The sequence below is a fragment of the Dermacentor andersoni genome, chromosome 5 (assembly GCF_023375885.2).
Source record: "Dermacentor andersoni chromosome 5, qqDerAnde1_hic_scaffold, whole genome shotgun sequence".
Lineage (NCBI taxonomy): Eukaryota > Metazoa > Arthropoda > Arachnida > Ixodida > Ixodidae > Dermacentor > Dermacentor andersoni.
The window spans coordinates 204,673,484-204,745,572 of NC_092818.1; the positions used below are offsets into that span (position 1 = coordinate 204,673,484).

The 72,089-nt window shown below is 48.1% G+C and overlaps 1 protein-coding gene across 1 annotated transcript; it reads right to left on the bottom strand.

Moving 5' to 3' along the window:
- Positions 1-37,893: 37,893 nt before the first annotated feature.
- Positions 37,894-41,167, bottom strand: LOC140218655 (uncharacterized). Its single transcript, XM_072288502.1, has 2 exons — positions 40,974-41,167; positions 37,894-40,733 (listed from the first exon to the last, which is right to left on the bottom strand). The coding sequence occupies exon 2, from the start codon at positions 39,642-39,644 to the stop codon at positions 38,367-38,369; it is 1,278 nt and encodes a 425-aa protein (XP_072144603.1). The 5' UTR covers positions 39,645-40,733; positions 40,974-41,167; the 3' UTR covers positions 37,894-38,366.
- Positions 41,168-72,089: the final 30,922 nt, after the last annotated feature.

Sequence of the window (72,089 nt, forward strand, 5' to 3'; positions counted from 1 at the left end):
AAATAGAGCCGTGAGGCTCTCTTTATCAACATTTTATCAGACGATAAAGAAAAATATAAAGATAGACACACGTTGGTAGTGATTTCACAAATGAGTGCTGATCAGTTTAGGCGAGCTCGAGGATCATATGGTTCCCCGCGCACGTCACCACGGAAGGCGACGCGCTCCCGAACCTAAACGAGACGGCGCACCGGACGGCGCGAGACATGACCCGCCGCGCCGAACAGGGAAACGCCTCTCGCACGATAGCGAACGCTTCTCGAGCAGAACGGGACAGGCTCACCAGATACAACGACATCACCAGCGCATATTTGAACGCCAGAAGGATATACCCACCGCCGAGTCCCAAATTGAACAGGAGGCAGGCCGTCGCCTGGCGACAACTCCAGACAAACACGTTCCCTAGTCCATTCCGTCTCAAACGTATCTTCCCAGATAAGCATCAGGACGACACGTGCAAATTGTGCCAGGAAGGACCAGCAACACTCAAACACATGCTGTGGGAGTGCAATGTAGTTATAGGAGAGATGGCAGTTACTCCGGAGACCCTGTCGTCGAGGTGGGCCGCCGCTCTCCGCAGCTCAGACCTCGGAATCCAGATGTGGGCAGTCCAGCAAGCCCGTGAGGCGGCGTTGAGGCAGGGCCTTGACGTTCCTCCGTGGGAGACCTGAGCCCGGGTCGCGTTAAACCTTGCCGGACGTACAAGAAAGTTGTATCCATCCATCCATCCATCCATCTATCCATCCATCAGTTTAGGGATACTCCTCGTGTGCCATACATCTCCAGCTTCTTGAGTAAAACATTGTGTTGAACAGGATCAAAGGCCTTTCTTTAGGTCTAAGAATTAATCAAGTAATATTAATTTGTTTTCAATGTTTCTAACTATCTTATTTTTACTGTATATCAGTGCCTGTTCTACGGATTTTCTGGGAGCTATACTGCGCTTCTGTTATCACTTGATGGGCGGTAAAGAAATTTGTTAGTCTGTCGTTGACAAAACGCTTAAAAATTTGCGAAAAAGGGAGAAGGACTGAAATATGACTGTAATTATTAATATTGCCTTCAGGTAGCATATGTGGGTGTATTGGCCAGTTGCCTTCACCCAAAAAAAAAGATCACGTTCTCGTGACGCCTGCGGCAAAAAGGACGTTCCACGTCCGCCGCCAAGGTCTGTGAGTGGTGGCACTGGCTAACACTCCCAGGGTTCTACTAGTACACATAAAATACCCAAGAAAGTGGATGGGGAAACAGCGCCGCGGTAGCTCAATTGGTAGAGCGTCGCACGCGAAATGCGAAGGCTGTGGGCTCGGTTCCCACCTGCGGCAAGTTGTTTTTTCATCCACTTTAATTTCCATTAATTTATCGTTTCTTCATTTCATTTATTAAGCACAAGTAATTCCCCCTATGTTGTCCTTGGTGTCAGTGTTTGTTGGCTTTTCATGATATGACTAATAAAAATCGGGCCCCTTGGTTAACCCCCTTTCTTCTGATGAACTTTAGTAATTTTTGCTATCTTTAATTCATCGGGAAATTCACTAGGCTCCAGCATTTTATTAAATATATCTGCCAATAAGGGACTAATCATGTCAGAACCCTGCTTAACAGTAAGATTTCTTATCTCGTCATATCCAGCAGCCGCATTATTGTTTAATGCAGAAATCATCTGCTCCACTTGGAAAGATGCAGGCGGACTGACTGAGCATTATAGATCCTGGCACACTATTTCTGTTCACGTGTTTTCTTGTATGAACTGTTGCCTTTTTTCATATTGAAAAGCTGTGGACATTCCTACGTAGGCCAAATGGGGCGGTGTATCAATGAGAGGCTAATGGAACATAAAAGCTCGTTAACTGGTGGATCGCCTTCTAATCTTTCCTAACATTGCCAAGACTGCCAAGATTGTAACTGCACGCCTGAGTGAGATTAATGCGTGATATTGTACAGGCATAGGAATGAAGATGCGCGTCTTATTGTCGAGGCATGGCGCATCAATAATGGTGGAAGTACGTGCGTGAGTCAGCCTTCGGTTTCCTTAGATAAGGAACAGATCAAATGCCTTAACAGTTATTTCTCACGTAGACTGGCACGTGTGCGCGATGATCACGTGGTGCTACCATTCCAGAGCGTGCGCAGAGGAGTTTTGTGTCTTCTTTTTTTTTTTTGCCTCAGTGCTTCCTTCAGTTGATAGTCGGCGTTCGCGCTGTCCACTTCTCTTGTGTGCGTGTCTGTGCTCCTTACCCCTTCTTTGCATTATGAATCATCACCAACTAGCTCAACTTTCGTCGTTCTAATGCCTTTTTTCATACACCTATATTTACAATGTGACAATTCATTTCATTAGCTAGATCTTTACCGCTGCTCTTAACGTTGTCTACAGAAATCTCGTTCGGATATGGACTACTTTCTATGAGCGAGATTATTAACAACGTCCCATATCTTTGTATGCATATAAACTGGTTTTGATCCCTCGTCCACACGGCTCAGACAATACTGATTGATGGCGCTAACTCGCAAGACTGTCCGTGCGCAACTGGAAAAGTTGCAGGGGGTGGCAGGCGGTTTGCTGCAGGTAAGCGAAATGAAATGGAATGTTTTAGCCTTGCGAGCCAGCATTGCGTACATACACCTTATTCTTACGCCAATTAGATGCGCTATAATATAGCTCGATATGTATGTCTTCGTAATCTGGTGTTGTGTGCACTCCAGTTAAAACAATACGATCTGTTCTTTTTCTCTATTCACCGGATTTTGTTTTTTACATGGGCGTTTATAACTGCACTGCGGCTGTGCTTTCTTTCCGCAGCGGTAGTCTTCCCCAGTGCGTACAGAGAGTCACGTGCGCTGTCCCGCGTGACGGTGATGCGTCCGCACTCAGCGAGATTAATCTTCGCACTTTGCCGTTGTCCGCGCGTTTTCTCCTCTCCTGTTTTGACCTGCTCGTCGCTGGGGACGAACGCTCCCACCTGCTTACGAATAGTGCTCCCCGTTCTGGAGCGAAAGCCAGGCTAACATCACACCCACGGCCTTCACTACAGCGCATATTTTTGAAACTGTTCTCACCGCTTTTACGAGTGGAAACAAGCGCGTCCTGTTTTTTTTAACGTTGAATTCTTGTGGTTCTCTTGGCATGTGTGTACGAAAAGAAGCACGAAGGAAGGAAGGAAAAAGTGGAGAAGGAAAGGCGGGGAGGTTAACCAGTTTAGGTTAGCCGGTTTGCCCTACACATAGGAGTGGGATGGGGGGATGAAAGATGGGGAAGGGAGAGAGAGAGAGAGAGCACATAGCAAAGCACACACACCGTCCGTTAGAGTCCATCACTATTGCGTGGTACGTGATATCACTGCCACAGCCGCTTGTCTGATCCCGTCTCTTTCAAAAACCGAAGTAGACCCTTCGTCGCCTTCAGCTGCGATGTCTTCTGTCGGCGGCATGTGAAAATCGTTTCGAGGGATAGTGGTCTAGTGTCAAGGTGCGCTAGAACGGGTACCAGGGACTGTCGCTGAACATTATATACAGGACAGTCGCACAGAATGTGTTCCAGCGTCTCCTCGCAAAGACAGGTATTGCAGAGAGCGTTGTCGGCCATTCCAATGCGAAATGAGTAAGATTTCGTGAAAGCCACCCCTAGCCATAAGCGATAAAGCAGAGTCGCATCTCTTCGGCGGAGTCCAGTTGGCATACAGAGATGCATCAAAGAGGGCAGGTGGTATTGACGGTTGCTCCGGTTGGTCTGGCTGTTTGGTGCGCACCATGGAGAGAGCGTGATCTCCTGTGCAAGCACTCGAAGTCTGCTAGCTGCGTCGGACCGTGAAAGTGGTAGGCCTCTTCTTGTGCGTCTTCAAGAGCTGCCCGAGCGGCATTATCGGCGTCTTCGTTTCCTATGGCGCCGTAGTGGCTTGGCAGCCACTGAAACGTCACGTGGTGTCCTTTCTCCTGTGATGTATGGAGTAGGCATCTAATATCGAATACGAGCAGTTCGAATGGCCCGCGACGCAGAGCTGATAGCACAGATTGTAGGGCTGCCTTTGAGTCGCTGAAGATTCACCATTGTCGAGGTGGCTCCCGATTGACGAAACAAAGTGCAGCGCGAAGAGCAGCTAGTTCCGCAGATGTCGATGTTGTTGGATGGTCAGTCCTAAAGCTGATGGCAATAGCTCTTGCTGCCACAACCACAGCACCGGACGAACACTGGATGTTTGTGGAACCATCAATATAAATGTGTCCACTGTCCGCGCGCCTCTCGTGCAGAAGAAGCAGAGACAGTTGTTTCAGCACAGGCGACGACAGTTCAGACTTTTTCCCGATTCCTGGTACACTGAGATGGACTGTGGGGCTGATAAGACACCAAGAGGGTATCGATGGTTTAGATGCAGCGGTGATGCCTAAGGGAAGTTTGTCGTACTTGACGATAGTTTTAAAGAATGATGCTTGGTGCCTGTCTGAAGGTAGTGTTGCAAGGTGGTGATCGGGGGCACGTGCAAAATGTCTGATGTGCGTTCTCAGGGCTTCCACCGTAATGTGGGTTCGCATTAGATAGCCCCGAGCAATCGCAATAGTTGCCTCTGTTGACGTGCATCTGGGCAAACCAAGGCAAACTGAGTGCTTGAGCTTGTGCTGCCTGCAGAACACGAATATTTGTCTTGCAGGTGTTGTTCAGTACAGGTAGACTATATCTTAAAAAACCGAGAAAGAGAGCTCTTTAGAGTTTCAGCATTGCGTCTACTGACATCCCCCAGGTCTTTCCTGTCAAGTATTTAAACAACTGGGAAGTTGCTGTCGGGCGCCGTTTCATGCAGACAACGTGCGGGCTCCAACAGAGGTCTCGGTCAATAATTACACCAAGAACTCTGTGTGTTCTGACATAAAAAATGGTGCGCCCATTGATTGAGATGACATAAGGCGTCATCGGTTTTCGAGTAAATGCCACTAGTGTGCATTTTTGTGGTGATATGCTGAGACCTTGTTTACACAAGGAGTTCGCAGTCAAAGTTGCCGCTCTTTGAAGCCGCGCACATATCTGAGGACGTGTGACTGCCGAAGTCCAGACACAGATGTCGTCAGCGTATGTCGAAATTTTGATGGTAGTTGGCAAGTATTCAGCAAGTCCAACAAGAGCGAGGTTGAATAGCGTCGGGCTGAGAGCACCGCCTTGAGGAACGCCCCTGCTGGTATAGCGTCGCGTAGTTGAGCCATCGTCAGTTAACACATAGAATGATCTTGCAGATAGGTAACTTCCAATCCACAAAAAGACTCGACCACCTAGGCCAACCGTCGCAAGAGCGTCGAGAATGGCCTCACGTAATACGTTAACGTATGCCCCTTTCACATCTAAGAATAAAGCTGCAGATAAACGCTTACGGGACCTTTCGTGCTGGACATATGAAACGAAATCAACTACATTGTCGGTGGAAGAGCGGTCACGTCGGAAACCAGCCATGGAATTCGGATAAATCTTGTAGTGTTCAAGGTACCATTCCAGGCGGTCAAGGATAAATTTGTACCCTGACAGTCTTATTGGTTTGGACAAGTTGGGCTCACAAATGACGATCAGTGGAAACACATTGGTGTACACAAACTGACGAAAATCTGAAATTCGTGATTTTAGCCCTCTGGCGTTCCACTGGAATAAGAAGCACGACGCTGGAGAAGCGCTATAGCGGGTAGGAGCTTAGACAAGCTATGAGCACTCTCGCCAAAGTCACGCACCTGGAGTGTTGCTGGAATGTCGCGAAGCCGAAGCTGAAAGGGAAAGCACAAAAACATTTTCCTGTAGCTTCCCAACAGCATATCTCCCTCCACCCGGTATTGTTCATCGGCGCTGTTGTGACTCAAGGCAGCGCTCAAGCCAGAAACCCTCGAGCCATAGTAATGAGTACGTCGCGGGAGAAGGAGCGAAACGAAGAGGTTTAATTACATATTGAAGCATAGTAAGATCCTAGCCAGAACCCTCTCAGAGATACTCAAAAGTTCTTTTTAAAACTGTTCTTTTCTCTAGTTTCTATCATTTCGTCTTGGTCTGGCGGTCCTGGTGGGGTCGCCCGGCGCGAATGTTCTCGGGTGGCAGTGTCAGCCGCTTGGTTTCCCACCGAGAATTCGTGTCCCGGAGTGCAAACATTGTATGGTTTAGGTATGTCTTGGTTCCTGATGATGTTGAGTGTTGTCTTGCTAATTATGCCTTAAAATGCAAAGCAAATACTACAACATTCTTGAACATTACAAGAACAGGCGGGAATATCTGCCACCACACTGCAAGCTTAACAAAGAAGCCGTCATAATACGCCGACTCCACGGCAATCTACTACGCGCGATGTACCCCACAACATATATGCAAGAGAGTGCTGATTTTGCAATACGCCAAACACTTTTTACAACATAATCGGGGAATGCAAAAAAAATAAAAAAATCCTGGACTACGTCCATCCAAGCACCAACAGAAGACCAGTGGTAGGCCCAGCTGACAAGCCCAACACCTGATCACCAGCTACGGCTGGTGAACAGGCCTGGGCTATCATCACAGGGCTACGACTACCTGGTAAAGGATAGCATTCCACCTTCGAGCATTAACAGCTTCGTCTCCGTAGTAAAGTTTATTCGTTCACTGGCCTGGTTCCATAGACAAGAAAATTCGATGACCTTGTTCCAGCCAATCAGAGGGGTCGTACTGTTCAGAGTATTTTATAGCTGGTAGGACTGTCGATGGCGATGATTCTTTCCAAGTTGGCTCCAGGACCGGTAGCTCGCGTTCAAACACTGACGCCGATGGAAATGATGATGAAACAGGGTAAAGGCAGGCACGTGGCCGCCCCGTCTTCGTGACAAGGGAAAGCCAGCACTGACGAGACACCCGAGGATGCGCATGCCAGAACAGGAAGCAGCAGGATGGAGATGAGATAGACGACCATCTGTATGGCGAGAGCAAAGCGGTTAGCGAATTGCACCAAGGTACAGTCACCGGGCCCACCTATACTAAACATCCATACTTAACACTGTCTATTCTGGATTTACTTTTCTTTTTACGATATTTATTTATCGCAATACCTTTGCCACTTCTTGCTATTAAGCGCGGCTGGGGCATACGCGGCTATCCGCTTTTGCTTAATGCTTTAGCCCTTTCAGCTCTAGGGTGGCCGCCATGTTTTTTCCCCCTACGCACACAAACCGTTAGAACTTTGCATATAGCAGCCCCGCTGTAAGAATGGAATCTTCTTACATGTCTTTGATACATGTCTTTGTCATGTATCAGCCAACCTTCGATATCTTCATCACAGGCATAAGTGTCATACCTACGGGAGGTACCGTGGATATCGTACCTTGAGTAGCCAGCCACGCGTTTGCCACGTGTTTTGCTTCCTTCGTTTCCGTGCGCATGTGAGAGGGTTTGTTCTACTTTCTTTGTGGTTTTCTGCTTATTCTGTTTCGTTGCAAATAAAATGTTAGTTGGGAGTCAACGCCCGTGTTTGTCGTTTCTTTGCTCGTCCACATCTTTTTCGCGCTAGTTTTTGTTAGGATAGAACCACACCAATTCGCCCAGTTCGCTTCGTGGGAAGCGCACCGACAATACCTTTGCCGTTTTGAGACGCAACGGCGCAGAACCGTTTTATGACGCCGAAGCAGTTTTTGCTTTTTACATTATGTTACATTACATGTTATCAGCCCATGAATTCGCAGCACATCCTCTCATGAGAGGCTGCTGTTGCAATAGTAGCGTACAGGTATCCTTACGAAGCAGTTTACATTTCTACGGGTAGCAACACATTTTGATATATCATCCCTTCGTAACTTATCTTTTACGTTCTTAGCACACTTCACTGATAATTGTCAGAATGTAATATTTATAAAATGTAAGCATCCTACAGCGACTGGATTTAATTCTCTATATAGCCACGTTATATCTACCCTTTCTCATTGACCACACCATCGAACACTTATTAACCATTTCTTAGCCTTCTTTGGTCATCCCTAGCCCTCGGTCCTTAAAGCCCGACATGTAATCACGCACCACCCAACGACGGCAGTTCTGATACGCGAAAGCTGGCGGTTTTCAAGCGTACTGTCGAATACAAATCACGTATCCCCGCACGGACAGGTGTAAGGGGCCCTTTTTTACTGCGAGAAATTATAAGGAAGCTTTGGCTCAGGCCCAACTCCTATGCGGCCTATTCAAATGCATGTAAAACGCAGAAACGCTTTTCTGGGATAACCGCTGGACCGATTTTAATAACATTTCTTTGCATTTGACAGAGACAGTTAAATTCTAGTGACTGTTGGAAGCGGAATTTCAATTTAGAGCCTGAATTTTGTTCAAAAGATTTTCAAAAATTTTCGGTTCTGTAAACGGCATCTATTTGTATTTGTAAACTATTTGTATAACTTTATATCTTACGTGAAGTTGTTACGTTGTGTACAAGGGTTCTGCAAAAGTTGTGTTTCGGTATTGCAAAATTTTTTTCACATTCATGTGTAACAAATCAATTTTGTCCCTTTTAGACGTACTATCAGATGTAATGCACAGAATTGCGATATTATTTTTCATTGATGAGTTACAGAGTTTTAAACCAAATAGTTTCGTTTTCTGAAAATTTACGATTTTTGCCAGTTTTTAATAAAAATTAACAGCCTGTCAACAATTCAAAGCAAACAGTCGCTAAACTTGAGGTTTTTCTTTTAAATGCATCAAACCTCTTCAAATTTGCTGCAGTGGTTTCCGAGATAAAATGAATTCTTCTTCTACATTTGTTTAGATTGGAGCATCTGAGCTAAAGCTTTCTCTCAACAGCGTGACATATGCGCAGCATGTGTTTCTCAGCTGATATTTGCTCAAAATATATGGCGCCAGGCGCATGTCATTCTAGCACGAATCACAAGACAAGACTATTCTCACTAAGTCTATACTGGGAGTCCTATATTGATAGCAGAGCTGGTGCGACGCGCTTTTTATCTAAACATCTTACTGGTCTTCTATGAAAGATGCCTTTGTCGCAGTATTTTTGTTGTTATTAAATAAAGGAAAACAGAGGGTTGGGCGGATATTCAATGTAACACAATGCATATATCTTCAAGAAAGCATGCCCGTTAACTGGAGAGTGCTTCGCTCCATTTCCTTGTACCCACCACTCAGCAGGTACGTGGAAGCTTTTGGTGCTGACTTTCTGTCTGATAATGTCACTACCGGTTCTACTGAACAATAGTCAGGTGCAACAAGGGAGCTTTAATTGATAGACTTGCGCTTGCATTGTGGAAACTACCCCCACTCAAGTCGGGGAAGCTCCCAGGACCAGTATTACGAAAGGTGAAGCACTAGACTCTCGTTCTACGTCAACAGAGCCATCGAATAATACTTGTAGGTGGTGTCGTCACCATCATTATCAGTAGCAGCCTATTATATTTTCTCTGCAAGGACGAAGGCCCCTCTCTGCGATCTAGAATTGCCCCGGTCTTGCGCTAGCTGATTCCGACTATATGCGCCAGCAAGTGGTGTCCTGCAAGGTGGTGCCTGATCTAATTGCTCGAGCGGTAAGAGAGAGAGAGAGAAGTTTAATGATACGAAACGCTGAGAGGTCGGCCTGAGGTATATTCCTCTAACCAGCTACTCGGCATTGGGGGAAGGGGAAGAGGGAAAGAAAGAGGGAAGAGGTGCATGATGGGTGACGATGACGATAGAAGGAAGATGTAGAACATATCGCAAGCAATTTGGCATGCTCAAAGTCTGCAACCCAGGCCCGTAGTTTTTAAAAAGTTCAGTAATGCCTGAATGGCCTTGGAACTCGATTGAGCATCTGGCCAAGGGCCTAAAATAACGTCCTCCGACAACGGTGCGCTGTCGAGACGCGTAAGGTCGTTGGCCAACCTGTCACGCTCTTCCACGTACTTAGGGCAGTCACAAAGCACATGACCTATAGTCTCAGTCACATTGCACACCTCACAGTGCGGAGACTCGGTGCGTCGCATGAGGTGCACGTATCCGCGCGTAAACGCTACCCCCAGCCTTAGTCTGTGCAGAAGACTGGCACAGCTTCGTTGAATTTTCGGTGGTAGCCTAAAATTCATGGGTAAGACTGTGCCGCAGGCGTAAGGGGCGTAACACCAGGAATGCGACACTCGACGGACTGAAATAAGAAGGGTGGCTTCCATCGTTTTCTTCGTGACGGCTCTGCGGCTGTGCGGCCAACGGCTCTGCGTGTACTGAGAACACCGAAACCAAGCGATTCTGTTCACTTTCGGAGACGGTGGAGCGCAGCTCTTCCAGTGCCCGACTCGCTCAAACGGCAAAGCTGCGTCAGTAGTACCTGAGAAGCAAGCAGACGCGTAGGGAGCGATCGAGACTCGCAAAGAGCCCGTTCAATTGCTGTGGCGTCTGGTAACACAAGAGCAATTTGGGGCTCTTACTGCGTAGTGATTACATGAGGTTACGCAGGGTTTCCTAGGGCAAGATCAGAGGCAACTTAAAACACTCCGTAGTTTACCAATATCCCGGCAACGCCGTCCGAATTTCGATAGGGGCGAAATGCGAAAACACCTGTGTACTTAAGTTTAAGTGCACGTTATAGAACCCCTGTTTGTCCAAATATCCGGAGTCGCCACTACTGCGTGCCTCATAATGTGATGGTGGTTATGGCACGGAAAACCCCCTAATTTAATAAAATTTAAAAAGTGGTTGACCTACACGGATCTGTGCAGACTAAGCCCTAAGTGTTTCCTTCGTAGCTTCGTGCTACTCTCGTGGAGATGACAATATTGGATTTTATAAATACACATTGCGGGCTTCAGCAGAAATCATTTGCCTGCAAGGGTAGAACTTTTGCGTATTCTAAGGCATACAGTATATATTGTACTTGATCCATGTATATTGATAAGGTTCCTTATGCAGTCTCCTAACTCTGTGTTTTCTGTATGAATATTGTGCTACATACTCCACGTCGATTCCACGTTTTCTTACGCACGAATAAAGCGTTCACGTACAGAGTTAAGAGAATACGCATTTTCTTTCGTGTGAGGGTGCCATTCAGGAAGGCTAACACATTGGCAAGTTCGCCATGTTTTGAAATTTCACAAGGGCATTTTTTCAGCCAACTTTATGGCAATTGTCTTTCCGTGTCGCAAGTCTGGCCTTTGAGCCGCCCACTGGCACGTTTCCAGCTGCATTTGAGACGACGCTGTGTCGGACCGAGTAGCGGGACCTAGCGCAGTTGGTCCTTTGAATTACAAGGCGGAGAACCGAGAGGCGCACGTTTAACCCCACATCTGCGCACGCACCGCCCATTACAAAGGTCCCATTGCCGCTTGGTTTTCGGGGCGCGCAACGCAGGACTGTCTACGGAGCACGGCGTGGAAGCTGTCATTAGAAAAAGCTGCTTGCGACAATCGAGGGGCTCGTCATGATCACCTCCAACCGTAAAATATTGGCGTGCTTTCGGAATTCTTTAGAACTCACGCAGCAAACAGCGGTTAGGGTAGTTTTGTAAAGCGATGCTTTGTTTGCCTTCCCTCCCATGTCTGACGTGGTTGCTGGTGTATCGGCGGTATCTCGGCAGATGTATTTGTGGATATATGTACGACGTTGCAAAAACATTACTGCTAGCTCTCTTTTCTTTTAAATGAATCCTACTTTCCCCAAATGCATGTTTACACGGATAGTTTTACTTGTTTCAACGGCTCCATCGGAGCTGTGATTGTTCCATCCCAATCCGCGTCCATCGGCATCAAACTTAACGACAATATCTGGGAACAGCGCGAAAGGACTGGACAATAATAGCGTTTTTCGCGCTGTTTTCAAGTAGACTGGCAATTTTATAAGCACACTCAGTTTTGAACTCTTCTGCGTCAAGCTTTATCTCATTACGGCTTCGACAACAGCAAAATTTGCGCCGATATGGCATGCCGGCGATTACGTGAGTGAATAGCCTCCTAATTGAAGCGCCCTTTTTATGGCGTCAGGAGGTCGAGTGCGGGATACAGAGAAGAGACTTCGCGCTATAGGGCTCGCGTACGGCTCCGCCCGTACGTGCCTCCTCCACAACTACGCTTTCACATGCTACGTATTACGTTAGGAGTACCAGTTGCACAGCTGCGAACCTTAAAATGCACAAAATACTACCGCCAAAACCAAGAAATAATAAGGCTTTGTTAATTATCCTATATCTTGTTTCATTAGTCAAGACCACACATATTTAGTAAAAGATACCTGACTATTTCGTAGGTTAACTTGTCGATATAAGGATTAAAAATTAGTTGCTTCAAAGAAAAATGCAAATTTTCATGACGTTTATTCGTGAAATATCTATGTAATTGTGGGGCGAAATCTCACCTGCCATTTTACTAGCGGCGCTGCTGCCCGAAGGCCAGACTTATCGAGCGGTTCCAAAAAGTAGGGCTCTTAAAAATTGCTCGACAAATACGTACTTGCATTGCGTTCAGGTCGGTTCAGCCCTAACTAGGACGAAAATAAGAACTCGTAAAAAGAAATTCACCGACGATTACGATACTCCCTAATGCGAAATGTGAGCGCAGCTCTATACGTGAAACAGTATGCCTGTCAATATTCTATAACTATATAGGTATACACGGTTTTTAGTAGGAAGACAACGCTGTGAGCAGTGTGGCTGGCGCGGACAGTCTGTCTCGTGCAGCATATTGAAAACGGAGCGAAGTCGTAAGATAGCAATTACATCACCCCAAACAGGAAAAGAACAAAATACCGACTGGTTCCAGAAATAGCGCTTCGCTTTCTGTATTATACACCGACATGTGCCGTTTCCTCCCATAGTGATGTAATATGACTAAGCGCTTCGTGGCTGAGCAGCAACGTTACTTATAGCGAAGTTTTAACAGACCAGTCCGGTTTCTGCCTCGTAACGACCGCGCAGGAACCCGTGGTGGTGGTGTACTAGTCGTAGCGGGCGAGTATTTGCCATGCTCGCTAATTAACGTAACGTCAGATCTTGAGATGCTATGGATGATAATAAGCCCCCAAAAAAGTGCTACTTGGTGTCTGTCACAGACAGTCCAGTGACATTTCTGATTTCTGCCATAAACTTAACAACGTCATAAGCGAACTGGTAACAGCCCTCCCGAACGCACAAATCCTGCTATTTGGTGAATTTTACTTCCCACAAATAGACTTGTTTAACAAAATTATTATAGGGATCCACACACACAGAGACCACGAAATTTGCCGATTTGTGGCTTAACTTTAACATTTCCCCCCCTAGTAACTGAACCATACAGGACTTCGCAGCAAACTGCTAATGCCCTCGATTTCGTTCCAAACGGCTACCCTGACAGCCTTTCATCCATTTGCTATTTGCCTGAGATCAGTGATCAGAAAGCCATCCATGCGAATTTGTCGCTCAATTTGTTGGCACAGCATACTTTTAAGAAAATGAAATGTCTATACCAGAAAGGAAATTACGAAGCAATAACCGGAGCTCTGAATACATTCTTTCCTGTATTTGAATAAACTTTCCAAGACAACTCCGCGTTAACAGCAACTGGACGCGCCTCACACGCGAACTAAGTGAACTTACGAATAAGGTTATCCCTAAAGTCACCTTTCGTTCCTCTTGGCAAGGACCATGGTTCACAAAAGCACTAAAACGCCTAGAAAATAAACAAAAATTTCAGTGCCCTTTCACTTTGTGAAGAAGGATGACCAGCGAAGCTGTGTAGGTGGGCCTCTTAATGGCGAACTGCACCTCCGCCTCACTATCTTCCGGATCGGCCCATGTATGGGGAGTGCTTAACGCCTGCTTCACCTCCGTCGCGGGTCGGACCGGTATTGCACTATCTTCGGGATCGGCTCACGTATGGGGAGTTTTTTTTGCTTACGACACGAACATTTCCTTGGACGGTAGAGGTATACAGCCTTCGCTTTAAAAAACAAAAAAAGAACGTCTTTATCGCGCTTTCGGCTGGCATTGAAAAAATCCGTGCCCTTCCACTATGTGAAGAAGGATGACCAGCGAAGCTCTGAATGTGGGCCGCTGATTGGTGAACTGCACCTCCGCCGCGGGTCGGGGCGGTATTGCACTATCTTCGGGATTGGCCGACGTATGAAAAATAGTTGGTATATGTCCACGGACACTAGATCCGCCAGAACCTAGCCATAAGCAGCTTCGCTGTAAAAGATAGAGGCGCTAAGTGGACGCTCTCGCTGCATGCCATACGTGAACAGAGGACGGCGCGCTACTGTGGCGCCATCACGTCGCAGTTGTCGCCGCAGAGCCCGTCTCGCGCGGCACTACGCTTTCCTTCTCACGCTTTCGCCATACCCACCTCCTCCGCTTTTCTCGTCGCGCTCTTTTCGCTATCGCCGTCTTTAATCCACCGCTGCGCTCCGCGTTCGCTCTTTCATCCTTCGCTGGGCTCGTTCCCTCGGTTACGCCGAGGGACAACGCCGAGGGACGCCGACCCTAAACGCAGGAACGGGCGCCTAAGAGCTGCGCTCTAATATTGACGTCAATAGGTCACTCGCAAGCAAGCTCTAGAAATCGGGCATTTTGCGATAAAACAGTAAAATTTGGCAGCTATGCGATTGGTGTTGCGATCTTAAACTTTCATTTCAGAAGCTTAGCCCGGGTAAATACATCCAGTGCAAATAATGAACTGTAGTGCTTGTTGCCTTGAGAAATCGCTTGTCGAGGCCAAATTGGCGGTGCACCTATTTATGAAATGTTCTGGGAACTAACGACGAGGATGACTCCCGGCAGTTTAATATGCATATAGTATAAACTGATCTATGAAGAAAGAAATAAAATTGAAGAAAGGTGCGTTCTATGTTTCACTGAATAACGTCGACAGGAATTCACCATCAACAAGAGTGCGGCCACGGCGGTGCATAATCCACGTAGGGTGAAAGAAGTACGCCCGTTTAATGATGACACAAGTGGGAAATGAGTGAACGAGTGCGCATCGCTGCGGGGCGCATAACGGCAGCATTCCGGTTGCTAACGTCGGATTCCTCTCCGGGTGGGCATTCCGCGGCAGTAGTTAGCGGGGCTCAATTGATTTATAGCGATGAGCGCGCTGCTGCTGCTTCTGCTGCTTTTCCAGCTACTTTTTTTGCCGCTGCCGTCGTCGGTGAAAGGAAGCAGGGTAAAAAGCAGAATCGATTAACGGTTCCGCGTGTCTCATTCATTTCTCTGCTGAGCTTTCCTCGCTGGGCTGCTGTTCTAACCACGAATCGAAACGCAGAGGAAGGTCGTTCGTTTGGGCGGCACCACTTCTGCAACACATCTTGCTGGTTGGACATTTGATTGCTTTTGCACTCATGTGTGTCTTCGCACCCTTCCTTGTGTACATCTGCCAATCGGCCGTGCATTCTTTTTCGAGCGCAGCTCTTAATGGCCCGTTCCTGCGGCGAGCGGCGGCGGCACGAAGCGAACGAGCACAACAGCGAAAGATGAAAGAGCGAACGCGGAGCGGCAGATGAAGTACGCGAGCCGCGAACGGCGACCAACCAATGAGAGCCGCCCTTTCAGTGACGTGCGCGTGGGAAACTGGTTTCATGCAGACCTGCCCAACCGCTCAACGCGTACTCCTGTCTGGTCTCGGCCGGGCCGATCGTTTCGTACTGTCTTCTGTCAGCTCTCGCTCGCGCCTGTCTGGTTCGCTTGGTTTGGTCTTGTTCGCACTTGTTTCGACTGTCATTGTTTGCGATTGTTTAGTAATCTAATTGTATGCGCGACGCGAATTGCGTAATACTTTCTGGAACAAAAGCGGCACCAGCAATTACACTGGAACCTTCGACGAGTCATGTTTAAAAGCCGACGCGCTTGACCTGCAGATAAGATTTCTGGCCCCCTCTTGTCGGCTGTGCTGCATGTCTCCTAAATTCTTTGCCTCAATATATCGCGAAATGGAAACACTATAGAGCTGCGTTTAAATTTCGCGTTAGGGAGTATGTAATCGTCGGTGATTTTTTTTTTTTTTTTTGGCTCAAGTGTACTCTGTTCTTGGGGCACCGTTCCGTTTAATGAAATGCCATCAGCGATTCGAAAAGCTTGTTGCAAAACGGAGAGGTCTACTGCGAGGTGCGCATTCACGCATTCTAGGCGCGCATGGGGCAGTCTTGTTTTTGCCGCTCCAGACAAACCCGTTCCAAGATTGTTATTTCAAATTATAGGCTTTTCCGGGCCAAAACCACGATCTGATTATGAGGCACGCCATACGGAGGGTTTGGGGGGGGGGGGGCGACTCCAGCAATTTAGACCACCTGGGGTTATAACAGCGAGTCGGCCTAGTTGGAACAGATTCATGTTAAAACGTTTTGTGCACAAACAAACAGGGACAAAGAATGGGGGCAACACAAGGACGAGCGCTTTCTAACAACTGGTTTTATTTTTGAAGAACCACCTGCTTAAATACCCACAGATCTGCGCGATCTGGTCAACAGAGCACGCCTATAGCGCATATGATACCCGCAGATCTGCGCGATCAAGTCAAGAGAGCACGTCAATAGTACATATAACACTTGTGATAAAAAGACGTGGACAAAATCCACCCGGTCAACATAGAAACAGCAAGGTGCATAAAACAATCACTTACAATAAAATGCGTTACAGATGTGATGATAGAAGCGAATTTTCTTTATCCAACAATGAAACAGAAGGATAGCTGATGCAGTTTTCTTTTTGTTTATCAATCCAGTGTGCTTCCACAATTTCCCTAGCGGTTTGATTCCTATGCCTATACAAAATGTCTGTGCTACTAAGACAAGGTGAGGAATCATGTTCTTGGCAATGCATTGCCAAATGCATACTAGGGCGACCTTTCAGACTACACAAGTGCTCCCTTAACCTCGTGCAGTCTGCCCTACGTACACATGACCGCACATCATAGGAATCTGATAAACGACGTTCTTCGCGCAATCAACAAATTGGTTGGTTGGTCATTCTCACCCCGAGCTGGAAAACCGCTAATGAACTATGCCTCAAACCATTCCAGGCTTGTGAAGAATGGGATAGTCATTTCGTGTTTCCGGTCAGCGTTGTTGAAGTCATGTCACCACACTGCAAAGATTGCATTTTTTGAGCAAGTTGATAGGTTGAAAAAGGCTGGGTACCCGCTCGCTGTGATGCTGGCGTCGTGCGCTAGACTAATGAAAGAACTTAAAAAGGATAAAGGACAATGCACAAAGGATCAAAGGCAGAAGGATGTAGCTTCTATGATTTCAGTGATTCCGTATGTGCACGGACTTTCACACAGACTTATAAAGGTGGCTGGTAGTTATGCAGTAAAAGTGGTATTCTCGGCAAAAAACAAAATAGGTAGTGTTTCTTCTAAGGTTAAAAAGAAGTTCGAAAGTAAGGATGATGTAAAGAAAGAATGTAGTGTTAGACATCCGCGCAAAAACCAATTTGTTGATTGCGCGAAGAACGTCGTTTATCAGATTCCTATGACGTGTGGTCATGTGTACGTAGAGCCGACTGCGAGATGCATTAACACGAGGTTAAGGGAGCACTTGTGTAGTCTGAAAGGTCGCCCTAGTACGCATTTGGCAATGCATTGCCAAGAACATGATTGCTCACCTTGTCTTAGTAGCACAGACATTTTGTATAGGCATAGGAATCAAACCGCTAGGGAAATTGTGGACGCACACTGGATTGAAAAGCAAAAAGAAAAATGCATCAGCCATCCTTCTGTTTCATTGTTGGATAAAGAAAATTCGCTTCTATCATCACATCTGTAACGCATTTTATTGTAAGTGATTGTTTTATGCACCTTGCTGTTTTTATGTTGACCGGGTGGCTTTGTCCACGTCTTTTTATCACAAGTGTTATATGTACTATTGACGTGCTCTCTTGACTTGATCGCGCAGATCTGCGGGTATCATACGCGCTATAGGCGTGCTCTGTTGACTAGATCGCGCAGATATGTGGGTATTTAAGCAGGTGGTTCTTCAAAAATAAAACCAGTTGTTAGAACGCGCTCGTCCTTGTGTTGTCCCTATTCTTTGTCCCTGTATGTTTGCGCACAAAAAGTTTTAAGATGCACCTGGGGTTGTTTAACATGCACCTAACTGTAAGTACACGGGTGTTTTCGCATTTCGCCCCCATCGAAATGCGGTCGCCGTGGCCAGGTAAGATTGTTTTTTCACGGTGATGACTAGTGCCTGCTGGAACTGAAGCGGAACGCTATTAAACGAGAATTCGCAGCGGAGACTTGTTCAATAAGGACGGCGACACTATCCATGAACTCAGAATCGACTGCTTAGGATCGACGGTGCCTGTTACTTCCAATATTGGTAGCTTTAGAGCGGAAGCTCTACTACAACATGTCTCGCAAGGTCATTCATCTGCCTGAATGTAAATTCAAGAAACAAGTTCAAATTATGCTTTTTAACGCATAGGAACCGCTCCAACACAAACATCTTTCTTTTGATATATTGATGTATATTACATTTTATGTATAAAATTATTTTTGTTGTCTTTGCGCAAGTGTTTACAAGGATTGTGTGACATATGTGCATTACGTGCGTTTATTATGTACACTTAAAGGGTTGCGTTGCATGAATTCTATTTTATGTCTAAATTCTGGCTCATGCTTGTACATTAGGTGATTATTTTTGCTAACTGCCTGCTGCTATTTAATGGGTCCTTGGGCAGTCTCAAGATGTCTGTCACATCTTTTCGCCTAAGAAACTCCGACTGGGTGTTGTTGGAAATAAACTTCACTTGACTGTGCTCATTCCGTCCTGACAGGCAAGTTGGTCAGCTTCGCAGTGTATCATATCGTCTTTTATGCATGCAAGCGGTGTGACTGTCAGACCATGTCGCGCTGCAGGACTACCAGGCACGTGCGTCGCAAACAGAAGCGACAAACTTCCATTGTTACCCGAATATGCACAATCGCGAGTAAAAGAATTGCGCACCAAAATGCTGTTCTGTAGACTGGAATATCGCTTCTTTAATATTCTCGTAGATTTTATTGCCTATAATGTGTATATTGTTAAAGGTAGTATGGATGTTATACGCGTTCGGAGAAAGAGTGAAACTGGAAGAGCGGCTACATTAACGCAAACAACATTTACTCAAGTAAATGTAGGACGGGGAGACTGTAATGCGGCGTCTCGCTGGATCCGTACCTGTCCCTCTTCTATTCTTACCCGCGCATACTCACGCGCATGGGGTGTTCCTTGCGGGTTCTTTCCGCCGAAACAACCGGCCGGCTCCACTCGGGCAAAGGTGGCGCCATCTGTTGAGTGCCTTGCGTACCATTCAGCTGCGCGCACATCTATCTATCTATCTATCTATCTATCTATCTATCTATCTATCTATCTATCTATCTATCTATCTATCTATTCACACTGACACGCATACTTTACTTTTCTTCGGTTACCGCTTTTCACTGGCTAACATATGTTAAACGTTATCGCTCGGAGCAGAACGTGCCTGTATGTATCGGAAGTTTCTAGAATTTTATCGATAGTCCTATCCGTTGGCTGCTGTCATCAAAGCTTTTTGTAATCTGATTGTATGCGTGACGGGAAATATCTAGTACTTTCTGGATGCCACGCGGGCACCAGTGATTACACTGGGACCTTCGACGAGTCCTGTATCGTAAAAGCCGATGCGCTTAACCCACTGACCAAACTCCAACGATCGCTGACTTTGCTCACCGCTATCGTTCATTCGCAGTAATGAGTCACATTCTCCTCGAGGGAAATCGTGGCTTTTGTTCTCGCTAACTTTGCTGAACCCGCATTGAGTGTTTGCTTGTTGTGTGACTAACAGTACTAATTCTCCCATAAGGCTTTCCTTTTTCTTTAATTGCGATAGCAATTATACGAACCAGCCGCTCCTCTATTTTTCGTCGTCAATGCCAGACAGATGCGGCCGATCCGACATGTTCCCCACCCTCTCCTATCGTCCTTTCCTACTCTCCCCCGCTGGCTAGCGTTCACGCCTGCTTTACGGTCGCGGGGGAGAGTGCCATCTGTGGGGCGCCTCACGACGGAAGTCGGAGGAAGACTGCAAGACGCGTGAGGTAACCTGAGCGACGCAGGAACCGACCGCTTTTCCACCCGAACGGCGTGCGCTCAGACGAACGTGCGACGCAAGCAGTCTTACGTTAAGTCGTGCCACCTGTGGTAGCTTCGCATCGCGGCAACTCACTGAACTAAGGCGCACCAATCCATTGCGGAGCCGGCGATTGCACAGGCATTGACAAAATAGGTGACAGCTGTAGGGAAGACGCAGACCTCTGTGGGAGCGGGTATGAAAACGATGTTACCGGTGTTTGGGACAACGTGGTCCACATACGTGCCAGGTGCGTCCCGCAGACAAACGCCATGAACCCCATTTACACGAAGTGGAGCTCATGTGAACTAGCCGACAAATTTTGTTGACTAATGCGATGTCTCGACCGTGTGTTTTTTTTTTTTAATTCTAGCCTTGCCGTAATGCTGCTTCTGTACCTCAATAATAAGCACCCGTCGTTAGTGCAGACTTAGAAAACAAATCCGCACGGTGCGATGTCTGCATATGCCGTTGTGATTTTTCTGCCGATGAATACATGTGACGTCGCCGAATAAGTGTAGTCAAAGTTGCCTGAAGAAGAGTAATTGCGAATTTATTGATAGACTCATGGTTTAATAAAAGCGCGTGTTAGCGCTGTACCGCCGATGAACTGCCGTTCACGCTGCAGTTTTTGCAGTTTTAAATTCCCCAGGGGAGCTGCTTGGAAACGTACAAAGCTAAAGTCTAACTTTTCAGCACTTTTTTTTAGTGTTACTAGAAAGAGGTGCCACATGATATACTTAAAAGCAGAGCAGCGCCAGTCAAAGTAGATGAGCGCTGGCGGCAAGGCCGGGTTTAGTCCTCTGCGACGTAAGCATAATAAGAAATAATTCAGTTGAGTACAAAATTCATTTGCAAGAAGCGACTACGTTGTGAAACAAACAAATCACTCTGCGTGTTAAGTCTGCTCAGACAGCATCAAGGTGTGATGACTTGCCAAGCGTGACGCGAACTATTCAGCGAAAAATAGAACAAAAATACCATATGCAGCAACTATTAGCAATTCTCGCCCTGAGCTACCTATTTTATAAACATATTTCCCAAAAAATCACAATATCTAAGATGCCCTCGGACGAAATGAATAAAGCTGTTAAAGAAGCACTTGCTTGGTGTCATTCCGATAAGACACAGCGTGTATTATACCCTTTACAAACGAGGCAGGGTGAAAACCTCGCAGCTCAAAACAATCAACAAGAGTTATGCATGAAGCAACTAGCAACAGTTAAACATGTGCGAAGCCACGCATAAAATAGATGTAAAAACATGAAGTGCGCGACAGCTGGTGCGAGGATTTGCCGGGCCACATAAAACTAACAATTTCAGTTCTTGCAAACTTCTGTAGCTTTAACATACAACACAATGCGCTCATGCAGTCGTGCTGCCTAGCTAGCCCAACGCGGTAAAGAAGCGGAAAACAATATAAGCGGCAAACGGCATTCTGAACTTTAGCGAAATGCCTTTAAACCGCATGCTGCAGTGCAGACGAACTTCGTCGCTTACCCGTGTAACTACGATCGAGTAAAAAACAAAAAAAAACACCGAAGCGACAAAGGAAAGGATCAGAACAAGAAATTTCCCGCCGAAGCGACGATCCATTGCTACCGTTGCTCCTGCTGATGAGGCTTTGCGGGGAATGATTAGAACCGTACAGCCGGCACGTTTTGCCGGTATTTGAGCCCCCCACCCTGCAACGATTCTTCTTCGACATTCCTTGAAGCTTTGGCCATCCCACACATGCGAAAGGCGTTGCCTATTTTGCTCTGAAAACACGAACAAGACGTAGAAGCACTATCAGCGACACAACAAACTACGGCGTGCTACGGCGCGCGGCTCTATTTTTTTTTTTTTTTTTTTGCTACAGCGTGCCTTCTGGCATAAAGAAATATTTAAACACTCCGGATTCGCGGATGAAGTCCAGCAATGTCCGGTGGTGGGGCCCCAATATCCAACTTTCTACACCTGGCGGCCGACCTGGGGGTGGTCCACATCGAAGCAGGTGTTTCTGGCGGAGGGCATGTAGAGAAGAGCAAGTCCAGAGGAGGTGCCCAGTGTCTCCACCTCGTAGACAGGAGCGGGACAGAAGGGGCAGGAATCGCTGATGGAGGCACGGTACTGTGCCGACCGCGATCAGGTTACCGCAGGGGTGAGGGCGACACGGAGGCGTAACCTTCGTAACAAGACCTCTTCCCAGCGCGCTAGGCCGCCAGTGAGGTCGGTGCCACACGGTGGGAGAAGTGCTCGCGTGGCGCGCCGAAGGTGTTCTTTTTCTGTGAGGAGCCTTGTCTCCGGAGAGCTGGGGCCCAGTTGAAGTGGACGCGAAGGTTTGTTATGGCTCGCTGCATCCACTAAGGCTTGTGTGGGATGTGCATTGCGACGTATCCATTGTACACGTACTGTAACGGGTAATTTCTCCACTATGTCCTGAATCTCCTGTGCCAAAACGTCGGAATTCAGAACACGCCGCAGACAACGGATGGCAGCTGAGGAATCGGTGAAAATGTCAATGTGTCTACTAGACGGCGGACGCAGCGGACAGAGGATGGATATTGCGTCTCGAGTTGATCTTCTCTGCCTGTGTCGACGGCCAGGCAGGGGAGCAAGCATACGAGCAAGGTGCGATTTCTGACAATATTTCCGGACAAGCGATAGCCATGGTGACGTGATCATCACTCACACTAGCGTAGACATATGCTACATGTCTGCATGAAGAGCTTGCACTCGTAGCTAATGAGCTATTTGCTATTATACTCGACTCTCTAAGGTGGCCAATGGATCGTGTGTGTATGCGAGTCAGAGGCTGATTGTCCCTAACTTGCTGATAAAGCCATGGTGATCGCGGCGAGCAGAAATCGCAGAGCATCATTGAACCGTCTGCCATATGCTTCTCAAGAGCTGCAGCTTCAGGGATATTATGGCACTTTGCGAAACGAGCTTGGCGACGCTGGTGGACCAGTTCGTCTAGCGTAGTTAATTGCGCATCGGCCTGGAGTGCGTGAATGGGCGTAATTTGTGGGAGGCCCGTAATAACCCGCATTGCTGCTCGATTGATAGATTCCAAGCGGTCACACTCTGCTCGTGTCATGTGATGAAACTGGGCTTGGTATATCAATCTTGGCTGTAGCACAGTACGTATGAGGAGCCGGGCGATGGTGGTAGTGGCACCACCTGACTTTTGAGAAATCCTACGGATGAGTTGCAGCATTTGGGGTGTCTTCTGACGTGCTGTGCGAACCAGGGGCTGGCGGAGCCGGAATCGTACAGGTCCAGGCCGAGGACTCGGAGTGAGTTGACGATTGGAATTCTGCTTCCGTGCAAGAGAAGGACGATTGGGGTGGTGTTAAACGCACGGCGGCCGCGCGCATTCGCGACCGGAAGCAGAGCCGTCTTTTGAGGCGACAACGTGAGTCCCAGAAAAGAACACCATTGATCTGTAATTGTAAGAGCGAACTGCAACCTTGTGGCTTGAATTTCGAGAGACGGGTGGACGGTCCAGACTGTGATGTCATCCGCATAAATGAGTGCGTGCAGGTCAGCAATGTCGCCCAATCGCCATGCCAAGGGTAGGAGGCTAATGTTGAAAAATATGGGGGCCAGCACTGACCCTTGCGGTACACCGCGATGTGGCCGAAAGAATCCCACATTCTCCTTGTTGATGCGGATGGCGAATTCACGAGATGTAAGAAAGGTGTGAATAAACTTTGCGATGGATGATACCAGTGATGTACGTCTAGCCACCACTGGAGACGGTTAGCCACCATGCGTTCCAACAATTTCCATAATGTACACATTAGAGAAATTGGTCGAAGATTTGATATGTTGTCATGAGGTTTGCCGGGCCTTGGGATGGCGATTATAGCTGCTTGCAGCCAGTGCTCCGGTACTTCTCCTTACAGCCATGCAGCGTTTAACGAGCTAAGAACATCTTTCAAGGTGGCTCCTTCTAGGTTTTTCAACGCCTCATAGGTCACGCCGTCAGGACCCGGGGCAGTCTTCAATTTGGCTTGGTCTATTGCAGCGAGAAATTCAGCCACCGTAAACGGAGACTGCATCCCAGCGATAGCGTGAGCTGATGGGAGTGCCCCCGCACTCGGCGGAAGCGTAAACGGGGCGGAGACCACAGGTGGCTGCGTATAATAACCAGGAAATAATGCCTGCACTATGTCAAACGCAAAGACGTCTGCGGTTTTGCCAAACGCGAGGCACGCGCTGGAACCCGGGTCAGGAGAGCGTCCACCAACTTCAATTGCTCGGAACGTTCTCCAAATTGAGGCGGCGCTGGTGGTTGGACCTAGCGAAGAACACCAAGCCAACCAGCGTTGACGTGAGAGGCGGCGTTCGTGGCGTCTAGCTGCAGCTGTCAGCTGACGGTGGCGGAGTAGAGCCTCCACGGAATCTAGGTGTCGGCTTGCATGAACCTCTGCTTGGCGACGCCGTGCCCGAAGCTGTAGGAGTCGAAGATCTGGCGCCGGACGAGATTCCTCGACCCATGACGTTAAAGTGGCTGTTTTGACCGCTGATTGTAACATTGGGATGGGGTCGCATAGAAGGGCGAGAGCGTCCCTTGATAACGAAACACGAAACGTGTCCCATTCGATCACCCTACATTGGCGACGGAGGCGGTCGGTTTTCTGAGGGGCTAAGCCGAGCGGTACGGGATGGTGATCACGCCCCCAGCAGTCCGGTTCCCGATGCCAGGTAACTAACTGTCTGATGGCCCAACCACCAGGCCAGGTCCGGTGAATACGGTGGCATTCGTGGGTGGGTGCAACGTCGTGTAGGCGTGGATACGTCATTAATCAGATTAAAGTTGTTCTGGGTAAGAGTATCAAGGATGAGACGTCCACGTTCACTAGACACAGAGTACCCCCACTCACGGTGAGGAGCATTGGAATCACCGACGAGGAGAATAGGAGAGCCAGGATGATGCCGACGAAGCCAGGTGATTCACCCTAGACGAAGACGGCGCCTGTCCCGAGTAAGGACGCACATAACACGACACAAGCACAATAGCCCACTGAGAGAGTTGCACCTTTACAGCCACGACCTCTTGCCACGCAGTGCACCATGTCACCATAGGTATAGCCGTCTGAACGAGGGAGGTACGAACATATATAGCTGCTTTGCCTGGTTTATCACCTGACAGACACGCACGGCGATCTGGGATGGAAGGTGTTGCGTAGCTAGTAAACCCCGAGATTCGAGGAAGAGAGTTCTGCTCCTGCAGGAGGAACGCCCAAGCTCGAAGTGAGCCCAAGCGAATGCGTTCTCGGAGCTCGCCAACCTTGTTAGCGAGACCCCGACAGTTCCATTGAATTACATATGAAGGCGGGTTGGAGGCCATTGTGGCAGCCATTATAGTAAGTGCTCCGCAAGAGTGGCAGTTAGGGCCTGTAACTGTTGCACAACATAACGCAGAAGCGATGCCGGGTCGGAGGCGAGTTTAGGCGCAGGTTCACGCACAGACGCAATACCTGACGCCGGCACTGGTGAATAACATTTATGAGGCGTTGGTGCCGCCGATGACCTATTTGTTGTCGACGAAGTGTTCGCAGTGACAAGGCGGTTGCGGCGAGAGTTGACTTTGGATAATTCCGTTTGCAATCTTTCGATGTTGCGATCGATGTCACCCAATTCCTTTTGAAGTTCCTCCTGGGCCGTTGTATAGACGCACGATGCCTGTGACGAGTCCGGCTAGTAACATCGCTGTAAGTTGCCTGAGGAGTAGATACCTCCTTAGATGATGAAGGGTCATCTTCCTCGATGGTTTCATCCTCTTCTGTTAGCGGAGCGAAGCGGTTGGGAGATACCAACAGGCCCTGGGTATGTGGAGTAGGGCAAAAGTGTGAACGCCGCGTTTACTTTTCTGAGCCTTACGTTCGTTGGGCAAGCGCGATCCGTTATTGAATGGTTATTGGATTTGCATAGACCGCATCGGAATGCTTGGGAGGTGTTTGGCTCATTTGTCTGCACCGGAGCCGGGTTAGGGCACGATGCACGCATGTGGCCTTGTTGTAGGCATTGGTAACAGTATACTACGCTTGGGCGGTATAAACGAGGTCGAAGGACGCACCCATTGTATATAAACCGTGTGGGTGGGGTAGCAGGTCCTGAAACTGTTACCAGGCATGTGCGACCACGTCCTAGGTAGCGGGCTAGCAGCACATGATGAGTATCATAAGTCAAAGTATCACGTAGAGTTTCCGGCGGTTCGTCGGGATCGACCCCTGTTACCACGTAGCGAGAGATGTCCGTGCCAGAGAGCAGGTATGCTTGAATGGGCAAGACGCGTCCATTGGGAAGGGTGATTGCTGTCAATGTGCACAGGGCACACACTTTCTCTAAGGACGGCACCCACACCGACACCGTATTGGAGGCCCGGTGATATGTGTAGCCTGAGAAGCCCGTCGCGGTGACGCAAGAAGCGAGCGCTTTCTGAAGGGTCGGCGTAGGGATGTATTCTATGTTGCAGCCTTCCTTTGGACGGATGGCAACTTTGTACGATCCAGGGGGGCTGTTAGATGGGCGTTTCGGGAGAGCGTCTGGATTCAGCAGACACGGACGCTTCTGGACAGTAGCAACTGACGAGGCAAGCACTGGAGACGCGCCCGGTGATGCAGCGTTGCACAGAGACGCCTGTGTTCGCGGGTGCCCTACCTCGTCTTCCATCGTCTCTTCGTTGGGGGCGGTAACCGACTCAGCAGCAGGAGTAGTCGCCATGATCTCCACAGCTAATTGCTGCCGCAGCTGCTCTTTCTTGCGTGGAGTTATTGCGCCTTGGCGGGATCGCTCTTCACGCGATGAGGCGGCTAAGCTTAAAGCATTCTGACTCACTTTAGGAGACGCTGTCTTGCCCCCGGGAGCATCCCGGGGGCCGTCGATGGCTCGGTTCGGTGCAACAGGTGGACTGGCTACGAGGAGCGGCCAGAGGTAGCGGAATTTCACAGTTCCAAATGGAAAAGCACTTCAAAAGCCGGAGCTGCAGGAACAACGTATTTAGTTACATTACTGTATGAACGTATTCCCTCCTGCCTGGGTCACAAGTTGGCCTGCAGTATTCTGTAAATAAAAATAAAAATAAATAAAAACACACGTCCGACGAAATCAAGCGCTTGCAGCGCGCGCGCGGCTCGCTCCTCTCCCGTGCGTTCTGCGCAAGGCCGCCACCAGTGGCGCGGCCATCGGCGTGCACTGCGCGTATACTTAGGTATATGTATGCTATATGCTTATACGTGCCGTATATGCGGTTTATAATGCTGCACTATTCCATCACTATAGTTGCTTACGCGAAGTCTTAAGTTCCTGACAAAATTCTTGCTCATATTTTTGGGAATGGCAGCCCGCGAACAAATGTAATGAAACATCACATTCACAGCGCATTCCTTTTATCTGAAATCGTCTCAGACTAGTAAATACTGAAAGTGCAAAATAATATCGGTGCTCGAAGAAGTAGGTAATGTAGTATTACTGGCGCGACTCCTTACTGGCAGCGTATAGTGGCGCATGTGGGATGTCATTACAGGACCAACACGGCGTGTTAAAGCTTTTAAGGGTGCCAGAAAATGTGGCGCACTCGTGCATGTCGTGCCTACGTTAGTCGGACTCGCGTATATTTAGAACACCGCCTGAGAAGTCCAAGCGTAGCGCTACGCTTTGCTATTACCGTGAGTGATTCGCCCTTCTCGCGATATTTTGATGGCATCATGCCTCGTTTGACAAGTTGCAACTTGACGATTTCGTTCTTGCTTTTTCTTTTTTAGAACTTAGGTTAAACAGCGCGAATAAAACAAGGACACACGGAAACAAATACGCTGTTTAACCTCAGTTCCTCAGTAAATATTCGCGCTGTTTAATCTGAGTTCCAAATGTGAACCAACTAGCCCCCATCAAGATCTAATTGCTTTCTCTATTCTTTAGCGTTTCTTCTTTTTTCTAATGAGCGGTTGGCTTTTGTCGCGCTTTTCGCTCCTTATGCGATAAGTCGATAGGGCCCGTTTTTTTTAAGGTGGAAGAAATGATGATGATGATGATGATGATGATGATGATGATGATGATGGTGGTGGTGGTGGTGGTGCTGGTGGTGGTGGTGGTGGTGGTGGTGGTGTCCAATAATAGCATTAGCAAGCGCTGTTCACAGGCATCAAGAGGGCCGTAAGCACGGCTATTAAAGAAATAGTAATAATAATAAAAGGTACGAAGACACCGAAGCTTCTTTTGCACTACTTCCTTAACCTACACACTGCCCCCCCCCCCCCCCCTGCCATGTTTTCTCTTATGTACTAAAGCGTCATCTTTACGGTTACGCGTGATTGTGAAAATTGTAGTTCTATAAGTAAAATACTGAGAAAAAGGCGTTACCGTCGGACTCCAAAACGTGGCACATCCAAGCGATTGTGATCTAAATTTGATATCCTTTTACATAGACAACAAGCGACTAAACGCGTTTTTATTCTTTCATTTTCGTGCGAAAATCTTGAAACATTTATGTCGTAATGCAACCGAGAAGAACGTGTGACCTGATTCGCATCACTACGAAAAACAAGGACGCGAATTGTCTGCCTTTTTAAAACATTTATTCCTTTTTTTTCTATGGCTGTAGGTAACAAGGGCCAATAACTAAAGCTGGCTGAAATGCATGCATGTATGTAACTGCGGAATCTCGCATACATTTTGAAAATTTTGAACAGTGTGTGCTGTGAAGCACCGTCACCTGGGCGACATTGTTATTCAGTATTAATTCAATGGCCGCAGCGTTACATCTTCATTTACGTCAACCGGCTATTGATTTAAGCTGTTGGCGTTAAAAAATAAATAAATGAATGATAAGGGAGTTACCCCGCAGTGGATGTTTTTTCTCGGTGGCTGGCACGTGGTGCACGCGTCGCCGGCACGCTTGACGGAGGCATTCCGCGCCGTCTGTCGTGGAACGGAGGGGAACCGGCCGCCTTCTCTCGTTCATTGATGTTCGTCCAAGCGTTGCCGCGTCGTCAAGAATGCGGCCTTGCCCGCAGAAGCCGTTGGTGTAGCCGAACCGATCGAATGGGGAGACGACCCGCGGGATGTAGCAGGCGAAGCGCATTCTTTAACCGCTTCTCAAGCCGTGGTGGGCAGTGCGAGGCGGAGCACCGTCGACGTGACACCCGCTCCCCGGTGTGCAATCTCATCCAGAGCACCTCTGCAAATCCAGCTGGGATCACGACGGCGAGTGACCCAGCGGCCTCGCTGGCAACGCTACGTACCCGCGTCCGACCAATGAACGGTTAAATATTCTATGTGTGTGTGTGCTTGAGTCCTGATATTTAGGCAATTTGCAGTTTCGCCCCAAGGGCGATAGCACTGACTGCGATAGCAAGGCACAGCGTTGCGCTTGAACTTTTCGGACGGTGTTCCAACTATGCGCGGGTCAGAATAACGCAGACGCAGGTGCAGCGCAATTTCTGGCACCCTTAGGAACACGCCGTGTAAGGCTTGCAATGACGGCGCACAGGAGCCGCTTTACGCTGCCCGTGAGGAGCCGCGCCAGTAAAATTATACACTACTCTCAGGTTTGAGCACTGACATTGTTTCGCACCTTTGATATTTACCAGTCTCAGGAGATTTAAGACGAAGGTCGTGAGCGGTGAATGGGATGTTTGGTGGTATTTGTTTGTAGGCTGTCGTTCTCGAAATCTAGATGAATATTTTAGTCAGTAACGTAAGGCTTGGTATTATAACATTTAGTGAGTCAATAGTGTGGCGAGATAGCCCGCATATAAGGAATGGGCAGGCGCAAAGCGTACACATATCGAAACATATGCCGAGCCCCCCGGCGACGCCCACGGTGACGGCGAAAAATCGCTTCGGTTGTCCACATAATTGATATCACAATAAACAAAATTAAAAGCAAGACTCCCACTGCAATGTCACGTACCTCGGGCTTCCTGGGTTCTAAAAATATTTTGGTACATTTCTACTCGCTACAAAGACGTTATGACGCCGATCCGCACGTATAATATTTCACAACAGAGCAGGCAGTTGTAGAAATACTACCGGAAGGTTATGGCGTCTACCATTTGCGCCTTGTATTCTTGTTTCCTGCTTTTTAGTGTCACATGCACAAGTCCTTTGCCGTGGCGGCCGCTCTACAGCTGTGTGAACGGCCGCGGACACAAGCCTTTTCACGAAAGCCACAGCCGACTCGCGGTCGCCCGACTCGTGCAGTCCTACTACAGTCTGCACACTGATTGCAACATTCGCGATGTCTCGCTACCGCTTGGAGAGCCCTAAATATTCTGTGCTTCGTCTTTGCTTCATCAGCTCTGTTGTGCTTGCGTTCGTCTTCCCCTGAGATCGAAATTGTCTGCTCAGTGACTCATGGCAGACAACAAACAGGTGCATAGAGAGTCGGCGTAAGTTTATTTATGGAGCAGCCATTGTGGAGGAAAGGTGTGTAAGTGCAAAAAAAGAAAGAAGGAAAACGATAAGATAGAACCGGGAGTGTTCGCTGATAGTTAATAAGTGTGAACGTCTCTCGGGAATTAAGTGCTCCTGCTCAGCGAGTAACCTAAATTCCTTCCTACCCGCCGTGGTTGCTCAGTGGCTATGGCGTTAGGCTGCTGAGCACGAGGTCGCGGGGTCGAATCCCGGCCACGGCGGCCGCATTTCGATGGGGGCGAAATGCGAAAACTCCCGTGTACTTAAATTTAGGTGCACGTTAAAGGGGTGGAGATATCAAAATTTTCGTTCATTCGTTTGATGATTCAAACGTTGCGTCATGCTTCAGGGAGCGCGATACACAAAGCGGGATTCATATATATCCGATAAATAATTTAATAATAGCATTACTATACCGAGCGATTTCGGTTTCGGTTTCTGGGCTCCGGGGGATGCTATGACGTCACAGAGGAGGAAACGCAACATGGCTTGGTCACGTGGGCCACAAAATATAGTGACGTAAAACTATGCGGCGTCGTCTGCTCGCGCACACGCGTGCTCTGCCAGCAGAGGTCAACAACTGGCGATTCGAAGTGCATGTCGCGATTATTATAATTATTGCGAAAAGCGACAACAACGGTAAGAAAATATTGCGGGTTGTGAGAGTCGGTGATTCATTCCGAAGCGTCATAAGCTTTAGCGTTGAAGTGAACCGGAAAAGGCCTAGCGACGATATCGGTGGCGCCGAACGATCAGAGGTGGTGAAGTTGCCGTCGGTGCCAGAGTGACCACTCCTCGGTCGCTGATTGGCCGCTTCGCCGTACGGCCGCCGCACAAATTGGTCCCGGGCCCGTCCTCTCTACGGCAAGGAAATCTCGCCGTTCGCGAGCAAAACTGCCGTCGCACGGGGGCCCGCGAACGGCAAACGGCGTGCGGCGAGTTTCCGTGCCGGTAACGTGGACGGGCCCTCGGATTGAGAAAGGCCAAGCGAACGAGAGGCCGCTCCGAGCTGCCGAACTATGCGAGGAGAGAAGCGGACAACACGAACGCTGCATATCCTGGTCCCTTTCGGAGTCGGCCGGCTAGTGTTACACTCAAACGTGTAAAGGCCCGTCCGCATGGCAACTCGCCCCACGTAGTTTGCCGTTCGTGGGCCGCCGTGGCGCGTTCGCGTCGTCTACTTCTCTCCTCTTGTGTCCGTGCCTGCACGCCTTACCCCTTCTTTGCATTAAGAAAGGATTTCTACATGCCTGTAGCTCGGTCATAGTGGAGGCTATGCTCGGTCGCTCGGCTCAGCAGGCTCCGTAATCGGCATTTCATCGCTACTCATCATAGGTCACGTTTTTGTGCTAGTCTGCTATGACGTCAATATTTTTGTTCCTCCTCTGTGACCTAGTAACTGCCGCGCTAGCGATGGGTCTCGACTACGAGAAGGAGTTTTTAATGACTTTTTGGAGCTGAATTAAAATTATTTCGAAATGTTTGCAGCGTCCAATACCTCGTTCTGGGTGTCCTTGCATACGGAAGCAGCCTACAACATGCTTTTTATAGCCTCAAAATTTGGTGTCCCAACCCCTTTAAAGAACCCCAGGTGGTCGAAATTTCCGGAGTCCTCCACTACGGCGTGCCTCATAATCAGAAAATGGTTTTGGCGCGTAAAACCCCGCAATTTAATTTTTTTTAAGTTCCTTCCTTTTCATCCTTTCTTTATCCGAAGTACGTCCTGAGTTTCGATCGATGATTAAAAATAAAATACTTGTTTATGTACTACGCGCAAGGAATTTACTTTTTATGATGTGCTTCTTAGCATTCGCCATGCTTATTTTCGTTAAGTGGAAGCTGTAGCTTGGGCCCAACTGCGATACGAACTATTCAAATACATGTAAAACGCAGGAACGCTTTTCTGAAAATACCTTGACCAAATTTAATGAAATTTGTTGCATTGGAAAGAGAAGGTTAAATTCTAGTGACTGTTGCAAGTGGAATTTCAATTTAGAGCCTGAATTTTGATAAAAAGATTTTCAAAAATTTTCGAAAGTTTCAAAAATATAGAAGCACGAAGTTTAGAAGTTAATAGCTCTGCATCAAGAACAGATATCGCGGTTATATAAACGGCATCCATCAGGTCATTAAAGGGACACTAAAGCGAAACAATAAGTCAGTTTAGACTAATGAAGCATTGTTTGAGAACCCTGCAGGCAGTCATTCAAAAAAAAAAAAAAATAGTTTATTAGATGAGAAAATGAAGGTCCAAATATCAATATTTAAATTTCGCGCCGAAACCGCAGCGCCGGTACGTCAGCGTGACGTCAGGGATTCCAAAGTATGTTTTCGTATTTGGGCCGCGTTGGCTGAGTAAAGGTTCCCGAAAGTTGCCATGTTTAATATTTGGTTCCTTTAGAACACAGTGTATAGTCAATCCGTACCGCTATATATAATTAGTAGGCCCTAGAAGTTTCCATCAAAATCCAAGACGTCACAGCCACCAGGTGCGGGACTCGTATTTCGTTCTTGCGCTTTTTCTGGCTTACCAAACGTGTTATCGTTGTAAGAGTAGTGCTTTTGGTGTCGTAGAAAGGTAATTTACTCATGCAGAAGAAATCATATTTTATTTTAGTGTCCCTTTAAAAGCGGACGAATTTGATGTGTCAATTTACAACATTTGAATTTGTTACGTTGTGCACAAGGGTTCTGCAAAACTATTATAAGAAGCCAAAAAAAAATATTATAAGAAGCCAAAAATATTATAAGAAGCCCAGTAGATTGGTGCATCGTTTCAAAGTCTCAATGCAAATCGCAGCGAAGCAGAGTTCGACATTGGCCTCGGCGCCCACATCGCGTTCCACGTTATATCCAATCAATGTTTTCCCGCCATATGCGGTATTAACATATTACCGAAATTTTCCAGATTCCTGTGTAACATATCATTTTTGTCCGCTTTAAATGTACCATCATATGCCATTCACGGAATTGTGCTATCATTTTTCCTTGCTGGGTTACAGCGTTGTAAACTTGATTGTTTCGGTTCCTTAAAATTTTCAATTTTTGTCAATGAAAAATTGAACTAAATCAGAATTTAGGAACCAACAGTCACTAGAATTTAAGTTTTTCTTTTAAATGTAACAAACCTTGTCATTTTTGGTGCGGTGGTTGTCGAGAAAAACGAATTCTGCTTTTGCATGTATTTATATAGGAGCACTCGAGCTAAATAAAGCTTCCTCTTAAGTGCAGATAAAGAAACTATGACGTCAATTTGGTGCAGCGATCCGTTCTTCTTCACTTCGCACTCTCTGCTACTGCGAAGAGAAAGAGCACAATTGCTCAAACTGGGTAGTTAACTCGTTATTAGACATTCTAGTCGACGCATTGCAACTGTAGAGGAAATGCTCCAAAAATATTATAAGAAGCCCAGTAGATTGGTGCATCGTTTCAAAGTCTCAATGCAAATCGCAGCGAAGCAGAGTTCGACATTGGCCTCGGCGCCCACATCGCGTTCCACGTTATATCCAATCAATGTTTTCCCGCCATATGCGGTTCCGATCCCAGTGATACCTCGGGACAATTGACTCTGCACGGAATCGGCACCGCATCTGCGGGCCGCGCCACAGATTTTGCGCCAACTCCTTTGTTTGTTTGTTTGCTTGTTTGTTTGTTTGTTTTAGCAAGTACGCCCTGTGGCATAATTAAAATGAAGATATAAAGGCCTGTTTGCTTCACAAAATCCAGGAGTAGCCGTTACAAAGGCGACGCGCCCATTTGGACGGTCGGGGGGGGGGGGGGGGGGGAGGGGGGGGTGTTAGCCCGATATTCGTATAGGTGGCGGCCACGTGAAGGCCCGGTCAGCTGATCAGGTGCCTCCAGGTGCGTTTAACTCGCGCCCAATTGTCAGGTTTTACTGACAGGGAAGAACTTGTAAAGCGGCCTTCTTACTGAAACGTATGGAAACGTTTTATATCAGAAAGAAAGGTAGCTTTTGCGTCAGTAAAACGTTCATATCATTGTATAAGCCAGAGAAAAAGTTTGTTGGAAGCTCCTTATCTTGCCGCACTCGATACTTGAATATGCTTGTTACGTAGGCGCTGACTGAAAGCATATATCTGCGTGTCTGTCTTCTGTGAAACTAACGCAGTTGTGAGTGGTGCTTTGTCCCATTGTCCTCCCTTATGTGCTGTGTGTTGTTCTTCGGCGCCTTAAAGTAGCTATAATAAACGTTTTTGCCGCAGTTCTTTATTTTTTTCGCCTTATTAGCCGCTTGATGTGAATATCCAGAATCAGGGTGTCATGATTTCTCTCTTGCCACTTTTACGTATTTCGCAAAAACAGAAAAGTGCGAACAATCGTGAACGGCCCACTTGCACAACTGCAGCAATACGAGCCATCGATCCTTCGTCGAAGCTAGACGCAAGCCCGTTTCCCCCCGGAGTGAATTCGGCGTACATTCACACGAGGCCTTTCAAATGTTTAGAAAAGGTATCGGCACACACGGGGGAAAAGTGGGTCTAAAAGAGAGAGAGCGATAACCCGGCACAAAGCACAACATCGTCGCACTGGTCCCGCGATGAGCCGCGGTTTCAGTCGCGAGCCGGAAACTGTCGCCGGCTGCATTGTCACGGAGACCGACCGCGCGGTCTCGCGAAGGCCATCGATGCGGCCCCAATGCACCGGTTGTCATTATTTTTTCTCGGCAAAGCAGCCATTCCCCGCGCAGTCCAAATCGTTTGTCTTTTCTCGAAATCCCTTTTCTTTTTGTGTCGTCCGGTGTCGATATCGCACTGCACGATCGAAATATTATTCTTGCGCCAGGCCTCCTTAGACTCCTGTATTGTCTGCGGCTTCCCCACCCCGCACGTCCTATCTGCGAAGACTTCATTGTGCTTCCCTAACCTTTTCTCGCACAAAGCTCTGTCGCCCCTCAAGGGCTCGCTTGCTGAAATCGGAGCTGGTATTCCTTCAATGGGGCGCGGCTGTTTGCTTTATAGAAGGGGTCGTTAAACTGAAAATCATCTTTTCCGGCACAAGCCCGTTGCTGTAATGACTTCCACCTCTTTTCATTCGCTGTGTTACCATGTAGCACCAAATGACCGCAGATAAAAGCGTAATCCTGCATTTTTCTTCGATAACGGTGCGATGATCAATAATGAAGCGTCTGCCTTGTCAATCGTTTGTTTATCTTTGGGATAAATATTTTGATCGCATGAGACGGCCTTCTTCGTTTTCGTTGGATGAAAAAAAAAATTGAAGAATTCAGGGTCCAGCTTTTCAGGAAACGGTTCCATTAGCAACTGAGACTTCCGAGAGTACACGTGTCGGCTTCGTTGCCACAGTGACAAGTTATTACCTTGCACTCGTGTACTCAACATTGTTTTTCAGAGCATATGCGGACGTAAAGAACAACCTTCTCAAATAACAGCGCCGTACTTGGTTCTTCTAGATCCTTTTGAATAATAATAATAATAATAATAATAATAATAATAATAATAATAATATATTTGTGCAGATTCAATGCACATACTGGAATCTATGTGAAGCGAAGCTTTGTAAAGCGGTTAATTACATGCTCTACACCAACGGCGATGGGCACAATTTTGTTTACTTTGATCCTATTGCAACAAGTAACCTCATGGAATGTTTGTGTTTGTTCACGATAAATGTCACAACGTTACTGTGAACAAATGTTCGTGTTCCTGCACTAAATAGTCCGCAGGCTATGCCGAAACGCAAACTCAAACTCAATATCACAAAAAGAAAGATTATAAGAACAAGAAGGCGACGTACGATGCTTGTGGTGGTGCATGCACTACTACTACGACACGTGTCGAGCAACACTCGGGCATTCTCACTCACGTGTGACATGTGCCCGTTCTTGAAGCGGATTAGGCGACCACACACACACGCACACGCACGCACACACACACGCGCACGCGCGCACACACACACACACACACACACACACACACACACACACACACACACACACACACACACACACACACACACACACACACACACACACACACACACACACACACACACACACACACACACACACACACACACACACACACACACACACACACACACACACACACACACACACACACACACACACACACACACACACACACACACACACACACACACACACACACACACACACACACACACACACACACACACACACACACACACACACACACACACACACACACACACACACACACACACACACACACACACACACACACACACACACACACACACACACACACACACACACACACACACACACACACACACACACACACACACACACACACACACACACACACACACACACACACACACACACACACACACACACACACACACACACACACACACACACACACACACACACACACACACACACACACACACACACACACACACACACACACACACACACACACACACACACACACACACACACACACACACACACACACACACACACACACACACACACACACACACACACACACACACACACACACACACACACACACACACACACACACACACACACACACACACACACACACACACACACACACACACACACACACACACACACACACACACACACACACACACACACACACACACACACACACACACACACACACACACACACACACACACACACACACACACACACACACACACACACACACACACACACACACACACACACACACACACACACACAGTGGTTGAATGAAAGAGTAAAAAAGTGAATAGATGAGTCCAACTGTTAAACATAATTTACCAATATAGTAACAAAATCGGTGTTTGAGAGATATGTGTGAGTCGAGGTGAAATCGTGTTTGATGTAGGAATCGTTGTGGGAAATGCCTATTCTGGAGGATTGGGTAAGAGCAAGCATGGGCACATACTTAATATATGTGAGCCTACATTATATGTTGAGGTTTTATGTTGGAGGGTAATATAATAATAAAAATAAATATTATTATCTGGATAATTGGTCAGCACACGATGACTGCATAAGCCACTTCGCTGGTAGTTTCATATGAGCTTCGGCATACGCGTTATGCCCCCGCAAATACATCCGCCGAGATGGCGACCGACCCGACCACGAACAGCACCCAGCAGCCAGGCAGGCATGCGAAACACGGGAAAGTAGGCAAAAAAAGCTTTTCCTTTTATAGTAATAATCAATCGAGCAAGCAATCAATGCATCAAATATTTATTTACCGTGCCTAGGAACAACCGTAAGGTATGAGTGCTGGCGCACGCATACATTAAAAATCAAACAAATAAATCCGCAGGGGAGTATAGGTTAAAGAAAAACAGAAATCTCAGTGCCCTTCTGTTGTGTCGGCAGCGGCAGGCAAGCGGGGGGCCCCGACGGGCGAACGCGCGGCTAGCGCCGGCGCAGTGAAGGAGACACGGAGCTAACTGCTCCCGCTGAAAACCGGAACGAAGACTCCGCCGACCCGCGGCTGTTTATTACTTATAAAGGCTTCACACGCTAGATGACACCTCCCGATTGGTACAAGCTCGTCACATGACAAAAGGGGGGTGCGCCATCTAGCTAAACAACTACAAAACATACATGTGCGATGACACAGAGATCTGACAGGGGGCGACACTATACTACATCATCCCCCCCTGGAAACAAAGCAAGCATACAGTGAAACGCGCACACAAGACGTGCACTTAAGTCCAAAGGCAATTTCAGTTCGTTCCTGCCCAAGTTCACATACACGTGCACCAGTCTTGGGCACCAAAACACAGGCAGTCACTCAAGGTCTGACAAGGAACACTGTACAAAACTCACTGCACCGCAACAAGGAGCATTTTTTATACCTGTGTTAATGAAACATGTGGACTGTCTCAACAAGGCCCCTAGCCGTGGCATTTAGAAGACTTAAATACGTTCTACACTACATAAACAAAATCATCGAGCCACGGAGGCCGTTTTCTGTCACGATGAGGACGCGTGCGTACCTCAGAAGAACTTTGGGGGTTGCGACGTGTATCGGTGGACTTTAAAGACCCAGTCGTCCCACTACTATTTCCCTCCCCCTGGTTGGACAATTGAATGTGGTTAGCGCTCAAAGCTGGAGAGGGTTGCCCAGGAAGCTCCTCTCGAAGTCCCAACAAGTCCTGGGAGGCTACCGATTCCCCCACGGAATCAGAGACGACTGCCGACTGTGCAGACTCGGAAGTGATACAGCCAGACGAACTACTTAACTGATGCCTATGAAAGGACGATGACACTACAGACGAGTCATCGGAATGACTATCCAGGTTTGAATACGAGTACAAAAAATCTTTATCCGTTGTGGACAATGTACTACCTGCTGGATCCTTCGTCACTACGGTTAACTTAGACACATGGCACGTTTGCCCATCACTGAGTAGAAAAGTAGATTGTCCTATCTGGGCCTCGACTTTACGAGGTTTACTGTACTTAAAGAATCCTTTCCTGTTAAATCTTATTCCGACGGTGTCTCCCACCATGACACGAGTTGCCTGAGCACCTCTACGTTTGTCTACGTACTGTTTCGTCTGCGACTGTTTCTGCAAGACCCTTTCTTGAACTTGAGACACAAGACTGTCCTGTTCTCGTAGATCAACACAGAGCCGCGTGGTTCCATCCTTCTTGCGCACCACCACGAGTGGAGACACCCACTCAGTAGCCTCGACGCGCTCGATGACGTCGCAGTCCTCGAGACGTCGCAATTCATGTGTGACCTGGTCACGGAGAGCCAGGGGTAGTCGGCGCAACTTTGAAGATACTGGTTTCGCATCTTGCTGCCGATGAATTCGGTGCACAAAGTTGTTGACGAGGCCCAACTCGTCACTGGAAAGGTGATCAAAACCCGGAGGCACACCTGTGGGGCTCTGTACTGAAGGAAGCGATGGTAGACGACATGTCAGCGACGTACCGTCGATCTGTATGCCCAAGCGTTGGATGGCGTCTAAACCCAGCAGCGATGTTCCTGTAGTCGTTACGTGGAACGTGACGGAGCATGACCTTTGGAAAAACTGGACAGTGGCTTGAAACAGGCCTTGAATGTCGATGCGTTGCTTGGAGAAATTTTTCAAGTCCACTGCTGTTTTTGACAGTCTGTGCTGTCGACCAAAGTGCTTTCCAAAATCCTCGGCCGTCATCAATGAGACAGACGCTCCTGTATCCACCGGCAGTCGCATGGAGACGCCGTTCACTACGACTGGAACTTCCAAATCTTTTTTAGTTTCAAAAGCGCTTACCGTCAAGACAGACGCGGACGGCTGCCCTGCGGAAGTCGAAGACAGCGTCTCTGCGGAAGAGACGTGTTGAACAGTACGGGTTTTTCGGCAAACTGATGCAAAATGGCCCAACGTGTGGCAGGCGTTGCACCGCCGGTTCCTTGCGGGGCAATTCCTGTACGTTGCAATATGCTTCGTGCTGCCACACCGGTCGCATGAACTATGCTCGAAATTAGGGTCCTTCGCATCCTGTGCTTCATTGCGGGTCCCGGAGGAGCCTCGCGGAAAATGTCGATCATCTGGGCGGCTTCTTGGAAGACGGCGGCCATCTTGGCGGCTCCTCGGAAGAAGTCTGCCATCTTCATGGCCTCCTGCACTACGTCGGCCATCTTGGCGGCTTCCCAGAAGAAGTCGGCCATCGTCATGGCCTCCCGGACTACGTCGGCCATCTTGGCTCGTCGATGGAGCGCCAAGTTGAGCTGCCTCAATTCTTTGTATTTTCTCCGAGCCGAACGCGCGGTTCGCTCGATGTAGTGCTTCTAACGAGCGTCCAATTTCCTCTGCCTTGTCCAAGGTCAGGGTTTCGCCGTGAGCCAGCAACTTTTCGCGAACGCTGACGTTCGCTACCCCATGTATGATTTGGTCTCGGACGCGCTCGCCATAGGTTGTGCCGAAGTTGCATTGTACCGCCTTCTCCTTCAATGCGGTCACGAATTCCAGGAATCCTTCTCCGTCGAACTGCTTCCGACTGGTGAATTCGTGCCGTTCCGCCAGGACATTTGTTGACGCGGCGAACAGCCGGTCAAGCCGCTCCAAGAGTCTCGGAAACTCTGACGCTGGCGGGACCGCATCACTTGACGTTGACGCTGCGCCGGTCGACTGCCTTGCTGCTTCACTTGACGGTGACGCTGCGCCGGTTAACTGCCTTGCTGCTTCCTGCTCCTCGTCTGCGAAGTACTTCCGTTGTCCCTCACGCCCGAGAGCGCTGACGAGCGCGGACGCTCGTCGCGCGTCCGTCCAGTCGCCACCGCCGGCCGCTTCGAGGTGGGCCTGAAAAATTTTTTTCCAGCGATACCAAGGGATTAACGGTGGGCCGGGCACTTCAAGAAAAACGGGAAGGTTCGCAGTAAAAGCCATGCCGGGTAGCGTGCAGGAGGCAAGCCGGAGCTCGCCGCAGGAATGGGGCAAGAACAAAGGGGCGAGTAGGCCTAGGCTCGGAAGCCTCGCGACGCCGAGTGCGTCGGCGGCGTTTGCCTGCCGTGCGGACACGGGAAGGGTCGCTTCACTTACGAAGCTCGTTGGTGTCCCGGGGCTTCGGTCGGAACCGCTGCGGGAATCCCATCCTCGTCGCCAAAAGATGTTGTGTCGGCAGCGGCAGGCAAGCGGGGGGCCCCGACGGGCGAACGCGCGGCTAGCGCCGGCGCAGTGAAGGAGACACGGAGCTAACTGCTCCCGCTGAAAACCGGAACGAAGACTCCGCCGACCCGCGGCTGTTTATTACTTATAAAGGCTTCACACGCTAGATGACACCTCCCGATTGGTACAAGCTCGTCACATGACAAAAGGGGGGTGCGCCATCTAGCTAAACAACTACAAAACATACATGTGCGATGACACAGAGATCTGACAGGGGGCGACACTATACTACACCTTCCATTCTGTGAAGGATGACCAGCGAAGTTGTGTATGTGGCCCCTTAATGGCGAACTGCCCCTCCGCCGCGGGTCGACCCGGCGTAGCTCTGTCTTGGGGATCGCCCACGTATGGGGTGTGCTTAACGCCTGCTTCACCCCGCCGCCGGTGGGCCCGGTATTGCACTAACTTCGGGATCGGCCCACGTATGGGGTGTGCTTAACGCCTGCTTCACCTCAGCCGCGGGTGGGCCCGGTATTGCACTATCTTCGGGATCGGCCTACGGGGAGTGCTTAAAGGCATGTTCACACCGAAGACGGAGCGGCCAAAGCGGGCAAGCGGGCAAGCGGGCAAGCGCAAAGCGGGTAAACCTCCTCGCCAGGCGGGTAAAAGCGGGCGGAAAACAAGGCCGCCAGCCCGATTGCTCGCGGACCAATTTTTTTCCGTCCGCCGGAGCTCTCCGCTTTGCGCAGCCAATCACAACACCAGACGATGGTGGCGCGGTGATGCAAGGGACGACGCTAGCGCGTGCGCGATGAGGACGAACGACGGGTGCCACGAGATGGCGACACGTGCGCCACGACAACGTTGGATACTCCGCCTCCTCGGCGACGCGGGCAGCCAGGCAAGCCGTCCGGTCAGAACAGGCTCGCGCGCTCACCGCCTCACTGCGTTGAAAATCCGCTTGGCCGCTTAGACGTTCCGCTTTCGGTGTGAATGTGCCCTAACGCCTGCTTTGCTTTCACCGCTGGTCGGCCCGGCATAGCTCTGTCTTCGGGATCGGCCCACGTATGGGGAGTGCTTAACGCCTGCTTCACCTCTGCCGCGGGTCGGCCCGGCATTGCAATATCATCGGGATCGGTGCACGTATGGGGAATGCTTAACACCTGCTTCCCCTCCGGCGCGGGTCGGCACGGTACTGCACTATCTTGGGGATCGGCGCACGTATGAGGAGTTTCTTGCTTACCACAACGACACGAAAATTTCCTTGGACGGTAGAGGTATACAGCTTCGCTGTAAAAACAATGAACAACAGTGTACATACAACAAAGCCCAAGTTGAACATACAAGAAAAAGGAGGAAAATGGCACTTGAAGAATGTGTTAAACTACGGCGCAGGAACGCAACGCTCGGAAAAGAACGACAGCGAGCTATGAAAAATATCAAGATCACGGAAACAAGCGTTATCAAGAATCCACATTCTCTGGACGGTTGAGTGTTGGGGATGACAGGCGGGAACATTGAAAGGTCTATGGTCTCTGGTGATCTTGCGAGGCATACGAAACATAATGCAATTAAGGAGTTTGCGGCAGGTGACGATACTGTGAAGGCGTTTGAAAAGAAACAGAAGGTTACGGCGATTACGTCGGCAGCGAAGTAAAGGCAATGAAACAGTGCTTGAACAAGTTTCAGTATAATTAACCAGTCAGTCAATCAAACAGGTTTATTTAACGTGCCCAGGAACAACCCTAACTTCTGAGTGCTGGCACTGTTAAGAACGGTCAGCTGCAGTGCAAGTTTGCCACCCGCTTACGACTATAGCGGCAACATCCCGACGCTGTTAAGAACGGCGAGCTGCAGTGCAAGATTCCCACCCACTTACGACTATGACGGCAACATTCCGGGAGCGTCACCGCCAACTTCTAGCCACAGCGTGACTAAATCGACTTTGTGACGGAATGAGTTCGGCGAGCCAACTATTGTTCCCAAACTACCCAACGCGCTACCCGGAACGGCTCCGAGTTCTACGGAGCCCCTCTGACGTCGGTTCCGGACCTTCGAACGTCTGTGCATTTGTGCGTGTAGACCGTCCTGCGGAGAGGCGGCTAGTTTGCGATCACCAAACGAACGTTCGCGTCGCCTTGTATCGCGGGAGGACCGAGTGTTTAAAAACTGCTGTTGTGCGGATGCTCGACACACTTCTCTTAAGCAGTCATGTTGGACTGAGACTCTCTCTCAAGCAGTCATGTTAGACTGATGTACTTTCTCAAACAGTCATGTTAGACTGATATAAATACTGTAAATAATCCCATATTCCTCGTTCTCGATGAGAAGCAGTGGTTCCCTTCATCAACGTCCTCAGCGTTGATAAGTTGGATGACGGCATGGGCCAGCTACCTTCGAATTCCTGCCGGACTCCAATCTTGACAACGGATCACGAGCGATGGGATTGAGCCCCCAATCCTGACAACTGGCTGACAGCGGTGAGATGGACTTTGCGACGTGGTGCTGTATCTGCGGTGAGTGCTTGGTTCTTGCTTTGACTCTCTAGGCTTCATTTTGTGGTTGTTCTGTTTAGAACAGTAGGGAAGCTAGATTGTTGAGTGTTAGCTAGGTTGTGTTTTCCTAGCTAGATTTAGAGAGCAGGATCAAGGCAGTAAAGCAGCAACCATGGAGTTAAGGACACTGCTGAGAGACGAGTTGTTGATTCTTGGTGAGGAACTGGGCCTAGATGTACGCAAAGAAATGCTAAAATCAGAATTATTGGAGCTAATTTCCAATCAGGCCAGTGAGGGAGAAATTGAAATGGGATTGGAACTCCTCAAAAAGAGAGAGAAACTGGAAAGAGAAAGAGAAGAACGAGACAGAGAAGAACGGGAAAGAGAGAGAGAGAGGAACGCAATAAAGATCACGAGTTAAGAAAAATGCAACTTGAACTTGAAAGCAAACGCTTGGAGTTTTCTCAAGGAAGTGAAGGCGCTCTGGGACGATCAAGTGAGGCAGAATCGTACCGCATGGACAGGCTATTAAAGCCATTTGAGGTCGGGACCGACATAGGCTTGTTCCTAAGCAATTTTGAAAGGACTTGCGAGAAGATGAACTTCGGCCCAAGTACATGGCCACAGCGGTTGCTGTCTATGTTGCCGTGTGAGGCGGCGGAAGTAATCGCCAGACTGAGTGCACAGGATGCATATGATTATGCAAAAGTTAAGGCTAGTCTCTTGAAGAAATACCGCCTTTCAGCCGAAGCTTCTCGGCAAAGGTTTAGGAGCACAGGGAAGAAAGATAGCGAGGGATATCCGGAGTTTGCATATATCTTAAAGGCCAACCTAGTCGAGTAGCTTTAAAGCGAGGAAGCGTACGACAGCAGTGACATGATCATTGAATGCTGTGTCTAGAGCAGTTTTATAAAACCATCCCCCAAGCTGTGAAACTGTGGGTGCAAGACAGAGGGATTGTAAACACTGTGGAAAGGGCGGCTGAATTAGCCGAAGAGTACGCAACCCGTAGAAAGTTGAACGCCGAGGACGGAAACTTGGACGGTCGAAATGGACCGCGGAAACCATTTCCGTTCAAAAGGGGTGCGCAGACTAGACGATCGGAGCCTGTGGACATGGAGGAAAGGCCCGCAGGGAAGAGCGAGGAGAAATTTAACGAAGAAACCGCACAAAAAGAACAGAAAAGAAAATTCGAATCTTTTAGACCAATTCGCTGTTACAAATGCCACAAACTGGGACATATAGCTGCAAACTGCGGGAAGCCTCGCGTAGTTTTCTCCTACGTGGAGGAAAAAGACAAGAATATGGAACGTTTAAGTCCATATCTTCACAACCTGCAAGTTAATGGCAAACCATGCCGAGTGCTAAGAGACAGTGCCGCCACGGTGGACATTGTCCATCCGTCTTACGTGACGGTAGATGACTTCACCGGAGAATTAGCATGGATAGAACAGGTTGTAGAAGAACACAGCGTGTGTCTGTCCATCGCCAAAGTCAATGTCAGTGGACCATTCGGGGAGCTAGAGACTGAGGCTGCAGTTTCCAAATTTTTGTCACTGCAGTACCCTTACATCTTTTCGAATCGTTCGAATCAGTTACTGCGTGACAAAGGGCTCAAACTGGGAGAGGCCATAGTACAAGCGTTGACCCGAGGCCAAGCTCGTAAGATCGCGTCGCTTTCGGCTGAAAATGCACAAACTCCTCCAGTGGAAGCAGAAAAGGGCATGACTTCAATACCCGAATCCGAGCTAGGCCCGAGAGACAAAAGAACAGTTGAGGAGAGCCTGCCAGCTGACCAGCTCAGTGAGAGCGTAGCACTAGAGGGTCAAAGTTCTAGCCTGCAGGAAAAGCAAGCTGACGCACTCACAAGTGAGACAGGGTCGTTATTATCACCGGCCTCAAAGACCTTTGACCAGCTCTTACGTGTGGATAGAGAGTCACTGGCAGCCGAGCAAAAAAATGATGAGAGCTTAGCTAAGTTACATGACACAGCTAAAGAAGGCATTGCTAGGCGCAACGTGACGATACATGAGAGAGGAGGATTGTTGTATCCGCACTACAGAGATCGAAAGGGTAGGATTTTAAATCAGTTAGTCGTACCTACTAAGTACAGGGAGGACCTTTTGAGTCTCTGTCATGGAAATGGGTGGTCCGGCCACCTAGGCATAAACAAATCAAAGGAAAGATTGCTTATGGAATACTACTGGCCTGGCTGTTTCAAAGACGTAGAAAACTTTGTAAGATCATGCGACGCCTGTCAGCGTTCTGGTAAACCAGGAGAGACATGGAAAGCTGCACTGAAGGTAGTGCCCTTAATAACAGAGCCTTTCAGACGACTTGTAATAGACACGGTAGGGCCTCTTCCAAAAACAAAATGGGGCTACAGGTACTTGTTTACCATGCTGTGTCCGGCTACCAAGTTTCCAGAAGCAATCCCTTTGAAAGAGCTCAGTTCCACCGAAGTAGTAGACGCGCTTTTGACAGTGTTTGCACGAGTTGGGTTTCCAGCCGAAATTCAGGCAGATCAAGGGTCAGTATTCACGAGCGCACCGACTTCCACATTCTTGCAAAAATGCGGGGTAAAGTTAATACTCAGTTCTATCTATCACCCTCAGTCAAACAATGTAGAGAGGTGGCATTCGGTGCTTAAGCGAGTTTTGCATGTGCTCTGTTACGAGCACAAGGAGGACTGGGAGAACTGTCTGCCGGCAACTTTGTTTGCTTTGCTTACGGTTCCACATGAAGCGACAGGGGTCCCACCAGCAGAACTAGCGTATGGGAGGACACTCCGTTCTCCACTGAGAATGTTAAAGAGAGATGTGGTAGGAAAGAGGGGAGAGTCCAACAGTGGTTGCATACGTGCTAAAATTGCTGGAACGGCTAAGCGCAACCCAAGAACTAGTCGGAAAGAACATGGGAGTAGCTCAAAAGAACGCCAAATTCTATTACGACAAGAATGCGAGGCTTCGAACGTTTAACGCCGGAGACCAGGTAATGATCCTCAAACCTTCAAGAAAGAACAAGCTTGAAGTTCATTGGGACGGGCCCGTTAAAGTGTTGCACAAACTTTCAGATAATAACTATGCTCTGAAAATGCCCGTTCGCAGGAAGGAAGTGAGGATATATCACTGTAATTTGATGAAGCCGTATGTAGAGCGGAGCGGAGTCGTTAACTATACCATCAAAGAGCAGGATGGCACTAGTACCAAGTTTAAGGAGTATAGGGCGACCTCCAACTCTGAAATCGGCCTAGAAGAAGTAGTAGAACACTGGGTAAGCCCGCACGCTCGAAGACCCGAGCAGCTAGATGAGCTAAAAGGGGTGTTAGGGGAATATATCGACAGGTTCAGCGATCGGCCAGGTAGAACCGAATAACGCATGAAATAGAGCTGACATCAACCGTACCAATAAGATCTAAGCCTTACAGGGTGTCTCCAAGACAGAGAGAGATTATGGAGGCAGAGATACAGCGCATGCTAGAGTTGGGAGTTATTGAGCCCGCTGAGAGTGACTACACGTCACCGCTAATACTGGTAGAAACCCCTAACAAGGACCCTCGTCCGTGTGTTGACTACATGAAGTTAAATGCCATCACTAGGGATCAGCTGTACCCGATACCCAACATTGAGGAACGAATTGAAAGAGTTAGCGCTGCTAAATACATTTCAACTATATATCTCGTGCGGGGGAACTGGCAAGTTCCCCTTTCAGAAAGTGCCAGCCGCTATGCCGCATTCATCTCACCTGTAGCCACTTTTCGCCCTCTCGCGCTCAGCTTCGGGCTGAAGAACGCGCCGTTTAGCTTCTCTAAGTTAATGGATATTGTCCTTAAGGACTTGCAGGAGTTCGCCTTGCCCTATCTTGATGATGTAGCAATTTTTTCGGACAGCTGGGACAACCCGTATCGCACCTCAAACAGGTGTTCTGACGGTTGAGGGAAGCCGGCTTAACGATCAAAGCGGAAAAGTGTAGGTTTGGTTGTTCGCAGGTTACTTATCTGGGCCATGTTGTCGGTCAGGGCATGAGACGGCCGGCCGAGCTGAAAATGGCTAAGATTGGAGAATTTTCTCAGCCACGCACGAAAACAGACCTTCGTTCATTTTTGGGACTTCTGGGATACTATCAACGGTACATTCCGAATTACTCGCAAATGGCAAGTCCATTAACGGACGCCCTCCGAAAGGGAGCACCGAGTAACGTACACTGGGATAAGGACAAAGAGAACGCTTTCCAAAGTTTGAAAACGCTGTTGGTTTCTCGCCCTGTGCTTCGCGCGCCAGACTACGCAAAGGAATTCATAGTTCAATGCGACGCAAGCGACAGAGGTATGGGCGTGGTACTTAGTCAGGTCGGCGGCGATAACGAAGAGCATCCTATCCTCTATGCCAGCCGTAAACTAAATGTAAGGGAGGAAGCCTAAAGCGCTTCAGAGAAAGAATGTGCTTGTTTGGTTTGGGCCGCACAGAAGTTGTCGTGTTACTTGTACGGAGCGAAGTTCATCTTCGAAACCGACCACTGTCCTCTGACGTGGCTCAATCAAATGTCACACAAAAATGGCCGCTTGCTCCGATGGAGCCTCACTCTCTAACAGTACAACTTCTACGTTAGATAGTTGCATAGAAAGTTGCATAGCAATGCTGATGGTTTGAGCAGGCTAATTTGAATTCTGCGTTTGAGGGTCCCGCCTAAATTTTAGGGTTACTAGTGTTAATTTTTTTTAAGCCAAGAAGATCTCCTCTCACTTAGCAGGATTCCCTCCATGTTTGCTGAATTTATCAGCACGAAATTGCTTCAGAAATTGGCATAGCGAAATGCGGCATTTTTTTTCTGCACTTATGTTTTTTTTTTTTGAAGCCTAGTGGGTCTAAGGTGAGAGCCAATGTACGTCATCTCGGCGCAGAGCCGTGTTGTGGGGTTCATCTTGCAGTTGCCTGTCCTTGTTGGATGTTCTGGGGCGGTGACGTCAATACACAAGTGGTCGCAGCGAGCCAAGGCATCAATCACCCCCTGACCACCAGCCGTTCTCTTCCTGCCCAGCGGTTGTCAGCGCTAGACAGTCGAGATTTTTCGGGCCATGGAGGCGCTGTTATGAACGGCCAGCTGCAGTGCAAGATTGCCACCCGCTTACGACTATGGCGGCAACATCCCGGCGCTGTTAAGAACGGCGAGCTCCAGTACAAGATTGCCACCCACTTACGACTATGACGGCAACATTCCGGGAGCGTCGCCGCCAACTTCTAGCCACAGCGTGACTAAATCGACTTTGTGACGAAATGAGTTCGGTGGGCCAACTATTGTTCCCAAACTCGCCAACGCGCTACCCGAAACGGCTCCGAGTTCTACGGGGCCCCTCTGACGTCGGTTGCGGACCTTCGAACGTGTTTGCATTTGTGCGTGTAGACCGTCCTGCGGAGAGGAGGCTAGTTTGCGATCACCAAACGAACGTTCGCGTCGCCTTGTATCGCGGGAAGACCGAGTGTTTAAAAACTGCTGTTGTGCGGATGCTCGACACACTTCTCTTAAGCAGTCATGTTGGACTTAGACTCTCTCTCAAGCAGTCATGTTAGACTGATGTACGTTCTCAAACAGTCATGTTAGACTGATATAAATACTGTAAATAAACCCGTATTCCTCGTTCTCGATGAGAAGCAGTGCTTTCCTTCATCAACGTCCTCAGCGTGGATAAGTTGGACGACGGCATGGGCCAGCTGACTTCGAATTCCTGCCGGACTCCAATGTTGGCAACGGATCACGAGCGATAGGATTGAGCCCCCAATCCTGACAGCACACGGTAAAAAGAAATTAAACGTACAAATACAGAGAAAAAAGAACATGAAATAGGAAGATGCAATTATGAGAAGTTAGAGTTTACAATCAACAAGCGCCAATATGAATTCACAAGGAAAAGAGGGAGAAAAACACGAACAATGTGGGAGAGTCAATGAAAATAAATTAATGAACCCAGCCTTTAGATGATATGCCCAGAAGACAAACATGTGGTTTTAATACTGGAGCAGGGGTGATCTACCGAAAAGATAATGTACAGCTTTAATAATAATAATAATAATAATAATAATAATAATAATAATAATAATAATAATAATAATAATCTTTATTATGCACCAGTAGAAGAAATACATGGTAAGCGGGCCTCCCGAAGCCCGAATGGCTTTCCGACTAGCCCGGCAGCGTTGGCAAGAGCGATAAGGTCGGGACGTGTACAGACGCTACCTCGGTGCTGACAAAACATAGTGCAAACTAAGGAAAATAAAAAAAAGGGTATTAGACGTTCTTCCAACGTAGAGTGAACATTTTTTCACGCTTAATTACAAATACAGGTCAAGGTAACCAAATTATGTTAAATAAACAAACATCCAGCCAACAGAACAACGAAAAACTCCCATGGAAGATCGCAATTTCTTTAAATTGTTTGTTGAGTGAACCGAATAAAAATTCGTCTGGCAGTTTATTAAAGTTTTTTTGGCAAAGGCACGTCTTCGTGCCTCACTATAGCTAATTAATGAACGAGGAATTTAAAACACTTGTTTTCCCTCTTAAAGTCGCGGGGCTACGTATTTCTCTCTGAATTGGTTATTCCAAAAACTACGAAGAACCACAGTTTGCTTTAATAAGGACTAAAATGAAGGAAAACCGTAGTGCCGAAAACAAATTATCATCTGACACTTGGCCACAGCCAGACGCAACACTTGTCAATATATATTTTTAATAAATTCCATCGCAATGCGCAGAACTCGAATGCAGTGATTCCGCATCGTATTATGCTGTACACGAGAGCATGCACTACGGCTTTCTTTACAGATCATGGTGTGAAACTTTTTATATTAAGAAACACCCAAGCGAGACTCCCAAGTTTACCACACAGATAGGCCAGATGATTCTGCACCGATCGCACACCGTCTACATACTGAACGGGGGTACATGAAGTACAGTCCTGAACATGGAAGTATGTTGGGTTATTTATTGCTGTGGTCTTTAAGGGATTTCTAAAGCATGTTAACAGTGTTTTATTGATATTTATGTTAATACAATTTTTCACAGAGAAGTGCATTAAACTATGTATCCTATATTGCAGGGCAGCCACAACCTTTTCATGATTGAAATGCTTTGTTAAAATTACCGTATCATCTACATATTGATGCATAGTGCCTTTAGAAATTACTAGAGCAAGATCATTTGTAAATATGTTAAACAATAGAGGTGATAAAATTGATCCCTGGAGAACACCGGCTGTAAGCCATTGCTTGCTACTGACGGTTGCCTTGTCGGCCGTAACTATCTGGGACTTCCACACATGTTTCGCAGTACGTTGTGAAATGGTCCTCTGAATCTCATCAAAATTAGTTTCGCCAGTGAGATGTTATGGTTCACTGTATCAAAGGCTTGGGCTATGTCTAGAAATGGCACCCAGGTGAATAAGTTGTTCTCAAATGCGGAATATACTTCATCTGAGAATTCTTCTAATAGGGCTGTGGTACCTCGATTCGCAACACAACCAAGTTGTCTGGGCGATAAAGTCGAAAACTTTGTTAAAAAGGTCGTCATGTGATCGTACAGGATTTTTTCTAGTGTCCGGGAAAGCAACGGCAAAATTGAGATTAATATATAATTTGTACCTTATCTTTCCTCCCTCCTTTATACAGCGGCTTAAGAAAGATTTAGCTCGGGCTCAACTCTGACGCGGCCTATTCATATACGTGCAAAACGCAGAAACGCTTTCGTAAGATAACCTCTGGACTGAGTTTAGTAAAATTTGTTGAATTTGAAAGAGAAAGTTAAATTCTAGTGACTGTTGGACGCGGAATATCGATTTAGATCCTGAATTTTGTTCAATAGATTTTCAAACATTCGGAAGTTTGAAAAAAAAAATATAGAACCACGAAGCTTACAAGTTAGTAGCTCTGCTTCAAGAACAGATATCACGGATCTGTAAACGGAACCCACAACAACATTGAAAGCGGAAAAATTTGGTGTGTCATTTTATATCTTACTTCAATCTGTTACGTTGTTTACAAGGGCTCTGCAAAAGCTGTATTTCCATATTACTGAAATTTTGCAGATTCGTGTGTAACATATCAATTTTGCCCGCCTTAAATGTACTATCAGGTGCAATTCACATAACTGTGATATCCTTCTTCATTGCTGAGCTACAGACTTGTAAATTTGACAGCTTTGTTTGCTGAAATTTCGCAATTTTTGCCAATTTTTAATAAAAGATTGACGACATAAACCAAAATTCGAAACCAACAGTCACTACATTCTAATTTTTTTTATTTTATATGCAACAATCTTCGTCAAATGTAGTGCAGTGGTTGACAATAAATACGAGTTCTGCTTCTACAGGTATTTAGATAGGAGCACCCGAGCTAAAGCTTCCTATTAACGATAGCCGTTTCCAGGGTCTCGGGAATTACTGCGCTTTCGAAAAAGTCATTATTTAGAAAAGCAAGATGTTTGAAAGCACATCGAAGTTTCTTTGCAGAATGCCTACTGATATCCCATCTATTCCTTGTGATTTATTTCGCCGAAAATGAAAAATAATCCTCTTTAGGTCAAGCTAAGCAAAAAAAAGCGGACGCCGACGCAAATTCCTTTGACGTACAGCTATTTCCCGGTTGGGATAAAGCCTTTTCAGAAGCACGTGAAAGGAAACGGTTAACTACCACTGTTTTGCCATCTGGAAATGAGCAAATTGGATTAGAAAGCGCGTGACTTCCGTTCCTAAGATTATTTATTGATGACCACGTTTTCGCAGGACTTTTGCGCGATTGGTTGAATTTATTAAAAGAAGATAGTCTTTCCTCCGTTCGCAAACGCCCGACTGTTTTCAGCTCTTGATCCCTCATTTTTAGGAGCACTTTTGCAGCGCTCCCAGAGCCATGCAATCCTAAACGATGTGGCATGCATAACAACGGCATTAAGCCAGCTAACAGTATTTCTGCACTTTTTCATTGCAGTGTATTGTCACGATTCACAAGCAGCAGAAACTGATAAAAAAGGGTAGGACACTTTAATTGCTGGCCAACTGAAAAACGATCGCGCAGGGACCTCTTCTTCTCTTCCGCAATGCGCGAGGTCTTCGTCTTCCTCTACGTGCCGCGTACTGGATGTGGCATTTGCCTCCCTCCAGAGAGAGCATCGTGCCGATGCTCACCTAGAGGCAGGAAGATGTGTCAGACAAGGTGTGGGCACTTCATTCCGAAAAACAGGGCTTCATGCGCACAATGTGCACAACTTCTGGTGGACGTTGCCTCGCCCTGGAGGAAGCAGGACTGTCAGGGATGACCTCATAGTTCAGGTCGCTGAGGTGCCGTAAAACCTTGTACGGACCAAAGTACCGCCTGAATAGCTTTTCTGAAAGCCCTCGCCGACGGATTAGACTCCAAACCCACACTTTATCACCTGGCAGATATGTGATGTAGCGGCGCCGTAGATTGTAGCGTCGAGTGTCGTAGTCCTGTTGTCGTGCGATTCTGACGCGGACGAGTTGCTTCGCTTCTTCAGCACGTTGAGCGAAAGCTTCTGCGCCCGTGCCTATATCACCGCAGTCATGTGGTAAAATCGCATCGAGCATCGTCCTCTCTTCACGGCCATGAAGAAGGCTAAATGGTGTCTTTCGCGTTGTTTCCTGTTGAGCAGTGTTGTAAGCGAATGTGATGTACGGTAGAATGCCATCCCTATTTGTGTGCTCCACGTCTACGTACATGCTCAGCATGTCGGCGATAGTCTTGTTCAAGCGTTCTGTTAGGCCTTTCGTTTGCGGGTGATAGACTGTGGTCTTTCGCTGAGCCGTGCCGTTGAGGCTAAGGACTGCCTTTAGGAGTGTAGTCGTACAGGCAGTCCGTCTTTCGGTTATTATCACCGCTGGTGCACCGTGCCTCAGAACCACATTTTCAATAAAGAATCTCGCTGCTACGACTGCGGTGCCACTTGGAAGAGCCGTGGTTTCTGCATAACGTGTCAGGTAATCTATGGCAACTATTCCCCACATATTGCCAGTATTGGAAGTCGGGAAGGGTCCGTGAAGGTCCATCCCGATTTGGGCAAATGGGGTCGTGGGCACATGGACTGGTTGTAGTAGCCCAGCTGGTTTCATATATGGTGGTTTGCGTCGCTGACAATCGAGGTATGTGCGCACGTAACGTTTCAAAAAGGTGGCAAGCCTTGGCCAGTACTATTTCCTTTTGACTCGGGCCAGTGTTCGCGTGTAGCCGAGGTGGACAGATGTCGGTTCATCGTGGCAGGCTTACAAGACCTCATGACGGAGGCACGTTGGGACGACAAGTAGGCGGCTGCTTCCGCTTGCAGAGAAGTTCTTCTTGTAAAGAACATCATTACGGAAGCAGAATGATGACAAGCTCCTTGCAAATGTTCTGGGCGCGCTTGTAATCCAGCCTTCTTAAAATTCAATAAGTGGAATCAGTTCACTGTCTTCCCGCTGCTGACGAGCGATCGTGGCCGTGTCTAGAACACCTATAAAAGCCGTGTCTTCGTCATCTTCTGTGACTTGCTGCTCAATCAGTGACCTGGAAAGGCAGTCGGCGTCGGAGTGCTTTCGTCCGGACTTGTACACCACTGTCGCATCGAATTCTTGAAGCGTTAGACTCCAACGCGCTAGTCGACCGGACGGGTCCTTCAAGTTCGTCAGCCAGCAAAGTGAGTAATGATCGCTGACGACACTGAAGGAACGGCCATAGAGATACGGGCGAAACTTCATAACTGCCCATACCACTGCAAGGCATTCCTTTTCTGTGGTTGAGTAATTAGACTCGGCACGTGAGAGCATCCGGCTTGCGTATGCAATGACTCTCTCGGCTGAGTTTTGCCACTGCACGAGCCGAGCGCCTAGGCCTACGTTGCTAGCGTCCGTATGAATCATGGTAGGAGCGTCCTCGTCAAAGTGAGCCAGTATAGGAGGTGTTTGCAGGCGCTGTCGGAGATCATTACAGGCTGCTTGTTCTTCACCCCATACGAAGGCAACGTCTTCTCTTGTAAGGCCACTTAACGGTGAAGCTATATGTGAAAAATTGGCTATAAATCTTCGGTAATACGAGCAGAGACCTAGGAAACGCCTCACTGCCTTCTTATCCGGTGGTGTTGGAAACTTTCCGATGGCCGTGATCTTGTCGGGGTCAAGGCGGACGCCTTGATGACTTACAACATGACCTAAGAGCTGGAGTTCCTCGAAACCAAAGTGACAATTTCCTGCTTTCAGTGTTAAGCCGGCGGACCGGGTCGTTTGTAGAACCGCCAGCAGCCGTCTCAAGTGTTCCTCGAACGTTTCCGAAAAAACTATGACGTCGTCGAGGTATACTAGGCATGTCTGCCACTTCAGGCCTGACAGAACCATATCCATGAGTCGCTGAAAAGTTGCTGGAGTTGAGCATAAACCCAAAGGCAGGACCTTGAATTCGTAAAGCCCATCAGGCGTTACGAAAGCAGTCTTTTCTCTGTCTCTCTCGTCAACCTCGATTTGCCAGTAGCCACTTTTGAGGCCCATTGACAAGAAGTAGCGGGCATGCCTCAGCCTGTCGAGAGAATCGTCGATACGCGGTAATGGGTATACGTCTTTCTTTGTCGCCCGGTTCAGCTTACGGTAGTCGACACAAAAACGTAGACTGCCGTCCTTCTTTTTGACCATCACTACCGGCGATGCCCACGGGCTTTCTGATGGTTGGATAACGTCGTCGTTGAGCATTTGCTTCACTTGCTCTCGGATCGCTTCGCGTTCTTTTGGTGCTACACGGTACGGGTTTTGTCGGAGGGGTCTCGCTGTCTCTTCCGTGATAATCCGGTGCTTCGTCAGTGGCATGTGACCAACTCTGGATTTCGACGAGAAGCAATCGTGAAACTGGTGAAGCAAGTCCACAAGGCGCTGCCTGTCCGCTGGTGATAAGCTTGCGCTCACGCCAAGGACAGGCAATGGTGCCGAAGCGTCTTGATCTCCTTGTTGGAATGCAAAGCATTCACCGAATTCCGCAATCTCGTCGAGGTAAGCAACTGCTGCGCCTTTTGCAATGTGGCGTCGTTGCTTACTGAAGTTTGTCAGCAGTAGTTCTGTTTGCCCATGCATTACTTTGACTAGACTTCTGGGTGTGGCAATACCTTGAGGCTTATGAGCAAAAGCGTAATTATCTGCTCGGCAAGACCTTCCCCATCGTACTCTGTTTCGCATCTGACGCAAACAAGACGGCAAGATAACGGCGGTATGGTCACGTCGTCTATGACGCGCAAAGACTTGCGCTTTAGTTCTGTACTTTCGTCCCCACAAAAGGTTAGTATACCTCCTGGTATGTTGATGACGACGCCGTACTCGCGTAAGAAGTCCATACCTAAGATTACATCTTTGCAGCTGTCGGGGAGAATAACAAAATTTGCGACAAATGACGAATCCCCTATGTTGACCCTTGTAGTACACTTGCCAGTCGGTGTCAGTAGCTGGCCTCCAGCACCTCTAATGTGCCGCCCTGACCATTCCATTTTCAATTGGTGAAGTCTGCCCGCCAGTTTTTAAGTTACGATTGAAAAGTCCGCGCCAGTGCCTACTAGTGCCGTCACGTCGTGGCCGTCAATTGATACAGTAACATCGGCGCTAACAATCTCGTCTGTCGTCAAATCATCCGGCTGTATCGGCTTCTCGTTCGACGGCAATGGGGGATCTTCGGCACTTCGACGTGTGGCAACATTCCCCCTGAGGTCGCGGCCTTCAGTTTCCCCGGCGTAGGCTGGGAGATGACCCTCGGTCCACGTCGGTGGAACTGCATCTTGCAGCTGGAAAACGATGTCTGGGAGAAGGGGAGCGCGACCGGTAGCCGGGATAATCGGCTTGCCAGCTCGTCGAATTCGCGTCGATGTTCGCCCGGCTGCCGTCAAAAGCACGACGAGAAGCAGTGGATGGGAACGCTTGGTACCCTTCGACGCGATAAGGGCAGATGACGGCAGATGTGGCCCTTTTCCCCACAGTGGAAGCACAAGGGCCTGTAGCCTGCTGAACGCCAAATGTCGGTTCTGCGAAGCGGTGGTCGCGTCGTTGGTGGCGGTCGACGGAACATCTGCATAGCTGGGCTGCCACGTCTGGGAATTGGGCTCGGGAGCCGCAAACGCTTGCTTTATTTCTTGGTGCGCAACTTCAGCCACCGACGCAGGTGTGCATTCATTTGGCGTGGCAGTGAGATTCTTAATTTCTTCCCGAACAATTTCGCGTATCAGCCGGCGCAAGGAACCCTCGTCCGTGACCGTCACCACTGCGGCGCTTGCTGGTCCAGTGCTGTTCAGGTGATCATAGTGGCGGCTGCGTAGGTGTAACGCGCGTTCTATGGCCGCCGATTCTTTTTTAAATTCATCGACGCTCGTCGGCGGGTTTCACACAAGACCGGCAAACAGCTGTTTCTTTACGCCGCGCATGAGGTGGCTGAGTTTTTTTGCCTCGGGCATATCGGGGTCTGCACGACGACAAAGATGAGCCATGTCCTCAGCGAACATGGCAACAGTTTCATTCGGCTTTTGAATCCACGATTCGAGAAAACGCTGCGCGTGGTCTCACCTTTCGGTGCTCCCGAACGTATGGAGGAACTGGCGACGGAACTCATCCCAGCTTGGCCAGATTCCCTCGCGATTTACAAACCACATGCGGGCTCCGTCTTCGGGAGAGAAACACACATGGGATAGCTTCTGTCCAGCATGCCACTCATTATACTTGGTTACGCGCTCGTATTTCTCGAGCCAGTCTTTTGCATCCTCGTAGGCATTGCCGTGGAAGCTTACGGGAGATCGAGGAGCTAAAAGAGTCACCTGTGCAGGGCCTGGGTCTGCCATAGCTTGGGCACTCGTGGTAACAGGCAGACTTCCTGGTAGGGGGCCCACATTCTGGGCTTAGGCATAGTAGGCGACGGCTGGCGCGGTAAACGGGTGTTTCGACACGCGGAAAACGTCCTGGGCTTGATGTGGGGCTGTTGACAGACGTCCCAAACATTTACCCCGCACCTCCACCAGTGTCACGATTCACAAGCAGCAGGTACAGATAAAAAAGGGTAGGACACTTTAATTACAAGCCAACTGAAAAAAGATTGCGCAGGGACCTCTTCTTCTCTTCCGCAATGCGCGAGGTCTTCGTCTTCCTCTACGTGCCGCGTGCTGGATGTGGCAATATGTAGTAAGGCACTAAAACTGGTTAAGCTGATTGTAGAATATTCATATGCCATATCGGCTGCACTGCCATCAACCAGCCAAGACGAGTCGAAATTAGAGTTGCATTGGTCATAAACTTTTCTATTAGTGATTTTAATCACCATTTTATTTATTTCTTTGTTCCCAGCCGAGTCGTGTTCTTCAGTTAGAGAAGGCATCCAAAGGCGGCAGGCTCTGACTTATGACGCAAACAGCCAAGGATGCGCGCACCGCAATGTGATCTATGCAGGACGCTATACTGTTCGGTTATTCAAGCTAGTCGGGTGATTTATGGTGGACTCCAAAGCGTAAGGAAACGAAATGGACAAGTAATCGGACACATTAGTTAATATGACGCATAGCGTATTTATGTTCACATCTCCAGCTAAGCATAACTGCACAGCGGAACCTCATTTGCCCAGTATTTCATCGAGCTCTGCCAAAAATAGCCTCACAGTGTTACACGGTGTACAATATAACGCGAGAAGGATTTATTCGGCATTTGAAATATTTATTTTTATGACCAGGCATTCCGCATCAAGGAGTGTAACAGACGTAACATAACACGTCACGAACAAAAATCGCTATACTACCTCCTCGTCCTCGTGGCCGGGTCACTAAGCGTAAGCGATAACCAGAAAGCGTAAACATATCGGCACATACATGTGGTATACCAGGGCTGATCCAGAAATAAAGTTCCCAAAGAGCTCCAGTCACACGGAAAGGTGCGAAACGAAATCCGGCAACACTGCTGCGCGCGGCTGTTCCCCAACTCTCGATTCTTCCCGGCCGCGCTTCGCTGCGCCGCCCAGTCTTGGCTTAGCAGCCGTCCGATATGGAGGTTCCCGTTGTTGATACCGCCAAGTGCGAGATTCGTTCCGTAATTCGCTTTTTGCAGGCCAAAGGGACTCCATCCGTGGATATTCATCTTCAGTTGACAGAGGTGTATGGCGACAAGTGTATGTCCGTTCAACACGTCCGAAAATGGTGCAGGGAGTTTAGTGCCGTTCGGTCCACGATCAAGAACGAAGTGGAATACCATCAGTTTCGGAGGCGTTATCGAGACGGTCCAACGCGAAGTGCTTCAAAAACAGGAGGATCACCGTCCGTGAACGTGTTGCTCAGATTTCTGGGAGTTCTTACGGTACAGTGGAAAGAGCTTTGACTGAAAAAAGGGGGTATCCCAAGTATTGTGCTCGATGGGTACCGCGGCTATTGACATCAGATCACAAGGAGAAACGCCTTGACTGTGCTTGTCAGTTTCTTCAAAAGTGTCAAGAAGATAAGGAAGGATTGTTGGACTCCATTGTTACGGGAGACGAAACGTGGGTGTTCCATTTCACTTCCGAAACGAAACAAAAATGCAAACAGTGGCGTGACCTAGAGTCACCAGTCGCAAAGAAGTTCAAACAAACTCCTTCTGCTGCCAAAATCATCGGCAGTGTTTTTTGGGAACGTAAGAGGATACTATTGATCGATTTCATGGAACGTGGGACAACAATCAAACTCACACAGTTATTGTGCAACATTAAGAAAACTCAGGCGAGCTATCCAGAACCGCCGGCGAGGACGACTGGCAGCTGGTGTAACTCTGCTTCACGACAACGCCCGACCTCACGTCTCCCGTGAAACGCAGGAACTTTTGACAAACTTTGGGTGGACTGTCATGCCCGACCCAACGTACAGTCCGAACCTCGCGCTTAGTGAGTATCACTTGTTCGACAAGTTAAAGGAACATTTGAGTGGCCAATGCTTCCGGAGTGACGATGAAGTCAAAGAAGAGGTGAAATGTTTGCTCAGCAGGTTGGCGGCGGAGTTCTACGACACTGGGATGCAAAAAATGGAGCACCGTCTACAAAAATGCGTAGAAAAATATGGCCATTATGTAGAGAAATAGGGTAAAGCTTCATCTTTCCAATGATGTAAATTTCTATGAGAATAAACAATGTTGTCTATTTCTAAAATTGATGGTAACCTTATTCCTGGATCAACCCTCGTATTTACTTTACTGAGAACAAAGGCGTCAACGTAATTGTTAGCTGCTTCCGCTCTCTCTCTAAATTCATTCGAATACTTTCGGAGGCTTCTTATGTTCACATTTACTACAGTAAAATTATGTTGTGAACTCAGGCCAAATGCATCTTTGAAACTTTTAAAATCAGGAACCACACAGAAACTAGAGCCCATGCGGCTTACACACTCATAGATATATCAGCTGACCCGATTACTCGCATCAAAGGCGCACCTTTGGCCTTCTTTACGAAAATCCTGCCGCCTTTAGTCCAGGCGAACTTGTGCCCATTTTCTTTAGGCACTGTTTTTGCACGCTAAAATAAACTACGATTTGCTTCTGTCAAGTTATTGTTGCAAAATTATTTGACTAGAGAACCATTCTGGTATAGCCGCCGCAGCTTTTCTGCAGTGATCTTTCGGCTTGCTGCGCCATACTGTTTACACGAAGGACAAAAAAAGAAAGAGACAGACAGACACACATGTGCGTAAACTTTCGACTGTTCATTGTTCGTTAGCGCACGTCAAATATGTACACGAAGGGTAACTGTAAAATAAATAGAGGACACGCCACGTGTCCACTTCCATCGACGAAAAGCCGTTTCAGAGGCCCAACAGAATGACGAAGTAAATTTGCCGGCCCGCTGGCATTGGAGCGCTAGGCCAACGCCGCAGACAGCAAGGAGAAAACGCAAGCTGTGAGGGGCCGGACCTGTGGTGAACTCACAAACGTGGCGAAAGGCGTGGGGTGGGGGGGAGGCGGCGACATCGACGACACAGACGCTCTTTTCCAGCCAGTTTCGGTTTCACGGAGCCTGCAAAGCAGAACTAATTGTTCGCGTAGCTACCACACGAAATCCGCTATTCAAAACTTAAAGGGGTTGGGACACCAAATTTTGAGGCTATAAAAAGCATGTTGTAGGCTGCTTCCGTATGCAGGGACACCCAGAACGAGGTATTAGACGCTGCAAACATTTTAAAATAATTTTAATTAAGCTCCAAAAAGTCATTAAAAACTCCTTCTCGTAGTCGAGACCCATCGCTAGCGCGGCAGTTACTACGTCACAGAGGAGGAACGAAAATATTGACGTCATAGCACACTAGCACAAAAACGTGACGTATGATGAGTAGCGATGAAATGCCGATTACGGAGCCTGCTGAGCCGAGCGACCGAGCATAGCCTCCACTATGACCGAGCTACAGGCATATAGAAATCCTTTCTTAATGCAAAGAAGGGGTAAGGCGTGCAGGCACGGACACAAGAAGAGAGAAGTGGACAACACGAACGCCGCACGGCGGCCCGCGAACGGCAAACTGCGTGCGGCGAGTTGCCGTGCGGACGGGCCTACGTTGTGTAACACTAGCCGGCCGACTCCGAAAGGGACCAGGATATGCGGCGTTCGTGTTGTCCGCTTCTCTCTTCGCATAGTCGCATACTTCAGCAGCTCGGAGCAGTCTCTCGTTCGCTTGGCCTTTCTCAATGTGAGGGCCCGTCCACGTTACCGGCACGGAAACTCGCCGCACTCCGTTTGCCGTTCGCGGGAACCCGTGCGACGGCGGTTTTGCTCGCGAACGGCGAGATTTCCTTGCCGTAGAGAGGACGGGCCCGGGACCCATTTGTGCGAAGCGGCCAATCACCGACCGAGGAGTGGTCGCTGTGGCACCGACGGCAGCTTCACCGCCTCTGATCGTGCGGCGCCGCCGATATCGTCGCTAGGCCTTTTCCGGTTCACTTCAAAGCTAAAGCGTACGGCGCTTCGGAATGAATCACAGACTTTCACAAGCCGCAATATTTTCTTACCGTTGTTGTCACTCTTCGCAATAATTATAATAATCGCGACATGCACTTCGAATCGCCAGTTGTTGACATCTGCTGGCAGAGCACGCGTATATGCGCGAGCAGACGACGCAGCATAGTTTTACGTCACTATATTTTGTGGCCCACGTGACCAAGTCATGTTGCGTTTCCTCTTCTGTGACGTCATAGCATCCCCCGGAGCCCAGAAACCGAAACCGAAATCGCTCGGCATAATAATGCTATTATTAAATTATTTATCAGATATATATGAATCCCGCTGTGTGTATCGTGCTCCCTGAAGCATGACGCAACGTTTGAATCAACAAACGCATGAACGAAAATTGTGATGTCTCCACCCCTTTAATCGTTGGGATATGTAGCGTCGAGGACGGGGCCCAAAGTACTCATTTGCTGTAGCCACTTACTGTTGATGATCAGAAAGTTAATTACACCCGCCGTGGTTGCTCAGTGGCTATATGGTGTTGGGCTGCTGAGTACGAGGTCGCGGGATCGAATCACGGCCATGGCGGCCGCATTTCGATGGGGGCAAAATGCGAAAACAGCCGTGTACTTAGATTTAGGTGCACGTTAAAGATTCCCAGGTGGTCGAAATTTCCGGAGTCCTCCGCTACGGCGTGCCTCATAATCAGAAAGTGGTTTTTGCACGTAAAACCCCATAATTGCATTAATTACTGTAACTTTGCTAATTACGCACCTAATTGCGGAAATTGCTCTGTACCTAGAGCCTGCCTATCCGTACACTCGAAAGGTAAACATAACGTTACCGTGATTTATATTTTGTTCTAATTAAAAAAATTCGGTGCAGCTAAAAAAACACCCTGTATGTATGTATGTACGTGTGTGTGTGTGTGTGTGTGTGTGTGTGCGTGTGCGTGTGTGTGTGTGTGTGTGTGTGTGTGTGTGTGTGTGTGTGTGTGTGTGTGTGTGTGTGTGTGTGTGTGTGTGTGTGTGTGTGTGTGTGTGTGTGTGTGTTGAGTGTAGTTGGTAAGGCGCAGGAAGGATGGCGGTAACGTTAAGTGATATCCGTGATGGTGTATTGCGAAGGGTGAATGTCAGAAAAAAATTTTGACGTCACTCACGGCAAAGCAACTGTCCTATTTATGGGATAAAGCTGGTCAAGTGATTTTCCTACTCCTTGATACACGTTGTAACTAGGATAATCTGCAAACCAACAGTGAGGTATGACCTGCGCACATTTGCATCTATATTGCGCTCAACGTTAACAGTGTGCGTCGATTTCGTTCCTCTTTGCAGGTGAGCTCCTGGACGTTTGTTCCTGCTGCATAAAGCTTGCTGCTTTGTGGGTGGTGAGTGGCATCATCTGTGGAGAAACCGAGAACTGAGTTGGTATTGAGCATTCACACTGAACAAATGTGCGAGGCAGACAGACGGGAAGGCACACGGCGCAAGGACCCCACGTCATCTATGTCTATGGCAGGGCTGAGGCCAAGATTGAAGATTATTTATAAGAAAATTGCTTTTCCATAGCGTAGGGAGAGCTAGACATTTAGTTCGTAATCACTGTTTGGTGCAGAGAACGAGTAAAATTATACAAGCGAAGCAACCACTGGAGGCGGCTGGTAATTAAAGGAAATATTTTTGTATATAAATATTTATCTTTTGGAGTGCACATGGCACACGCTCAATCGCTACGACCAGTAGCCTGTAAATGTAATCGGCCTGTCTTGCCATTTCTGTTCCATAAATGCGAAACTTGGAGGCTAACGATGTCGCTCAGGACCGCGCTGGGAGCAGCGGAAGACAAAATGGGAGGCGTGCAGTTGAGAGCTGTAAAAAATGTTGCACTTGCCCCATAATGCGAAGCAGCGACGCCCCAGATGGCCCAGTATTGTGTGCAGCAAGGACGTACGTCACTCTTGAGTACGAATTCGGTTGCGGTAAACATTCTTGCGCAATAAATCTCCGTTTGAGAGGGAAAAGAATGAAGGTGCTGTCCGCCACAGAAACGAGAATGCGCTAGAAGACGTAGGAGGCGCCGACGACAGCGCTATTCAGCAGAGCAGAGCAGAAACGGGCCAGTCATGGTCAGCTGACAGGGCGAGCATGCTCCGCAGCGTCGTTCTCCGCCCTCTGGCGTCGGTGAGCGCCAGTGAAGCAGCGGCGAGCCTCCCATGTGCACTACGATGACGCTGAGCCTCACTGGCGTACACAAAGGGAGGTAAACCAGAAGAGCTGGCATTTACTAACCTTAGCGCGTTCGGCAGCTCGTAATAGGTTCTTTGGAAACTCGGTACGTACAACTATTGAGCTTTGCACTGTCGTCTGTTCAAATTGCGTCGTGTTATTGCCGCGTACATTAGGAGGTCATCGTGGAAGCGGACCAACCTTTTTCGGCGCGACTTCGCCAGGAATAGCTCGCTTTTGCCGTCTGGGAAACAGTTGGTTAGCCGGTTCTTGCGGAATAATCTACGCTCCTTTCTGCGGACTAGTTTTTGTCAAGAGTGTTTGGGCGACCTGAGTTCATTGTATCGTCTGCTGAGTTTCCTGGAGCCATACGTGGCTGGCTACTACACAGAGGTTGTTGTTTTATGACGTTTCTTACGAATATTTAAAGAGTGTGTGAGGCAAGAAATTATACGAGGACGAGGCAAATATAATCTTCTTTGTTTCACTGTAGTATCACTTATTGCACTCAGCAAGCCAGGAATATATGCTAAAACGAGTTAAAAAGTTGTTTCTTTTTTCGCCCCCGCTTGGTGCCCAAAAGCTATTTTAGAATTATACTATACCCTCACCTTACTTGCGGAAACATGAGTGAAAAAGAATTATGCCGAGGTAATGCACATCTTGGAATATGTGTGAAGCGAAGCTTTCATGGAGCGGTTAATGAAATTCTATAAATTTGCCCATTTCATTCCTGCCTCGCTGGCGTAAACTGCCGCGTGCATGCGCTCGCGCCATATTAATTACAGAATATCACAGAATATTGCAGTAAGCTTATCGTGAAAGTTAATGTTAATAGAAAGGTAACTTGGCGTACAAGAAAGGCAGTCGCAAGACCCGAACCGCAACAACTTGTTTTATCTGACCTAAGTTTTGTAGGTTGTAATGAAAGGGAACTTGCAGAACTACTCAATGATTATTTCGTAACCATAGGAAAAGAGGTGACAACCGTTACAAACGAAGAATATGACTCACCGATCCCGACTGTTCACAAGGATGCTTTCGTTTTTCGCATCAGCATGAGCCGCTGTGAATGCGCTGCTGCGCTATTTAAACGACACGGGACTTTGTGACAAATTGTGACTGTACACTGTGTGACGTAGGATGGGACGGTGACACTGTGTAACACTAGGAAAGCCTTCGCAGACTGTGTAACAATGCCGACAGAAACAGTATGTACGTGCGTGTGGTTTTTTCCCCCTTTTTTCACTTTTTTCTCTCTCGCACCTATCGCATCCCTTTGCCCCTACCCCGGTACAGGGCAACCAACCGGAGATAATTTGTGGTTAACCTCTCTGTTTTTCCTGTGTCTCTCTCTCTCTCTCTCTTCGTTTTTCGAGAAATTACAGGAGCTGAAATCATTGCAGTGGCACTTCAGATGCCATCGCACAAGGCTATGGGTCATGATAGTATACACGCCACTTAAGATACTGACGGAAAACATTGAAACCTTATGCAAACCTCTAGCAGTAATATTGAACCAGTCATTCGTGACAGGCATGTACCTCGAAGAGCTCAAAATAGAGAGTATCACACCAATACACAAAGGAAAATGTCCCGACAACAAAGCAAAGTACTGCACCATAACAATTTTGTCATGCGCGAACATACTTTTCGAGAAACAGTAGTCGAAAGAATGATCGAGTTTATTACAAAATACAGTATCCTAACTCCGAATCAACATGTCTATAGAAAGGAATACTGTACGGCTACTGCAGTAAATTTTGTGGCAGAAGCAGTAAACCGTGCTTTAAACAAAAACCAAATCATCATAGTTATCTTCCTAGATGTAAACATTATGAGGACGCTTAAGTGGAAGCTTTAGCTTGGGCCCAACTCCGACGCGGCCTATTCAAATACATGCAAAACGCAGAAACGCTTTTCTAAGATAACCCCTGGACCGATTTTAATGAAACTTGTTGCATTTGACAGAGAAAGTTAAATTTTAGTCATTGTTGACAGCAGAATCTCGATTTAGGGCCTGAATTTTGTAAAAAGTGTTTTCAAAGCTTCGGAAGTTTCAAAATTATAGAAGCACGAAGTTTACAAATTAATAGCTCTGTATCAGGAATAGATCTCACGGTTCTGTAAACGGCATCCATTACATCATTCAAAGCGGACAAATTCGATATGTGAATCTATATTTTAGGTGAATTTGTTACGTTGTACTAGCATATGCAATTCACAGAATTATGCGGGCATTTTTCCTTGCTGAGTTAGAGCTGTAAACTTCATAGTGTCGGTTGCTGAAAATTTTCGATTTTCGCAATTTTTTACGAAAAATTGACGACCTAAATCAAAATTTCGGAACCAACAGTCACTACATTTTGATGTTTTCTTTTAAATGCAACAATAATTGCAGGAAATAATTTGAGATCAATTATTTCAGTTTACATGACCGTTCTGAAATGTTGAAACACGGAAGTAGACCTTTATGACGATTCCCTTCAACTTTCTCATATAAACATACGCCGTAAAGTTTGCAACTTAGAAGTTAATTAATATACATATAGTCTAATTATTGAATTGATTGATTTGATTTCTCTTGCAATTGATGTCTGCATAGGCACATAATGTGTAGTATCGTCACTTGAGCAAACTTTGTAGGCGTTTTTTAAAAGAATGTTCGAAGCAAAACAAAAAAAAGAACAGAACACTGTACATCTCCCTAGAGGTCCAGCATTAACACAAATGCTAAAGAAAAAAAAGCAGAATAGATAAAGAAGTAATTACTAAGAAGATCAGAAATCTCGAAAGGCAGAAAGAAAGCTACCATTCGTGCCTCCAACGAAGCGCACAGCCGCCCTAATGTTCAGTAAGGGTGTCGTGTGCGCTTCTTGCGCTGGCATGCCTGCTTAATTCCTCAGCAGCGCTCTTAAATATGATCGCCTGCCCACTTACCCTTCGTTTGGTCAACCGCTTCTGATACGTTCTGCGCCTGAGAAAATCGGTCTTGTTAGCTCTTTTATATGTAGCACGTAGCTGGAAAACCCCATGTGTTAGTTTGTGTTAAACATAGCTAAAATGGACGTCGACCACAAACGTAAATAATAAGACGTTTCGGGCCCCGCACGGGAACCTTGTTCGCTATCCCGCTTCCGTACGGCTACTGTACGGTATATAGGTTGTCAGCAGAAACTTGAGCAGACACTATAGAACATTTTAGCAGTCCAGTTAAACTGAAAAGACGAACCGTCTCCTTTTTGTCTCATTCTCGGAAGTATCAGTCTACAAATATTCTGGTGCCTATATGATAGTACATAGGTGCTCATGGTAGAAAATATGTCCAGATATTTTTAAATGCGCACTGATAGTTTTCGCGAGAAAATTGAACGCTAGTGTCAAGTGCCCCGCCATGTATTTCAGCTCCTCCGCCTTTACAAAATTCCAAGGCGACACCCTCGTTGTCCACAGCCTTCACATGCCTGCTGCTGCATATTGTTTACACGTAATTGAAAGATAATTATGCTGGGCTCAGTCGCGTCGCTTACAATGTATCCTCAACTCTCGCTGAGTCTAACAGCCATCTCACCGTCCTACTTGTTGGTCTCTTAAAATATCTGGCTTCGGCGTATGCGAGCTGTTGTTATCGGTTTTATTAAGCGCATGCGCGTCGTTGCCTTTTCTGCTATGATCATAAATACTTCTCTTTGGGCGAGTTAGTTCTACGAGTTACTATGAGCGAAGCATATACCAGTGCATTCCGACAAATAATACGTGGCATGACTATGGCAATAGCGTCAACGTGAATCATTCGCAAGGATACACAGACACACCGATACCTGCGACGTCAAGCTTCTCTCTGCATAGTGCATGGGCCCGCAAAGAGCATCACTAAACAAGATATGCTGCTTCGGGTAACGCTCCTTCATGGGAAGAAGTTACCAGGAGTTAAAGAGCCAAATTGTAGATGGTCTGAGCTCTGACCATGAAGAAAACAAGATTCAAGAGACGGAAGAATAAACAACACCGACATAAGGACGGCAGCGACGAAATTAGGCCAACAAAAAGCTGAAAGATATTACAGCACATCAATTCATGACACTTCTTCCACCAGCAAACTTTCGCCCAATACACCTCGAGTTTTCAGTTACATGCCTCGCAAGGCGGGTGAAGCCTCTCTATGATGCTATCGAGAAATGCGTGACTGATGGTGGGATCGAATCTCTTTGTCTTTCGGCACAGCAGCCCAATGCTAGGCCATGATCTCAGGCGTGCTTCTCTCGTGCCAAGCTTGTTCTTCGAAACGCCTGGCGCGTGGGTCACGTGCCAGTTTCTCGCATTCTTCCCTCGTGGCAGCTACATTATAGCGCTTTGAGACGCTGTGTTTGCCTGCACTGCCTTCGGAATTGGCTCACATTTTAGTCAGACGGATACCTGCAGAGTGTGTGAGGTCGACCTAACGGTGTCGCATGAAAAAATAATAATAGACACTCCCCGCCTGGTTTGCTAGGCAGGCGTCTTGTAGGGAGACAATGCTGTAGAATAAATTGCGTCCACGTCGCCAATGCATGTCTTCTTTAAAACGACTAAGTTACACATAAACGTCCCGCTAGGCGTGTACGAGGTTTGTAGAGAGTTCCCGCCCCTTGGGCTTGCCGCAGGTGAGCCTACTCGCGGGCCGGCTATAAAAGTCATTTCAGGCGTGCAGAACAAACAAGAGATGCAGGGTAGCAGGCAATGAAGGGCCATTTTTCTTGTGGAACGGCGCCCTTAAGGCGGCGTACTCACCGGTTCCCAAGCAGCGCGTTCATCGCAAATTAGAGGCCACGCTTTTCAGTACTCGGAAGAGGAGGTGATCGGCAGCAGGGTGCGCAACGCCTAATCCCCACGAGGCCCAAGTGAGGCGCGCATCTTTGAGGGAGGAACCGTGCATAGACGCGATGCAGGCGCGCTTGATATAAAATAGCGACACGCGTGGCCTCGCGCGGGGGCTGTGCACGCTCCGTGATATCTGCCTCATCAGCGACGCCATGCGCGCCCCTATAGATATACGGCGTGCGTGCTGCAGCGCCTCGCTCTCGATGGCTTTGCGCGAAATGAGTTATAGGACGCCGCTGGCTTAAAAAAAAATATCACTACCTCACTATCAGGCGCACATAGTGACGGCACCCATTACCGGTGCCCCATCGCTCCGCAACGCAACCAGGCAAACACTCTGGTCCTCTCTTTTACTTTCTTTTTTGGCAGTGAGTTGACGATAGGATGTCGCTCTTCCTACTCTGTGGGCTGGTTACCAGGAATAGAAAGTGTTGTAACAAGAAACACGAGGACGTGTCGAGTCAATGATATTAGGCGAATAAGGCGTCGCAGGGGCTCTTCTAGAGAAACTTTTGCCGTATACCAGAAGCGCGCTACGAAGTGCGTTATCGCTGAACGAAGTGCATTGTCAATACGAAGTGCGTTCGTTATCGCGGAACGTCGGTAGTTGCTTGCGCATAGGTAATCGCGTACCTTCCACGCATTTCCCAATTTTTTTATTAGCTGTGTTTAAGCAGCAGCCCGCTCTTCTTCCTGCGACATGTCGGTAGATTAGGCGCAATTGCGCTGAAGGAAATAAGCTTCTGCTTTTACCAGATGGTCCTCACAGGTGCTCGCACCTTTCTCAGTGCAGGAAGCGACCGACACTTACTCGCAGCCTCAGTTCACTTCGTCCAGTGTCCTCGGGCTTTCTTGCCGACTGTTCGTGGAGAGGCAGAGCGTATACGATACAAAGTGATCATTATAAAGAACTCTGAAGCTTTCAGAGATGCAGAGTAGTCGGCGTCCGCTTTACCCTGTGAAGCTGTGGCTTGTTCCTCCCAATAGTTTGCTGGGTTATGTGACTCGAAGAAGAACAGAAGAAAAATAATGGCAATGTTGCCGTTTGCATGCCTGCAAAGATTATAAAAAGAGAATGTCGGACACATTTAGTTCCGTTTAACATATGGAAGTTCCGAATTGATCTTTGTAGACGCATGTGTAAAACGAAATTCCGTCAAAGCTGAGTCATACCAGAAAATTTCAAACATTACTGCACCTATTGGGGTTGGTACAGCATACACGCGGCACTTTTTGTGCATTATACCGCATGTTCCTAGTCAGCGGTGCCATTGCGGTTACCCAGACGATGGAGTGCACCACGTCCTCCTCGAATGTCCAATACTTGTGAGCTGCACACTTGTGAAAGGCGGCGTGAAGAGGTAGCCGCCGGATCAACGGTTTACGTAGGCCGGCCAGCCACGGTACCGCGGAATCTCCGGATCGGCTGATACCGCGGCCGCTCAAGTCGAGTGCGCCAGCGTGCTCTATTCTCGCCTTCGGCGCACGTGAGTCGTTTTCTTCTTCGCCGGCTCTGGAGACGACAGTCGTGCCGCTACACACTGAACAGCCGGGCGAACGCTGAAGGAGGAATTTATTTATTTGTTTATTTTTAAAGCGGAGCTTTCCTTGCCTCTTATCCCGGCTTTCCGAGCGCTGCAGCTGAGGTCTTGTTCGCACGGGCCCCTGGGTTTCTTGCAACACCACCAGATGGCGCTCGCCTCCGTGCATCCCAGCCGGCGCCGCCACGGCAGCGTTTAACAGTTCATGCGTATAGCGCGTGCTGTGCTTGCGTTCCTATGCGACAAAACGTCGTAGTTTCGCCCGAAAGGCAAATGGTCACTTGCGATAGAAAATTAGTAGACAGCTATACGAAGGATAGTAGTTTTATCGGCCGTATAAAATTGTAAACATTCGCTTACTAATTAAATTAACAAGCACGGTGTCACGCACGCACACGTAAACATGAACATATCTCACTCGATGACCGCGAAAACTCGCTGTCAAAACGCTGGAGTGAGGAAGCGTGGCAGCAGGAGCGAGCGAATCGACCGTCGTCTTGCGTGTCGCTTCAACCTGAACTGAGCGTCGAAAGCACAGCGCATACGAAGCTACCAGCACTCGGCGCACTTTGCACGCATCGCAGATCGCGTTAAGGTATGGGCGCCTACGCGGCAGCGCGCACCGTACGCAGCAGCACGTCTCCCCTGTGGACTACGCCGACAAGTGGCACTGGTACACGCAAGGTAACGTTTAACATCAACTCACCGCTCTCGTATTGGACTAAACGCTGAAGAAATTACGCCTTCGCAGCCAACCTGACCGCTGATTATTGTCAATCAAAGCAAACAGTACACAAAGCTTCGCTTACATTGATTCCCACAGCGCGTGGGATCCGCCAATTTCTTTCTTTCTTCTTTCTTTTTTTTGCCTTCCTCCATGCCTTTAACCAACCTGAACCGTGGAGCCATCATGGCGTCGGGGAAGCATGCTCATCAGGCGTTGGCTCTTCAGGCACCCCGGAGGCCCGGGTTCGTTTCCAACCCAGACTGGAATTTACGAAATTTTCTTTTCCAAACAATTAATTTACTTTGTTTATACAAACGCCTTTGACTCTCTTGGGATTTCAGAAGGAGGGCACGGGAAGATCCGACGTCAATCGGAGCATTTTTTGACGTTTTCTTGCGCTTTGCGCTGTCGGCTATTTTTGGTACCATCTTTCGGCTACGCCGGTTACGGCGACGGATCATCGCGTAATGGGGCGCAGACGCTCGATGAGTACTCGCAGCGATAGGTCTCGGTACTGCTCATCGGCGATGTTAGCGAAGACAGACACAGAGAAAATGCCGTTGGCGGTACTACTGCCGGCGTCGTCAGGCTCGTCTACCGGGTAGCGAGACAGGCAGTCAGCGTCCTTGTGTAGTCGGCCAGATTTGTAGGTGAGAGAGAACGAATATTCTTGGAGGCGTAAGGCCCAGCGACCAAGTCTTCCTGTAGGGTCTTTCAATGAGAATAACCAGCAAAGCGGGTGATGGTCTGTGACAACGGAAAAGGGTCGGCCATATAAGTATGGGCGGAACTTCACAACCGCCCAAACTAGGGCCAGACACTCACGCTCAGTGATGGAATAGTTGCGCTCCGCGGGCGAGAGGAGCCTGCTGGCGTAAGCGATAACACGGTCGTGGCCACGCTGGTGTTGTGCCAGTACTGCGCCAATTCCGTGACCGCTGGCATCAGTACGGACTTCGGTAGGCGCAGAAGGATCGAAATGGGCCAGAACGGGAGGCGTTGTGAGAAGGTCGATTAGAAGCGAGAATGCAGAGGCCTCGTTATCGCCCCACTGGAAAGGGGCGTCTTTTTTCAAAAGCTCGGTTAGTGGTCGTGCTATGGCCGCGAAATTTTTCACGAGACGGCGGAAGTACGAGCAAAGGCCGATGAAGCTGCGCACATCCTTGACACACTTTGGAACAGGGAAGTACGTAACAGCATGAATCTTGCCTGGGTCCGGTTGCACTCCGTTTGCGTCAACGAGATGTCCAAGGACGGTAATCTGGCGAC

Excerpts from the sequence above, each read along its gene's own strand:
- LOC140218655 (XM_072288502.1), bottom strand. The coding sequence starts at position 39,644 with ATGCGACTGCCGGTGGATACAGGAGCGTCTGTCTCATTGATGACGGCC.